Source organism: Takifugu rubripes, chromosome 20 (genome assembly GCF_901000725.2).
Source record: "Takifugu rubripes chromosome 20, fTakRub1.2, whole genome shotgun sequence".
In the NCBI taxonomy this organism is placed as follows: Eukaryota; Metazoa; Chordata; class Actinopteri; order Tetraodontiformes; family Tetraodontidae; genus Takifugu; species Takifugu rubripes.
In genome coordinates this window covers 1,627,861-1,699,268 of record NC_042304.1, presented here as the reverse complement: position 1 = coordinate 1,699,268, position 71,408 = coordinate 1,627,861, and the positions used below count along the sequence as shown (strand labels likewise).

General features: G+C 41.1%; 5 protein-coding genes and 1 pseudogene across 5 annotated transcripts in view; 3 read left to right on the top strand and 3 right to left on the bottom strand.

Moving 5' to 3' along the window:
- podn (podocan) overlaps window positions 1–12,923 on the bottom strand; it is a 17,535-nt gene extending 4,612 nt beyond the window's left edge. The window contains 14 exon segments of the mRNA XM_029828311.1: window positions 876–1,028; window positions 1,030–1,098; window positions 1,100–1,321; window positions 1,487–1,659; window positions 1,662–1,695; window positions 1,875–1,918; window positions 1,921–1,993; window positions 2,089–2,108; window positions 2,111–2,244; window positions 2,332–2,441; window positions 6,016–6,080; window positions 7,599–7,692; window positions 7,794–8,080; window positions 12,765–12,923. Of these exon segments, the coding sequence (XP_029684171.1) occupies window positions 876–1,028; window positions 1,030–1,098; window positions 1,100–1,321; window positions 1,487–1,659; window positions 1,662–1,695; window positions 1,875–1,918; window positions 1,921–1,993; window positions 2,089–2,108; window positions 2,111–2,244; window positions 2,332–2,441; window positions 6,016–6,080; window positions 7,599–7,692; window positions 7,794–8,057 (1,455 nt within the window). The 5' untranslated portion in view covers window positions 8,058–8,080; window positions 12,765–12,923.
- Window positions 12,924–18,164: 5,241 nt separating this feature from the next.
- LOC105418792 (CKLF-like MARVEL transmembrane domain-containing protein 7) lies at window positions 18,165–21,206 on the bottom strand (annotated as a pseudogene).
- On the top strand, window positions 20,963–22,215 carry LOC101073332 (sialic acid-binding Ig-like lectin 15). Its single transcript, XM_029828372.1, has 3 exons — window positions 20,963–20,980; window positions 21,158–21,600; window positions 21,768–22,215. The coding sequence occupies exons 1-3, from the start codon at window positions 20,963–20,965 to the stop codon at window positions 22,207–22,209; spliced, it is 903 nt and encodes a 300-aa protein (XP_029684232.1). The 3' UTR covers window positions 22,210–22,215.
- Window positions 22,216–22,757: 542 nt separating this feature from the next.
- On the bottom strand, window positions 22,758–31,140 carry LOC115247300 (uncharacterized). Its single transcript, XM_029828564.1, has 8 exons — window positions 30,985–31,140; window positions 30,154–30,204; window positions 29,599–29,727; window positions 26,561–26,840; window positions 26,172–26,260; window positions 25,992–26,042; window positions 23,460–23,588; window positions 22,758–23,245 (listed from the first exon to the last, which is right to left on the bottom strand). Exons 1-8 carry the CDS (start codon window positions 31,118–31,120, stop codon window positions 22,962–22,964), a joined length of 1,149 nt encoding a protein of 382 aa, XP_029684424.1. The 5' UTR covers window positions 31,121–31,140; the 3' UTR covers window positions 22,758–22,961.
- A 7,650-nt stretch (window positions 31,141–38,790) lies between these two features.
- On the top strand, window positions 38,791–60,184 carry LOC115247134 (carnitine O-palmitoyltransferase 2, mitochondrial-like). Its single transcript, XM_029827634.1, has 3 exons — window positions 38,791–38,893; window positions 38,967–40,205; window positions 60,120–60,184. The coding sequence occupies exon 2, from the start codon at window positions 38,981–38,983 to the stop codon at window positions 40,091–40,093; it is 1,113 nt and encodes a 370-aa protein (XP_029683494.1). The 5' UTR covers window positions 38,791–38,893; window positions 38,967–38,980; the 3' UTR covers window positions 40,094–40,205; window positions 60,120–60,184.
- Window positions 53,117–62,275, top strand: LOC115247131 (carnitine O-palmitoyltransferase 2, mitochondrial-like). Its single transcript, XM_029827625.1, has 5 exons — window positions 53,117–53,423; window positions 53,661–53,741; window positions 57,517–57,623; window positions 57,698–58,936; window positions 61,617–62,275. The coding sequence occupies exons 1-5, from the start codon at window positions 53,242–53,244 to the stop codon at window positions 61,928–61,930; spliced, it is 1,923 nt and encodes a 640-aa protein (XP_029683485.1). The 5' UTR covers window positions 53,117–53,241; the 3' UTR covers window positions 61,931–62,275.
- Window positions 62,276–71,408: the final 9,133 nt, after the last annotated feature.

Here is a 71,408-nt window from a genome sequence, read left to right as displayed (position 1 = left end):
TTGTGGTCCCCAGAGTCTCTAGGGGTAGAATGGGAGCTGAGCATTTAGCTACCAGGCCCCCCTGCTATGGAACCAGCTTCCAGTCCAGGTACAAGAGGCTGACTCCATCTCTACTTTTAAGCTTACTACCTACCTCTTTGAAAAAGCTTATTATCACTAATTCTGTAATTCTAGTTACTATCCTAGACAGACAAACTATAATACTTAGAGGGTCATCCAATTATTACGTTAGCATCTTAGTTATGGTGATATAAGTAGATCAGTGATGTTTATTTCTTGTGTAGTTTTTCTGCTTCTCCCCCTCGCTCTGAATCATCTACAGGTATGGCCGCCTTCATAGTGTATGCTGACCATACTGACCTCCGACACCCACTGACCCACTCAACTCGACTCTACCAGCAGTTTATTTTAATTAATATAATGCATTTTATGTTTCTCTACCTATTCTCTCCTCTACCTGTCCTCCCTCCCCCTTCTCCTCTCTTTACCCAGCCAGCCATCAGCAGGAGGGTCCCCCTATATGAGCATGGTCCTGCTCAAGGTTTCTTCCTGTTAAAGGGGAGTTTTCCTTGCCACTGTTGCTTGTTGTGGGTCCAGGCCCTGGGATTCTGTAAAGTGCCTAGAAACAATTTTGATTGTAACAGAAACTATATTATTAAAGATTGATTGATTGATTGAAAAAAATAATGCATTTGTCTAGTCTAAATATGGTTGGGTAAGATAGCTTCAATTTAAAGGTGCGACAGGCAAAATCTGGCCTAGGTGACCAGCTTTGTTTGATTAAATGAAAATAGACACAGGTTAAAAAAAAGTATGCAGGTGGGGGCAAAGATTTCGGTTTTAATTCAGCGTGTCTTAACAGTCTTAATACTTACTGTTAGTGCACTAAGCTCCATCCAAGCTCCTTGATAAACTGAATTGAGATTCAACTGGTTATTACTCAGGACGAGTTTCTGTAGCTTCTTCATGCCTGTTAGAGCACCATCTGGTATGGTATTCAATTGATTGTTCTTCATTTCAAGTGTTTTTTAGGCTACGAGGAAGACCCAGGGGAATGATCTGTAGACTGTTTCCTGACAGATCCAGGGTTCCCAAAACACCGCAGTTTCCTGAAAGCCTCACGGTGCACCTTGGGGCTGGTTAGCTTGTTGTAACTCAGATTCAGCTCTTCAAGGGTGTAGAGTAGAGACAGGTCATTGCGACCAATTTCGGTAATTGAATTATGGAGTAGCATTAGTGTCTTGGCTCGACGAGGCAACCCTCTGGGGACCCGCTCCAACAAATTGTTATACATGTGGAGAGTGTGCAGCTTCTTTAAGCCCTAGTGAAAATATAAGAATCAGTTAGTAGTCAAAAACACCAATAGTGTTATATGTCATTTTTTTCATTGCTCCACTTTCTTTATGGAAAATGCATTCACTGACAATACGCCCTCATGTTTAATCATGCAATTTAAAAAAAAAAAACACATAAATATTGCATGTACCTGGAAGGCACCGGGATGTATGGAACGTGAGCGAAGCTTGTTATTGTGCAGGAGCAGGTACTCAAGGTTTCTTACAGATGTAAGAGCATCTCCGGGGATGTTGTGAATGGCATTCTTCTCTAGATGAAGTAGCACCAGACTTCGAGGTAAACCCTTCGGGACTGTACTCAGGTGTTATTTGACAAGTCCAGACACTCAAGACTGTTCAGGTTGCCTGCCAGAAGAGCAAAGAAATATTTTTTCAAATCTAATGTTTGACAATGTACATTCCTCTGACTTTTATAATGAGAAAATTTACAGTTGTTTTTTCTTCTTTTTTTGTATATATACATGTAAATCAGTCCTTGTCTTTAATTTAGTTAAATAGTTTATTAATGATGACAATTATTCACCTGAAAGTTTCATTATCCATGCCCTCATTGCTAAGAAGATATTCTGGAGATAAAGCTCTCTGAGGTTTGGCAAATTGTTAAAAGCACCTACAGGGATTTCCTCAAGTTTGTTGCTCTGTGGGCACAATCAAAATTTTATTGACATAAATGCACTCAACAAAAAGCCACATACAATGTATAGCACCATCTGTTGACAAAACTGATTCCAACCTTCAGGTACAGACGGTAAGTGTTGAAGGTAAAAATCTCGGGACAACTCTTAAGAAATTACTGGACATGGTGAGGATCTCCAAGTTGTCTGAGCCATTAAACATGTGATCAGGAAGCCCTGTATCGGTCAATTCATTGTTATGGAGATACACAGACCTGTGGGGCATTGTCAGAGCAAAAATAAAAATGTCAAGGATGATATGTAGGAGAGGTAATTTGTTAAAAAAAACCAGCCATTCTTACCTCAGTTTTGGTTTATAACCAAATGTATATGGGTAGATCCTTGTTGAGGTGATTAGCAGCAAAATCAGCACTGACCAAGAAGGAGGTAAGAATTTTGGTGCTGAGGTGAGCTGCAAAGCACAAGAAGCATGCTGAGAAATATATTTGACATCATTGGTCTAAGAGAATACACATTTTACACACATGGTATCTTTCAAAGGAAAACTGAAAAAACATGAGTATGAAAAAACATCTCAATGTTACAGTTTGTTGTTTTCGGTTACATGGTCAAGTTGGGTATTTTTCCCGGATTTCTTGATAATCCCTTCAAGTAGCTGGCAATTTGTATATGCTCCACGCCAACCATGAGTTGGCATGGAGCATAGAGCATGTTCACAGTTGGTTCACGTTTGATAAATCAACATGTGTTACGCCTAGGTTTCTCCAGGACCCGAAAGCAGGCAAACACAGTGGGGATAGTGTCCGAACGAGAGTCTTATTGAAGTTCAAACTCAAAAAGTCCTCCTGGACAGCAGGGAAAACACTCGTCCAGCTTTCCAGGGCGCACAGAGAGCTCCAGCGCATACCAAACATGGGAGTCCGATCCTGTGCGTTCTTCCCTCCAGCAGGGCAGCGTGGAGACCATTGAGATGCGATAACACTCTGATGCTGGTAGACGGGCACTCCATCCTTAAACAGGTGGCCGACAGATGCGTCTGCCTGCATCGCCAGCTGTAGCAAATTATCAGCTCCTCCCCCTCCCCTGCAGGAAGAAGCAAGCAGGACAAAACAACACCAACCCGGAACCCTGGACCCCGGACTCCAACATTACCTCCCCCTCAACGGGTGCCTCCAGGCACCCTACCAGGCACCCTGCCTCGCTGGAGGCTGAGGTGGACATGCTGAACGTGCTCCTCCTTCGTCTTCAAAAAAATCAGAATGTCATCCAGGTAGACAAAAAGGAATTTGTTTCAGCAGTCATGGAGGACGTCATTCACCAACGACTGGATACTTGAATTGGCCAGATACTTGAAATGGCTCAACGGGGTGTTGAAGGCCATCTCCATTAGTCCCCCTCTCGGATCTGCACCAGATGATAGGCGTTGTGGAGGGTCGAGTTTAGAGAAGATCTGGGCTCGGTGGGAGCGGGGCAAACACAGCGCCGAGGAGGGTCAGTGGATACTTGTTCTTGACAGTGATCTCATTGAGGGATCGGTAGTCGATGCAGGGGCTCAGTGAGCCATCTTTCTTCTGCACAAAGAAGAAACCAGCTCCTACCGGGTAAGATAAGGGCCGAATCAACCCGGAAGCCAGGGACTCTCCATCTAGTTTAGGTGGCCCCGGGGAGTAAATCAATGGCGCAGTCGTACAGGGAATGGGGGCAGAAGGTAGAGCACTGCAGCAGAAAAACAGGCACCAGCTGCAACGCCTCACCAGAATAACGCTCGGAACGGGCACGTGGGGCTCCCATGCTAAGGAACTGCCTGTAAGCAGGCCCGTCATGCTGGTTTTGAGGGTCTGGAGCTAAGTCAATATGTTCCGAGAGCAGCTGGTCATAATGCCCCAGACGCCTCCCCTGAACCTCCAGTGTGTGGCACACTGCGTCTTGGTCCGCTGGGTCCATCCTGGTCAGAGAGTTTGTGTTATGCCTAGATTTTCTCCAGGACCCAAAAGCAGGCAAACACAGTGGGATAGTGTCCCAAACAAGAGTATTTATTAAAGTTCAAACTCAAAAAGGAGCTTTGATAGCAGCTTGAAACAATTAGCAATCATTATCCAAGTAAGATCTCTGCGTCAACTGGACTTGTTCGGGGTATTTTTAAGACGTTTCTCTCCAGAAGGCTTCTTCGACGTCTTCAGTTCTGAGCAACAATGAGCAATAAGGTACAAGGAGATTTTCATTTTCTGACCAACACTGTCCGTAGCAGTAGTATAATTATCATGGACATGGTCTGTTGTGATCTATTGTTTAATTATTATTTTATTTATAATGTGATAATTTTGTCTTTATCTACATATGTCTTAATGGGTTATAAACTTTTCGGTACAACTAATTGAAAATTTTACAGGCATTGTTGCTGGTTTTTAAAGTCTCTTAAATCAGAAATGATCAAGCAAATAAAAAATGTTTTGTATATCACAATATGATATCGATGAATCAATCAATCAATCAATCAATCAATCAATCAATCAATCATCATCAATCAATCTTTATTATCCATAATTAGTGATAAGGTCTTTTTTAAACAGTAAAAGGCTTACTCTGTTTCCCATCATCTGTGTCTGCTGAAAATTGTTTGCTTTGAGCTAAGCAGCTGAATGCAGCAATATGAGAGCCTCAGATCATTTATTGTACTCTATAGCAGTGGTCCCCAACCACCAGGACACAGAACGGTACCGGTCCGTGGATCAAATTGGTACCCGGGACGCACAAGAAATAATTAAATATTTCCGTTTTATGCATTAGCTGAGTCTGAATGATCTTTTATTTTGATAACATTTTGGGAAATGATCCGAATTCTCTTGGTTACGTCTTAAGCGCCAAATTGAACCCACAAAGCGAGCCAAAATGAGTAAGAAACAGACGTCCTTAAAAAAAAATTGCGAAAGAGAAAAGCCCCAATCAAGAGATGGGAGAAGAGCCCCCTTCCAAGAAAAGAAAGCTTTTTAACAGACAATATCATGAGTTCTACTGAAAATATGGATTTAACTCGGTAGGTGATTCCCGCATACCAAGCCCACTCTGCGTAATTTGCGGCGACCGGATTGCTAATGAGGCAAATGAAGTTTCAAAACTATGTCACCACTTGGAGACCCAGCACCCTAGTTTAAAAGACAAGCCCCTGGAGTATTTTGAAAGAAAAAAAACAGGAACATGATGGGCAGAAAAAGGGCACCACATCAGTACAATGCGAACGCACTGAGACGATCGTACCTGGTGGTCCAGTATTCTGGATTAAAGTCATGGCAGAATATCCTGAAATCGCCACCACAGCACTGAAAACTGGTTGCCATTTCCGACATTCTATCTGTGTGAGTGGGATTTTCTGCGGTGACAGCAACTAAAACAAAAACAATGGAGTACACTGGGCATAAGCAACACACTTCGGGTGTCATTGTCTCCCATCACCTCCAAATGGGACTGTCTTGTTGCAGAGAAACAAGCGCAGGGCTCCCATTGATTTGTCGTTATGGTGAGTTAAAATTTTCATGAAAATAAAATGTTCTTTATATTTGTCTTTGTAGCGTATTTTGAAGGGATGTTTAAACATTATCCTAGCGAGTAGAGAGAGTAGTGCTTGTGAGTCTTGTGGGCACACTTATCCGACAGTTAAATTGTCTGCAGTAACATTGTCAAGCGCTGACCGGTCCGCGGTGATAAAAGGTAGGGGACCACTGCTCTATAGCATGGTTTCTGGATTAAAGTCGTTGAAGCTCAGAAAGCACTTAAAAGCCATTGGTTCCATATCTCCTTTGCTTTTGTATACCTTTAAGGCACAAACAAATCTGGTTTTATATCTGGGACCCTGCTCTGGGTCCCAAAGCACTGGTTGTATTTTGTCTCAAAGCAGCTTGCTAGGGATGATTAGAAGCAGATGCAAGAAGAGAGTGCCCAAGAAGAGGCTGGTACCCGCCTCTGGCAGCCGGCACTATGATTCACATCAGAGTTTTAGTCAGCTGTGAGAATAGGCTGCTATGACTTACCTTATTATTTGCCAAGTATAAATAAGCCAACTGGTCTAGCATCTCAAAACCCTCATCAGTAATGCCTATAGAGAGAAAAAAACACATGGTGTTTAATCAGACACAGTGAACACGTAATGCACTGGATATACATGATAAAACCTCGAGCAGGACCAGGCTCATGTTGGGGAGCCCTCCAGCTTGTGGCCAACTGGGTAGAGAGAGAGGAGAAGGGGGGAGGATAGGTAGAAGAGAAAAATAGGTAGAGAACATAGAAATACATTATAATAATTAAAATGAGCTGCCGGTAGAGTTGAGTTGAGCGGGTCAGCAGGGTCGGAGGTCAGTAGGTCAGCATACAACTACTGTATGTCACTGTGGCTAGTTGGTCCAGAAAATCATATACTGTCATTACTAAGCGCTTCCATCTAATTTATTTCTGCAAAATGAAGGACATTAAAATCGAATATCTTTCTTCTAGAACTGATTTCCTCATGGATATTAATAATTGATTCACCCCAAAGAACTGATACCGTCTCATTTTCTGGTTCTGCACCCTGGTTCCCACATGATCATTTTTTTATGTCCTCCATATATCTTGGTCAAATCTCCTCTCCAGTACCACGTCACATCTTCCTCCATCAACTAATCCCTTTAACAACCCCACTATCTTAAAAATCCTTATCAGCTCAAAATCATCACCTTACTCTCTCTTCAAATCCAAATTCAAAATTCATCAGTTTAAATTCATTTTATCTTTTTGAATCCAGCATTTTTATTCCTCATCTGTTTACAAGTACTAACCGATATAGCCCTCTCCTCTCCTCTCCTCTCCTCTCCTCTCCTCTCCTCTCCTCTCCTCTCCTCTCCTCTCCTCTCCAAGTAGATCAGTGATGTTATTTCTTCTTCTCTATTCATCTACAGGTATCGCCGCCTTCATAGTTGTATTCTGACCTACTGACCTCCGACCCTGCTGAGCCACTCAACTCAACTCTACCGGCAGCTCATTTTAGTTAATATAATGTATTTCTATATAATAGAAATAGTTGGGAGTCTAATAATATAATGTATATTAGTGAGTCTAATAATATAATGTATTTCTATGTTCTCTACCTATTTTCTCCTCTACCTGTCCTCCCCCTTCTCCTCTCTCTCTCTACCCAGTCGGCCATCAGCAGGAGGGTCACCCTATAAGAGCCTGGTCCTGCTCAAGGTTTTTTCCTGTTAAAGGGGAGTTTTTCCTTGCCACTGTTGCTTGTTGGGGGTCAGGCCCTGGGATTCTGTAAAGCGCCTAGAAACAATTTTGATTGTAACAGACGCTATATAAATAAGATTGATTGATTGATTAATTGATTGATTGATTGATTGATATAGCCTTCGGGACTTATGTTAAAAACTATACATTTATAGGCATGAGCCAGCCTTGCAAACAGAAATATTGGTTCCTTCTGCAGTGTGAGTCACTCTGACATGTGATTATATGTTTGATCCAGTCAGGCAACAATAAAAGGATCTGCGTGTAGTCAATGATGGCATCAATGATGGACTGCTGCAGTAATCAAGAAGTATAAAAATCAAGGTGCACTGTCTAGTATAATGTTTACCATCTGTGGTCAGCATGTTGTTCTGGAGGTTAAGAGTGTCAAGTTGCTGCAGATGGGAAATGTGATCTACCAAGATCCTCTCAATTTTGTTGTTCTGCCAACAGAAAGCCATACACATAAACCACAATGAATCAACAGAAATATAAATGATACAAAATGGCAGCAAATTTCAAGTTGTTGAGGCATTTTACAAACCTGTAGAGAGAGCTGGCGTGTTTGCTCCGACAAGCCAGTAGGAAACTCAATGAGGTCAACTCCAGCACAATCCACCGCCCATTCTGCTGTACAGCTGCACTCTGAGGGACATTCCATCGCTTCATATTTCCTCTCAACTGTTGCAGTATTCAGCTCTTCCTTATTGCCTTCTTCCGCAGTGTTAAGGGTGGGAGAGATTCCCATCACCAAGGTCAGCATAGTCATGGTTTTCAGGATGGAACATCTTGCAGAAGCCATTCTCATGCATTAGCTGTTCTGCTGAAGAACTATTAGGACACAACATACATTATCTCTTGGTTGACCTGCTAAATCTACTGTTTATTATATTACGTACACGAATATTAATATCAAAGAATATTAATAGCATTCAGATTTCAGAATACAATACATACATATAATGCTCCCTATACTTTACAGTTTGCACCATTGTTTACTTTACAGCTGCACCATTAAACTGCAGTGTCTGATTAAAACACTAACATTTAAATTTTATATAACTGTGAAGCTTGAGGGGTAAGGGAACAACTGAAATATAAAATGATATAGGAACATGCATGAGGTTTTTTCTTTTCTAAAGCAATGTTATAGTTCTCAACATTATATGATTTTAGACACACTATATTGTCAAAAGGTCCATGTTATCCATGTTTGAGTGAAATCCCGTAGTTAATCCATAGGGTTTAATATTATGTTGGCCCACCCTTTTTAGTTACCAAGTGTTTAAACTTTCCACAAGGTTTAGGAGCGTTGCAGCCATTCAGGTGCACAAATTCAATGCACCTTTCCCTCTCACATCGCAATGAATTCATAGCCTGCAGGGGAACATTGTTATCAAACATTTGTTTGTTCATTGTGCTTTTTGTGTATATGTTGTAAGAGCAAGTAAACTAATATAGAAAAGAACACAACTCTTTGTCTTCCTTTAAAAAAAAAGTCAAATAGAATTGCCGCTGAAAGCCAGGAGAGGGCAAATAAAGAAAATGTTGAATGTGGAATGCTATGTATCTGTTTCATTAACATTTTTAGCAAAAGACTGGCCATACAGGTGCCAGACTACTTGGACTGGCAGACTATTCCAGGTTAAAAAAATAAAATAAAATAAAAAAAAAAAAAAAAGCCCAGATTTGGAAAATACAGTGTATTCCTCTTTCTCACAAGCAGAAAGATCCCTTCACCCCTTTCCCAAGAAAAGGACTTGTGGAGTGACAACTTGAGAAGGTATGAATCTAAATAGCATCTGAAAACACTCTGTTGCCAAGAGCTGAGGGTCACCTCGGCTAAATCAGTGATTCTTGTTCTCTTAGAAAATCCTGTGTGAAATTACACCTTACATGGACAATTTTTCTTTTAAGACTTAAAACAATGATTGCTACACCAGTATCAGGTTCTTAATGAACACATTGCAGCATTTTGTGCATGTAAAAAAACCCTGGTGTTGCAGTCCTCATGATCAAGTGTCAGAGCTTCATTAACAGTCTGTAAATCCTCTCTTACAGTCACACAGTGACACTTTTCTACATGAGAAATGTATAAACTTGCCCATAGCAGTAGAAGCACCGTCTCGCCATGCAGCACAAAAGAATGATGCCAGTTTGTTTGCTCCAAGTGATGAATACTTGTGTCTTCCGATCTCCTCCATAAATTTAAAGTTTGGAACCTCCAACTGCCCTTCTTGAGCGGCGAAAATGTCTGTGGTAGTGAAAGATGATTCTTTGTGTGTTTGCCTGACACATTGATCTATACACAAGGCAGGCATAACAGGACCAGAAGCAGCAATATATAGATCCACCCTGGGCCGTTGTTTCTTTCTTGCAGTTTCACATGTTGAGCCTGAGATACTGCCGATATCAACTCAATAGTTCAGACTTGCCTGCCTGTGTTTCATTATTTGAATTTTCCCTTTATATATCTTTTATATTTATCCGCTGAATCCAGGCATTTTCAATCCATTAACCATCTGTAACATGTCGCATGAAAACCAGTATCTTCTGAAACATTGTCAACAAGTGAACAGTGATATACTGTTGAGAAGTTCAGCTTTGGTATTGCTCTCACCACTTCAACAAACAAAGCTATCAATCAATCAATCAATCAATCAATCAATCAATCAATCAATCAATCAATCAATCAATCAATCAATCAATCAATCAATCAATCAATCAATCAATCAATCAATCAATCAATCAATCAATCAATCAATCAATCAATCAATCAATCAATCAATCAATCAATCAATCAATCAATCAATCAATCAATCAATCAATCAATCAATCAATCAATCAATCAATCAATCAATCAATCAATCAATCAATCAATCAATCAATCAATCAATCAATCAATCAATCAATCAATCAATCAATCAATCAATCAATCAATCAATCAATCAATCAATCAATCAATCAATCAATCAATCAATCAATCAATCAATCTTTATTTATATAGTGTCTGTTACAATCAAAATTGCTTCTAGGCGCTTTACAGAATCCCAGGGCCTGACCCGCAACAAGCAACAGTGGCAAGGAAAAACTCCCCTTTAACAGGAAGAAACCTTGAGCAGGACAGGGCTCATGTAGGGGGAACCTCCTGCTGATGGGGGGCTGGGTAGAGAGAGAGGAGAAGGGGGTGGACATATAGAGGAGAGAATAGACAGAGATCATAGAGATACATTAATAGTACAAGCTGCTGGTATAAGAGTAGAGTGGGTCAGCAGGGTCGGAGGTTGGCAGGCCAGCATACAGCTATAAAGGCGGATAGACCTGTTGATGGATACAGGGGGGGCAAAGTTTTCGCCATGTTTCTCCTTTGAGATGCTCAAAGACAACATCCTGTACCTAGCCTTCTTGGATGCTTTGCGCTCTTCTATTGGACCAACAGGTTACATTTGACTCAAACCACAGCCTGCATGACAACAATAGCTTTACACAAGTAAAGGGAGTAGTGCCAACCTCAAACACCAATTTTATAATACAAATCAAGAATTTTTTCCCTCTATGTTCGTGAATGTTTTCAGTCATTTCCATTAAAGTTTAATATTCAACTGAAGTGTAGTAGACCATATCTTTAAGTTAAAAAAGCAATAAAGACTCGCCAACCATAACTGAGTTGACCACATGGCTTTCATTGTGTTGGAGACAAAGGGAGGCACCAGAAACCCGATCCACAAATACAGCTGATTGATTGTTGCATGTGACTCTGAGGCCATCAGGCTTACCTCTTACCTCTCTCTCCATTTCTCACAGCAGTGACATGAGAAGAACTGCCTAGATAACAAGTTCAAATAGCATCGTAGAACTTTGTGATCTGTGATCACTTTGGTTGTCATGTTAGGGCTTAGGTGGCTCTGTCACGGTATGTTGATATTCACCAAGTTGAAATACATAGATCCAGGGTTTCTTGCATGCTAGAGTTACCATCCTTTTTCTAGCCTGGCAACACCTGTGTGTGTATTAACAATGCTTTAGCTGTGACTCCTCATATATTCATCCAAAATAGTCAACAAATTCATCTTGTGCTGATCCCTGTACACCACTGTGTTTGCAGTTGATAGCTCCGATTCCATTAGGAAAACTGGTTCTCGCTGCAAATTGCGGTTTTATGTTGGCCTGTTCAACTGCAGTGTAAATGGGAGATTTATTTTTCATGGCTGACATTTGCACAATTCTATCCAACACAGCTGGCATAGCTCAGCTGAGTCCATGCTCAGCCCATTCAGACGGACAGCTGAAATGCGGCTGAAATGACTCCGTGTCTGGGAAGCCCGGTGTGGTCAGCCCTGGTAGGTCATGGCTCCTCAAAGTGTGGCTGCACCTCTATGCTCAGTTCCATGAGGACTGTCCTATAGCAGGACCTAAAACAGCTGATGAGCCAGTCGCTTTTCGCACCATTTCAAGGACACTTTTGCATCCACATGTATAACTGCAATGACCCGACTGTGTTTGTTGTTCATCTGTTTGTTTCTAATGTGCAAAGCACTCTCAGAAATCCCCTTTTTGACAATGGCAAGTTTGCCAGCATCCTCTCTGAGTCTCGCCAACAGTTCCAAAGCAGTTACAAAAGCGCAGCCACAAACTGACATAGAGCAGCTCGCATTTCCAGTCATTTCATTCTGGAAATGTGCATATGCAATGTTTTTGTGCATATGGCCCCTGGTGTACCTGCAAAATTTTGTGTATGATTAGAAATTCAAAAACAGAAAAGAAGGAGAAGGAAAAGGAAAGGGAGAAGAAAAAATGAATATAACAGGACTATAGCAGACATGGCATGAAATATGACATAACATTAACAGATGTGTCCCTTGTCCCCTTCAACCTTCTATAGATGTGCTCCTCCAGTTATGTCCATGCAAGTTCTCCTCCCCACCATACAACACAGTTTTTCTAGTCTAAATCGCATTTTCCTAGTTTTACTATAGATCCATGCCAGCTGATACAGCTATCTGCTCTTTATTGTGCAGCTTCGTATCTGCTGAATTGTTTTTCTTTTCTTTTCCCATATCTCTTCTATACATTTTCTACTAGAGAATGTTAACCTTTGGGGTAAGGAGATCGTTATTACATCTTAACATCAAGATATCCTCCCTAACAACACAACAAACACACTGCCAGTAATCTTTGCTCAAGTTCATCACTGTTTGGTAACACTGTAATCATGAAAAAGCCATGCAGCCATAGGAAATCATGGAAAGACAGGAAAGAAAAACCAGAGACAGAAAATGTTAATGTTACCTACACTTAATGTTTATGTTTGAATGTACAGATTAAGGTGTGATTTTAATCATCAATAGCAGACATGCTAAAGTTTTAGAGTTCATAATTATGATTATAAACTTCAGTTGATCCAAAAATATGCTTTAGGACATCTGAACAAACGCAAATACTTATGCTCAAACAGCAGACAGAACTATGAGACCAACAGCTGTCAAAATATATAAAAGCAGATCAACTGCATTACCTCTCTGACTGATGTTTGCTCAAGTTTGCTCAAGTTTGCCGTCAAGTCCAAACACAGGCAGTCCCATAGCAGGGGAGTCAACTAGCTGCAGACAAACTCCAGATGTGAGAAGGGAGAGAAAGTGCTCCAAAAAAAGGACGCAGTGAAGAGGAAGTGGAAGAGACACAGCTCTTACTTGCACTGCAGCCAAAAACACATTTTTCCCCCCCTCCACCAAACATCATTTCACAACGTTTGACTAATCTTCCCTCTTGCACTAAGTCAGTATTCAAAGGGAGCATTAAAATGTGAGGAATGTTCACATGTTCACTTATATTGATCCCCTTTTCCATTCAGTTAAAAGAAGGAGAGGTTATATATCCAAGGTAGTTTTCTGTGTCAACTGGACTGTTTTTCTTCTCTTTTGAAGACGTTTCGCCTTCTATCCAGAAGGCTTCCTCAGTTCTGAACTCGCTTGGTCCGGATCTATACCGAGAGGGCATATAGGTCTGAAGTCTGAAGTTCCGGCAAGTTGCATGAAGTTGTAATCAAAGCATTCCATGAGTGTCATTGAGTACGGTTAATACTGAAGGAGCATTTATACTAGACATAATCTTTGTAACTATTCATCCCTAAACTCTATTCTCTTTTCTTAGCATGTTTTTGTCACACTATATATATATATAGTAAATAATATAAATTATTATAATATAACATATTATAATATAAAATTATTATAAATAAAGTATTTTGAAAACTATGGCATATTCAAAGATGATGTGATTCTCCACAGTACGCAGTACAGTACATGCAAACTAATGCTGCCAAACAATTAAAAATTGTAGTCAGATTACAAGGTTTCTGTGGATTCATTGTGATTCGTTGCGATTAAATATAATTAATTTTTAATTATATTTAATTCAGTTATTTTACATTGACCAACTTTTCTGTCTCTTCTGATTTCTTTGCACCTTAAGGGGCCAACCTGCTTTTGTTTTTGGAATTCCTTTTTTAGAGCCTTTCAGAGTTATTTTCTGCTGCTGATGCCCTAGTTGTGTTAACATTTTTAATCAAATTAATCATGATGATGGAGTAATCCACATTGTAGTGTTGATTTTGACAGCCTGAGTAGAAACACAAATACAGATACAGAGTGAAAGTCCTTTTTTCATGCAATGTATTTTCATATGGCCACAATTCTAGCAAATGATACTGCTGGCTAACAGTCACGTCTTGAGTGGTTTTAGAAGGCAGTCGGACCTTTTTCTTGTAAAAAGCAGTTTGTAAATTAATTACTTATTAATTACTTATCTTATTTAATTTTTCTCTTAACATCGCCTATGAGGGTTTTGGAAGGACAGAACCCAAGTTGGAGTGTTTTGTTTTTTTTTCTCCAGGCACTCCAGCTTTCTCCACAATCTAACACGTGCATTTGGGGACACCGTGAATTGGTTACTCCTCTATTGGCAAGGGTTGTCTATTCATGTCCTTCTATAAACTGACAACTGCTCAAGGATATACCCACCTCTTGCTTGAAGGCAGCTGGGATATGTCCATTACTCGGTTCATGGAAAGGTGGTAGGATAAAAAAGAGTAAAAAAACAAGTCACTGAACCTCATTTAGATCTGCCAAGTGTGACATTGATATACATTTAATTAAAGCTATTTCTTTTTAATATATGTTTTTTACATGATATCATAGCAGATGTGTATCAGACAGTATTTTACACTTTGTACTGTATGGTGTATAGATAAATGTGTTGTTTTACACTTCAAGAATTAAAACTTGACTTTATAAGCACCGAAAAGTAACAGATTGTTATGGTGTGAATCATCGAGATGAAGGCATTTGGACAGAAACTCCAATGACATTTGGAATATTTATGGCACATGCTCAGAATAAACCCTTAAATCTCACTTGGCTTAGTTATTTTAAGATTAAAGCATGGTCAGAGTCCATACAACATTTTCGCAGTGGGTTAAAAAAAAAAGTAGAATAGACAAGGGTCAAAAGGGGAGTCAGAAAAGTCCAAGAAAACAAGATTTGATTATTAACTATTGAATTTACAGTCTGTCTAGGCAAGTTTGGAAGATTTGTAGAAAGAATGGAAGACAGAGAGCCCATTGGTCATTTTCTCTAAATGCAAATGTTTTAGTATAATTTTATATTTAGCATCAATTCTTGTTTAGTTCTTTCAGAACTTTATAGTATATTTATAGTATGTATTTATAGTAGAATCAATCATGAATCATGTATGTATAGTTGGTTGAAAGTGACCTTTTGTCAGTAAGAGGTGGAAAAAGAATCTGTCTAAAACTGCAATGGAATCTGGGTCAGATTAGTTAACAGATTTGGAAAAACTACAACGTGGCAGTTTGGAATCAGGTCACTGCTGGAAAGAGCTGGAAAAGATCAAGAGGCCCAGCCAGCTCGACTCTGATATCCAAGTCAAAGGAAACAAAACAACATTCTACATGTTAATGACGATATTTATTAATATATTATCATTATCAATACATCCACTACATCCTCACTGTGGAGATGAGTCTGACAGGATGAGGCAGGTGAACCTCTGAAAAATTCTACAAAACAAAGATTTTTCTTCTTATGTTCTTTAGACACAGCTCATATGAAAATGGATCACTTGCACAAAGGTGGTGCTCTGGCATGTAGCTCATAAACCCACACCCTCAACGTCTAAAGATGCAAAAATATTTTTACCAATAAAAAAAACAAAAGTGTAAGAGTCATTTGTCTCATTCTTTAGTACAGTGCTTAGTTAAATTAATTTAATGGAAAGTGGTTGCAGCATAATAGCTAAGAAAGTTTTGGATTAATGTGTAGCCTTTCCTTGTATTGCTGCAGAGTGCGAGGAAATAAATTTCATCTTAATATCATCATTGGACCTGAAAGAACCATTATAGGGAACATTTTATTTATTTATTTATTTGTTTAGTTATTTATTTAAGAGTAGTTCTGTTATTTAACTAATAATCTGACATTTCTATTTCCCATGTTACTTTTAGAAGCTATTTGTTAATGTGAATCTGCCAGATGTTTAACCGTGATTGTGTGTCACAGTTTGCTTCTCCAATCAGGACAGTATTTAGGCCCCAGCTTTTCAAACACTCTCTGCAAGATTGTTTCCTGCCCCTTGCCTTACTTTATAACATTATTTTCCAGACTGATTTCTTCTTGTCAATCCTGCCTATTCCTGCTCTGCCTGTCTCACCTCCACCCCAGTAAATCAACTTGTTTTTGTCCTGATCTGGTGTCTGCTTGCTCCTTGCCTCTTTCACCTTCTGCTTGATTTCCTAAACCCATAGACTCTGTGGATGACTATGAGTTGGTTTACTTACCCAGGCAATTTATTCTCCGGATTCTTTCCTCCTTGGATTCATCTTTTGTTGCAAGACCGACATATCTTAAATCACAACAAATTTTTCGTCTGTTGCATTTGGGTCCTGCCTCACTGTACTCTTGTATCATTTCAAAAATAGACCATTGACCTAACAACCTCACCTACAAATGCGATTTGATGATTTGAAGTTGTCACATTTGTAAGCTTACATTTGTAAGGCAGATCAACCCCCACCATTAGACCTCACCTCTGCTTAAAGAAGGTTTCCCCCAGACTGGGAGGAGCCACTTTTGTAATTGATTAAATCACCTCAGATAGAATTCACTAATTTGGTGGTTTCCTCCCTTCATTATTTTCTCAACACCTCCTGTTGTCAGGAGTTCACGAGAATTCATGTGAATATACTTAAATGTTCCATGTGAAATGGCCTCTTTTTTGTTAGGTGACATTATTATTCTTTTGATCTCAATGGAATAGTAAAGATTTAATATAATGTCCAATGACTTTTCAATATTTCAACCCAGGAGTCAGAGCTGTTCTTCTATGTTACAGCATTCACTCACTACCTTGCCTGACTGAATAATAAAGCATGACAATAAAATAAACCATATATTAAGAAGGAAATAGTTACTTTTCCTGTCTGCCTGATGGATTACCTGAACTGTGCAAGCCTGTCCGCTGCTACCCGAATAACAAGTCATTGGTAACTGTCATTGCCTGCTTGTCTGCTCTTGTGCTGAGCTGGAAAATTCAACTCACTCTGCCAGGCCCCTCTTACAACCCATCTGATTTGGCTTCACCTGTTGCTTCTGCCTAGGCTGTATTTAAGCCACGGCAGTGCAGTTCTGCTTTGCCAGATTGTTATCACTCCATGCCTAATTCTCCAGCACTTTGTTTTGCCGGATTTACTGGTTTTGACCCTGCCTGCCTTGGTCTTCTCTTCTCTATTGATGCCCTGGTAAACCTAACAACCTTCTGTCCCTGTTTAAGAGTTTTTGCCTTGTGTTTATTTGGACTTTGTCCTCCTGTGGTCTTGTGGTGTTTGATTCCTTCTGTGATGTTACCCCCAAGCATTTAATACAGCCGTTTATTAAAACTGCCCTGGAACTGCTGTGTTGTGAGTGGATCCCAACACACCTGTGTCAGGTAACACACAAAGTCAAGACTATGCTCAACAAGAAGAAGCCTGCCTTCAAGAGCAGAGACAGGGAGGCCATGAAAGCAGTACAGCAGGAGGTGAAACACTGTGTGAAGTGAGCCAAGAACACCTGTAGGAGAAAGGTGAGGACATTTTTCAAGCAAAACAGTTTTAACATAACATGTCTGTGCTTGCTGAGCTTGAGCTTGGGTTGAATGTACACACTGTTGTCTCCCTTTCTTTGCACGATGTGCTTTAACTTGTCCCTGAGATCCTGGGTGAATTAACTCGATGCATCATGGCAGTTCCAGTCCAATGTGTCACTGTGGTTATTCTGGATATTTCTTTAGACTCACAGTTCCTGTCTGGATTTTGAGCTAAATCTGTACTAACATGAGGAAGTAGTGCATTAGATTGGAACCCTTGCCCTTTTGTAGTGACAGATGTATACTGATAATTTCAGTAATAGTTTAGAGCAGTATTGTTAGCATTGGGTAATCTTTTAGTGGGCTAACAATTCATGCAAGAATGCGAGTGATTATGTTTTGAATATTTTAGTGTAAAAGAAGCACTAAAATGGCTCGAGACAGTCTAATAGGTGGACATTCCAGGAGGGTTTATTGAATTAGTTCTTGGCATAAGAAAAACTCTTTGCACCTTGGTTAATTGATCCAACAAACATGTGATGTAATACATTTGATACAATCATTTTGAAAAAAAAAAAGATAGTTCTGGATCAGCTGCTTCAATACCTGTGCAGCAGTGTTGCCTGGCAACAGTCTTCATATTGCTGAGTGCTAACCTGAAAACTAAGATCACCCTATACCACCTGAAGGAAGAAACAAACTCTTTTAAAAAAAAAGCAAGACTAAAGTCTGACTGAAGTCAGAGGGTATAATCCTGAAAACATGAATTCAGAATTTAAACATCTGCCTTAATCATCATCAGCAGCAGCAGCAACAGCAAAATTAAACCTGCATGAGGAGAGCCACAGGTCACACTGTAGGACATCCATAAGTTAACCGCCATCAGAAATGTAGCAATGAAAGTGAATGCCTGCGAAAACGGCACAGAAAACCAATTGTGTCATCAGACCTAACCTATGACAGCTTATGGAGTGAAAAGGTGTTATAGGAGTGAAAGGTTTCACACACTGAAGCTGTGACCAGCGTTGAGACTCTTTGAGCAACAATGGAGACAATGTAGGCAAGAACGGCAAAGTGGAAGAACTCCTGCAGCAGCAGAACACACAAGAACTCATAGGATGGTGTGTTACTGACATGGTTTCAGATAGTTCCACAATTGCGGCCATTGGGGCCAAAGTAAATAACTTACCGGAAATAAAAATTTGGTTCCTAAATTGTTCCCTATTATTCCAGATGGGACCATTTGGATGTTTTATTAAAACAGACAATCTCAGGGCTCTTTGTTTTCACAGAGCAGCTGGAACTTTGACTTCAACATTTGCAATAATAAATTGGGTCACAATGCAACTAAATCATTCTTTTTCTTTTTTTTTTTACCAAAACAGATGCATTTTCACTATCTGTAACTCTCAAACTCTCATGAGAACCTAAAGCAAGCAACTCCAGTTCATTCCTCTCTCTTTCTAAAATATACCTTCACTTTACATTGAAAAACAACACAATTATGGACATACAGCAGTAGGGCACTAGAAAAGACCACAGCTAGAGCCCATCCACCTGCCTGAATGCAAACAGACTGCTGACCCACAATCACACATACATACTGGACACCTTGGACCACTGCCTGCCCTGTGAAGCATGTGCCATTGTACCTCTCCAGGCAGCTTAAGTTAAAGAAATCTAAAATGCTTGACAACCAGACAAAAGACCTCTTTCCTTCCTACTTTTCTGACAGATTATTGGTGGACAGGGAAAGCCAGTTTCTTTACCATGTTTATAAAAATAAATCTTGATTCTACGGTGGCCAAACTGAGATAATGGCATAATGAACCATCTTCATTTATAAATATTTATATCTAGAATTACTAGTCATGCATATTATTATTATTATTATTATTATTATTATTATACAATAGGTCAGGTTTAGCTGATATTGTTTTTCAAGTATAAAATGAATATACAACACTATTGTGGATCAACAGATCCCTTCTTGATGCTGAATCAGACAATCAAACAATTGTTGTCACAGCCCCAGAGCAATTAAAGAGTTACAATTGTCACTGTAAGAAACCAATTAGAGTGATTCTTACTGTGAGTGGCCAGGTGATGCAGCTCATCTTGGATTGTCACTTGAACAAGTGCATGAGCAAGAGGATGAGGGAGACCCCAAGGAACCACATTAGTACCACCTCAAAGAACCAGAATGCAGCCTAGTCTGGCCATCCATGTGCACAGTGGACACAGCACAATAATTAAGAGTGCCACCTGAAAAAAGTCGTGTTATTTCATGTTTGTGGTTTTCCACTGCATCTAAAGCTAGTATTTTTCTAATGTATAGGATGGTCATCCTATCTATGTGACTAAAAAAGTTATCAAGGATAGTAAGGATATCAGGATAAGCCATAAAACCTGAATACAAACTGGAGGAAAATGTGGTCACTGGAAATGTCTAATCTAGATTGTAATGAACAATTCTGTGTGCATACATATATCAATCCATATTATACAAATATCTATTGGAATATGTGTTTTACATTTTGCATAGGGTTTCTAGTCTTTTATTGGCTCCATATATTCAATGGAAAAGTATAACTTCACCACAGAGGCTGCACCAAGATGGTACAGGTTCAACGAGGAAGCTCTATTCATCATTCATAAGTGCTTTAATCCAAAAAATATTTTTTAACAATGCTTTTAAATCAATGTAGATATGGCTTTTTTCTATCTATTAAAAAAAAGTAAAATTTGAGACAGTTAAAAATTAGCTGCACCTAAGTCACACACTTCCTGACCCTGTTCGAAGGTCTAAGGATGGAGGATGTCACAACTGTGTAACTTGTATAGCCCTCTGAGGCAAACAATGTTTATGATTTTAGGCTGCAAATAAATTAAACTTTTTTTTAACACTAAAGAAAGAAACAAGCTGCCTTTTTCAATGTGATTTTATTTTTTTTAAAGAACACGCACCCAAATGGCAAACGTTAGCTAACATGTTCCAGTTCATATGCTTGGATACTAACGATTGGACCCAGCTTTAGCAGTCCTGGGATGGTCCGAACATCGCCAACATCCATGATTCCTTCTCCGGAAGACTGGCTGCTTGCCATCGTTGTCGTTTTGACGGCATGCGGCAAAAAGCTTTGAAAAATTGCGAGTCGGGAGGAAGTTCAGCTGCTACGGACCGGAAACACCTGAATACCACACCATGTCAAGTTAACTGAACAAACACATTTTTCCGGGGATTCCTTTCACAGTAAAAGTCAATAGCAACAAAAAAAATCAGCAATAGAAACTCCACAAACATTTCCCATATGCACAACACACATTCAAAGAGTTCCATCTCTGAGTCTTCCGTCTATGAATCACACGCACGAGTTATTCTATCAGAAGCGTCATGATGAACATCGAGTGGCTCTGCAGAAACTTGGGTCTGTTGTTACCCGTTATAGGAGGTATGTTAAAATACACACACACACACACACACACACACACCCACACACACACACACACACACACACACAGATTTGATGATTACCTGAATCATATTACTAGATTATTTCGTATGATGTTACCATGAATAAGGTGCCTGAGGTAAACTGAAGAATGATGGAAATTTCTCACATGATGAAGATGAAAAATCTTTGGAAACATTGTTCTATGAACCATGATTTGTTCTACTGTGATTTGCTGGTCATATTGCCATACTTATATGTCAGAAAAATGTAGAATGGTGGTGCTTTTAGTGTATTAAATGCAATTTTGTGACAGGTTGGTCTTTTTCCAGCAGTCCTCGGGTCTACAGATGACAGCTGGTCCATGAATATACAACCAGAGGTCCGAGCAATTGATGGCTACCCAGTGGTTCTGCCCTGCACTTTCAGCCATCCACGATATTCCCAGCATTCCTCACTGCAGGTGTTTTGGAGCCTAGGCCATGGTCCAGCTGCTGTCATCCTGTATCGCTGCACCAGCACGCCTGCACTCCCTACCTGTGATCCTGGACCAAAACAGGACCAACGCTATCGGCTGGAGGGGAACCCCAAGGAGCATGACCTGTCGCTACGAATTACCAGTGCCACTCTCCAGGACAACGGTCGCTACTACTGCCGAGTTGAGGTCCAAGGACAAAACCACATCGCTTTTGAGGACAAAATGGGAACTAGACTACGAGTAGAAGGTAAATCTGGACAGAATAGGGTCAGGGGTGGGGGGTGAGCTCACAAGCAAACTTTTTTTGTTGCTATGGATTAAAAAGAGGGACATGAATGTGCTTTTTACTTGTGTAGCCTGTGGCTGAGGTTTGGGTAGGGGTGGGTGATATTCATAAACAGTAGTAATTAAGTCTGCCAGCAGATGGCGACAGATGATTTGTTTTTATGTCTGCAGCACCCCCGAAGATTTTGGGGCTAACGGTGGAGGGCAGTGAGCAGTCAGGATTAAGAGCTGTATGTCAAGTCCAGGGCTCCCCACTGCCAGATGTCCAATGGCTCAGCACGGTTGACTCCCTGGAGGTTTTTTTGGCTGGATCATTAGCCCAGGAACCCGAGCACAACCACCATATAGTTAGCCAGCTGACAAATGTGGCTGCAGGTCAACAGTACACCTGCAGTACATCCAACCCACTAGGGCGAGATCAGTCAACCTTGTACATTGTGGCCTTCCAAGCCCAACTACCTGAACTTGGGGCCCCAACTTATGTGTTTCTACTTATCTCGATGTCTCTGGTGCTCAAAGTCTTCCTCCTGGTAGGGACTTTGATGTTGATAGTTTGGGAAGGTCGGCAGAAATTCATCTGCTGGAAAGAGACTCCCATCAAATAATGTTGATGTTTCTTAATATTACACATAATAGATTAACAAAATAAATGTCTGTTTATTTTTTCTTTGTGTAACATTTAGATCTCTAAACACATGCTACCCAAAGAGTTAAAACATTAAAGATGATTGATTATCTGATTCAATGACAAACCAAAGTAATCAATATTCCATTCATTTCATGTATCAGATAAATAAATCTCTCTTTCTCCCTCTCTCTCTTTGAGTTTGCTTCTCATATTTTCCTTCTGAATATTTAAATCAGGATTTTATTATAGTTCATCTTTTGTGATTAATGTTCTGGAGCTTTTTGGCATCCATTCTTCTCTACCATGGATCCAGCATGATCTATCAATGCCAGCAAAGGTGGTTTCCTGACAGTGACGGTCAAACATGGAAAGAGATTATATACCGTAAATTTTGGATTACAGACCGCACCTGATTAAAAGCCGCATAATCTAATTTTAGAAAGAAAATCAATTTTGTACAAGCTGCACCGGATTTTACAAAATTAGGCATCCAACGTAGTAATATGAAAAATTAGATCGAAAACATTCAGTACCGGTATATGTTTTTATTACCGTAAGAAACGAGTCACTGACGAGTGACAAACAGACACCTCTAAAATCTACTATTTCCTAAAGGATTAAAACAACCTTTCCTGGGACAGTTTACCTGGCATGACAGAATTGATATCAGTGATGATCTAATGCTGATGACACACTTCCGGTTGTCAGCCTATTGACTGGCATTTTTCCTCACATTGGAAAGAGCAAGAAGCCACTGAAAGTGCTGTGGTGGTTGCTGTTGTCCCAGATCTGAGTGTTGTGCCACAACTGTAATGACAGTGTGTCTCCCTGTTCCAGCAGCAGGGCAGCACCATTTGATGCTGTATCACTGCCTTCTCCAGATGGTTGCTCATGGGCAATCAGTTGGATCTGTATGCCATTTTTGTAAAGAACGGCACTCATGGGGAAGTTTGTAGGAGCGTTAGCTGTGAATCGAATGTAGTAAACTCCACGTACAGGTGCTGTGAACATACCTGAGGACAACAGAAGGGTTGAGGGTTATTTTGAAAGGCAACAATTTCCATTGTAATTCTTTACCTCACTGCAACAAAACATGGTCATTTAAACAGTAAGGTATTCCAACTCAGTCAGTATGTTGTGCTCCAAGAAGGTAAAATATTTTCATCACTACATTTTCCCTCCTAAATTTAAAAGAACAGCTGTTGCATGTTGAAAATTGTCACTCACCTGTCTCAGAGTTGTACGCCTGTCCAATATTTGTCAAAATGTCTTTATAGATAAGTGTTTTGCTTCCGGAAGTTGTCTTCTGAAGACCATTACCCCCAAGAGAAACAGCAAATGCCACCTTTGGCACATCTGCAGAAAAGAAGAAAAAGTAACAACAGAATATTTTAAGTTTTGAAATTTTGCAAAATCACAACCATAATAGGTGGTTGTTGATTCTCAATTTAAGGTGACACATAAATAATCAAACATTGGCTGGACAGGCATCCATCATGCAGTGCTTACTGAGCAGTTGGCAGTTAAGGACCTTGCTTAAGCTCGCTGTAATGTTTAGTCAACAAAATTAAGTCCATTGGTAAACAGAGGAGTACTTAAAATTGGGGTGAGGAAAGCTGAGAAGGAGTGGAGTTTTCAGGAAAAATTATATACAGTGTTTTTTTTTTCTTCTTCACCACTTTATCACTTTCAGGGTCATAGGGAGGGTGCTGGAGACTACCGAAGCTGCATATGGACACAGGTACTATAGAACAGACCACCACCTCAGCTAACTGGGACACCACCTCAGTTAACCAAGCAACCACTTAGGCTGAACAGGACACTACCTCAACTGATCGAACCACCACCCCAGCTGACCAGATCAAATGGCCAGTCTGTTGTAGAGGATAGAACAACTGCAGCACAATGATCTTATCAGTCAGTACTAGGCTATGAGGATATGTAGTGAAGGATTACTCGGAGGTCACCTAAATGTACGGAGCTTGGTGTCAAAAAAGGGTCAAATAGAGCAATTACTGATTAATTTTAAAACTGATTTCTTGGGTTTGTCTTAAAACATGGTTATCACCTTTGTCTCTTAAAGTCATCATTAGAATGCCTGGTAACAATACCTTCAGAAAAGACTGATTAGAGGGGAAAGGCGCAGGTGTTCTTCTATATGTTAAAAATCACCTCAAATGTCATCAACTGGAACTACCTACTGAGATCCAGTTGGAATATATTGGTGATCACACCACACTTTATATAAGTATGACCTTTACATTATCTATGTATCCAAAACAAACCAAAGTAGATTTCTATGACCAACCTTAAAGTTATTTAATTTATGTGACCACAAGACAGATTTCATCTTAGTAAGCAATTTTTTCATAAATTGAGACAAAAAATAAGACAGATGAAAACTTTAAAGCATTACTGACAACTACGGCTTAACTCAGTTTATAAATACACCAACCACAATAACCAACCAATCACAAACTAAACATTGACCTGTTGTTTACAAACCAACAGTACATAAATCACCATCACTTGCAGCTTTCTAACTGGAATATCTGACCATAATGCAGTTGTCTTCCATAGAAAACTTTCTAAAAAGTGATTCCAAAGTTAATTTCAATATCCATAGAATAACAGGTCAATGAATAATAATATACCAGTAATTCCCAAAAGTTAGCAACGCATTTTAACCTCACATTAAATGAACTGCATTGGATTGCAACAGTTTCTTCAGACGACCTAGATTTAAGTATATTTAAGTATTTTTCAACTAAAATTGTGGCCAAAATGGCAACATTCTCTAAAGGGGGAAGAAAAAGGGAAAAAACAATCATCCATGGTTGACTCCAGATTGCATACAACTAATAAAAAGAAGATATCATCTTCTTAAAGTTGCACTAAAATCAAGGTTAACTGTAGATAAGCAAAAGCTTACATCTGTAAGCAACAAAGTCCCTCAGATAATACGGAAGGCTAAGGCAAACTTGTGAATATCATCAACAATGCAAAAGGAAAAAGTTAAAAAAAAATGGAACATAAAGAAACTTACTGGCAAACAGAACAAAAAAAGATAAGATGAAGATAGAAATAAACATCAATGTAAAATTGACGACAAATCGCAATAGAATTTGTACAGAATTTAACAACTTTTTCATAGACTTTGTTCAAGAAATATCTCAAATGTTCCATCCTCCTGAGTACGAATCCATTCCTATCAATGATGCACGACCGATCTTTATTATAAAGGAGATTTCAGATTATGCTGAACATAATCAGTAAACTGACCAGCTCTAAAGCTAATGATGATTTTGATCTTGAGGTCAGTTTCAAAACAGAGCATAAAAACACAAAAAAAGAGCATAAAAACACTGCTGTCATCTCCCATGTCTTCCTATGTCATTATGTCTTCTCATTTTGTTTTCTATTATGTTTTGTGCTGCATGATCACTTGCCCATGCGCCATTGTCTGTCTAGATGTTTTTTGTTAATATTTAAAGATTAACTGTGTCTAATGTGTAAGTGAACTAAAGTTACATCATGAGTGGGTGTAACCCTACATTTTAAAATGTTACTAATTTTATGATGCTGGCATGTTACCTCTTACCCAGGGACAATGGATGAAAAATAGCTTTATTTATGCTAATACTGGCACATTTACAGAAATGTTGATTAATGTGTACTCTCCCTGATAATAAATCAAATAAAAAGTGCTGGCATCCAGTAGTGGGTCAGTAAAAGTGGTTTGTCAATCCTGAAACTCACCTCTGACTAATCTCAACTCTCTCTCTGCAGCCTCCAGGTGCTCTTTGAGACCTAAAAATACAGAGAAACAAAACAGAATCAGAAAAGTTTAACAAAATCCCACTAATAAAATTGATGGAAACTTTATCAAGAGAACGGTGAGAATTTTGATGAAAGTAGCAACAACAAGCAAATTCATACCCTGATTTTCTGCCTGAAGCTCTTTTACTGAAGTCTGAAGGGTCTTAAGTTCAGCATTAAAGTCCATTTCAGTTGTTCGGTTATCCACCCTAAAAAATAAATGGCCACCCTTAGGCATCAGCATTCAATTATAATTACAGGGGTTCAAAAAATTCACAGAGGAATGTGCACTTAAAGTTTTCATTACATGTCTTGTAGAAATTGTAGAATTAAAATTGTCACAAAAGTTAGGAGGGGATTTCTTCTCATAGTGCTATATTGTGAAGGGGGTTCTTATAGTGGGTCTGCTCGTCTTTGTAATATATTGGGTACAATGATTGTGGTACCTCAAATTCTGTTGGTGTATTGCTAGTGTAAGGGGCCACTGTAGTTTCTTTTGCCATACTTACATAGAAAATAGTAGGAAGCCACTGAAGGTACTGTGGTGGTTGCTGTTGTCCCAGATCTGAGTGTTGTGCCACAGTACCATCTTCAGTCGGTCTCCCTTCTCAAGCATTAGTGCAGCACCATTTGATGCTGTATCACTGCCTTCACCAGACATCTGCTCATGTGCGATCAGCTGGATCTCATCATTATTTTTGTATAAAACTGCACTCTTTGGGAAATTGTTCGGTCCATTGGCTGTAAAGCGGATGTAATACACTCCACGGATTGGTGCTGTAAAAACACCTGGAAAGGAAACAAGAAGCCACAATGATAATAGACACAAACTGCTGGATATTATGAACAATGGCAGCCACCCTCTGCACACCGTCATCAGCAACCAGAGGAGCCTATTCAGTGAAAGACTGCTCCTTCAGAAGTGTCGGACCAACAGGCTCAAGAACTCTTTTGTCCATCATGCCATCACACTCTCCTCACTTAGCGGAAGGAGGACATAGAGCACGGAGGACAGTTAAAAGGGGGGTAACCATCTTACACTTACTTTTGTGACACACATGCACACACAGAAATGGACACGTGCTGCAATATAGTTGATGTATATATTCATATGAGTGTGTATATATATATATATATATATATATATGTATATGTGTGTGGGTGTGTGTGTGTGTGTGTGTGTGTACACAAAAAAAAAAAATCTCTTCCTCACCTTCCTGGGTGGTGCCTCCTTCCTTCAGACTCGGGCCCTCTACCAGAGGCCTGGGAGTCTGAGGGTTCTGCGCAGGATCTTAGCTGTTCCTAGGACTGCGCTCTTCTGGACAGAGATCTCTGATGTGGTTCCTGATATCTGTTGGAGCCATCTACTCAGCTTGGGTGTTACTGCCCCTAGTGTCCCGATCACCACTGGGACCACTGTTGCCTTCATGCCCCACATTCTCTCCACCTCCTCCTTCAGCCCTTGGTACTTCTCCAGCTTCTCGTGTTCCTTCTTTCTGATGTTGCTATCACTTGGGATTGCTACATCTGCCACCACCACTATCTTCTGGTGTTTATCTATCACCACGCTGTCAGGCTGGTTGGCCACCACCATTGTCAGTCTGGACCTAGAAGTCCCACAGGATCTTGGTCTTGTTCTCCAGCACTTTCGGGGGTGTCTCCCACCTGGACCTTGGGACCTCCAGTCCATACTTAGTGCAGATGTTCCTGTACACTATGCCAGCCACCTGGTTATGCCGCTCCATGTATGCCTTGCCTGCTAACATCTTGCACCCTGCTGTGATGTGCTGGACTGTCTCAAAGGCATCTCCACACAGTCTGCACAGGTCTTGTCTGATATGGTAGACCCTGGCCTCTATTGCTCTGGTGCTCAGGGCCTGTTCTTCTGCAGCCATGAGTAGTGCCTCTGTGCTGTCTTTCAGTCCAGCCTTTGTCAGCCACTGGTATGTTTTCTCGATATCAGCCACTTCCTCAATTTGTCGGTGGTACATTCCATGCATGGGCTTGTCCTTCCATGATAGCCCCTCAGATTCCTCCTCCTTGATGGGCTTTTGTTGCCTGGGGCATTCACACAGCAGTTAGTCAGTGGGGGCCATCTTCTTGATGTACTCTCGGAGGCTTGTTGTTTCCTCCTGGACAGTAATTCAGACACTTACTAGTCCTCGGCCCCCTTCCTTTCACTTTGTGTACAGCCTCAGGACACTGGACTTAGGGTGAAACCCTCCGTGCATGGTGAGGAGCTTTCTTGTCTTGAAGTCAGTGGCTTGTATCTCTTCCAGTGGCCAGGGTATTATGCTAGCACGGGATCTGATTACTGGCAGGGCGTAGGTGTTTATGGCCTGGATCTTATGCTTACCATTCAGCTGACTTTTCAGGACCAGGGTTAGCCACTCTGGGTGGTCCCCTGATGTTAGCAGCTGGTTTATCTCTCTCTACACAGCTGACCATCAGCTCAAGGTTTCTTCCTGTTAAAGGGGAGTTTTTCCTTGCCACTGTTTGCTTGTTGGGGGTTAGGCCCTGGGATTCTGTGAACCGCCTAGAAACAATTTTGATTGTAACAGAAGATTGATTGATTGATTGATTGATTGATTGAGTGATTGATATATGCACACAAACGTTAACATGTAAAAACAGATTTGACAAACAGAATGGCCCAAAGCCATTAAGAAATTTAAAAAGCCACAAGAGCATTGATATTGAAACAAATGGGGAGCCAGTGGGTTGATTTTAAATGTGGTGAAATGTGGGCCCACCCTCTGGTTTTAGTGAGCACACATGCTGCTGGAATTTGGAGTAGTTGTAGATTAGAGATTATCTGATTGAGAATGACATAGTGCAGCACATTACAGTAATCCAGGTAACATGAGATAAAAGCATGCAGCATTTAAAATGCATGTCATTTAAAATCTTGAAAGGGGGCATCTCTGTACTGTAGTTTGACCTAAAACCAGACTTATAGCTTTCTAAAAAAAAGACTTTTTTTACATTTTTGAGTTTCTGGTTTTTTTTTTTTTAAATACTACTACTACTACTACTACTACTACTAATAATAATAATAATAATAATAATAATAATAATAATAATAATAATAATAGGACAAAAACAAGTTCTGTAAAGTTTTACTTTGAAACTATAAGTTGTATACAGGCCAATAATTAATGAGTTAAATGAAAAATATTACTTCATTCATTCATTAAATGTCCATTGCTGCAACCCAACCACTGCTCTGGAATCACATTTCATGAATAAGGTTAGTCCAAAATGCAGCTAAAAGAATGTAAGAAGGTTCCAAAAACTCATATTCTTTCTGAACCTTTTCAACAATCAGCAACTTTATTTTAGAATTACCTTCAGATAATATAATTTGCAGGAAAAAACACATCTAAAGCCAGTTAACTTTAGTTAACTTCAATCTACCTGATGCAAAATACAATGATTTTATTTTGCACATTCAAATCAAATCAGATAAATATGATGTATGTTATATTACGAGAAGTTTCAAAGTTAGAGTGCCATATCTGAATTACAGGTACTGAAATGCTCTGACCTGTCTGTGAGTTGTAAGCCCCGCCCACATTGGTCAGAACATCCGCGTAAATGAGGTCTTTGTTTCCACTTGTTGTCTTCATGAGACCATTTCCTCCCAGTGAAGCAGCAAAAGCAATTTGAGGCGTTTCTACCATGAAGGACATAAAGTAAATAAACATGTTTATTAAAGTTTAATAACTTTTAAACAAAATTATGAGAGTATGAAATTTTGGATGATTACAGCAACTAACTTATTTTTTGTGTGTATTCATTTTTTTAAAATTAAAATTGGTTAAATTATCATCATTACTGATAAAAAAATGACAAATATATGAATTCAATACAATTCAATTTTAAAACCTGAGACTGATGAGGAACATTATGCAGAGTATGACATTATCACAGACACATACAGAAAAGCACCGTGCTGAAATATTAAATAATGAATCTAACTTCAATTTATTTATAAAGTTTGAGGTTTTACTCCTCATTGAGATTTTTTTCTGCCCGTCATTGTGCACAAAGGATTAACCGTCTTTGTTCATTGCAATACCTTTTTGTTTGTTTTTCTTACCTTTTATTCTCTTCATTTCAGTTTCAAATTCTTTAAGACGTTCAGTCATTACTACAAAACAAATGACAAAACAAATCAAATTTAAAATATTTAAAAGAAAGTTGATATTTGCAATTGAATGCATTAACATAAAAAGCTCTAATCAGTTTTTTAGGTTTGTGAACTCTCTAAATTAATTCACAAAACTATCTGCTTTTTATTAATAACCAAAATGCAATTACATTAAAAAAAATATTTAAATTGACATCATCATTTCCTGTGTAAATTATTAATATAATTTGCTCAGGTTTGAGCTAAGGATTACCATGTACATATTAAAGCGTACTGTATACCTTGTTAAAATGTAAGACATACACTTGCTTGACACTGCTGTTTGTTAAAAGATTACGTTGTTTACTTCAGAAATACATTTATGTCATTATCCAATTTTCTTGTAGCAGTGCTGGTAAATAATCTGAGTTTATAACTGAGAATTCTACCTGTCTTGTCAGAGAGTAGTATTATCTAGTATTTAATCAAATATAATATGGGTGCAGAATTTGTTTACCTTCTGTGTCTTATAGCTAGTTTTATATATAGTTTTAAAATTGCTGGGTGAAAAAAAACTGAACTTTTTTATCTGAATGAATGCAATTTTATGTGTTCAGTGACATTGAGAAATCACACTGAGTCTACATATACCAGGACCAAAGTTGAAGAAATATTACACATTCTGAGCAGAGTAGTCACACATTTTCTAGTTCAGTTTGTTGTTTCATTAATTGTTACACTAATGAGCAAAGAATTGCAGAGACTCTCTCATAAACAACCCTTAACTGGCTGTGCCTTTACCTTTTCTCTCAGTTTGTAGAGCCTCTAGGATGTCCTGCATCTTTCTCAGCTCAGCGTGACCCTCAGTAGGCTGGGCGAAGGGTACCTGGGCCAAGCAAGCAATGGCCAGCAGCACAACAGACATGTAATGGCACATGTTGAGTTAGAATGATAAAAACCATCGCTGCCTTTTAAATCAACCCAATCTGCCCAGGTCTGTCTTGACTCACTATTGGCTGTTGCAAAGATCACTTGGTCAATCTGAATCAATTCAGTTGGGAGTCACCGCCCACTAATGCCCATAAAAGGAACTGCAGCAGGGCCCTGTCGACAGAGCAAAAAGCAGCAAAATGCCGAAAGCAAAATGCCCAAATCTTGCCTCCACGCCTGATTTCTGACGGCGTGTTGAACAATCAAGAAAGGATGGCTAACACGCTTGATAAAATTGCCTCAACCCTGATGACTATAGCCAACACACTTAAAGAAATCAACGAGAATGTAAAAAAAAAAAAGAATGTAAAAAAAATAAACGTGTAAAAGTTGTGCTCTGAAACCGGTCTCTCTTATTTTTTTCTTTTTGAAGTGAATCAAGACTGTTAGACTGAAATTGTGACAATAATGCATTTTATTCACAAACGGGCAATTAATTGCGCTCGAATGTGAACCGCGTGCCTACAGTCTGGCCCCATCATTGCGTCAGGACGCACATCCTCACGGGATTGTGGCTGAGGGGGAAGAGGGACACCACGCTTCATAGCGATGTTGTGCAGGACACAGCAGGCCATGATTATCCTACAGACCTGTAATGGTGAGGGAGAGTCATAAGTTAGATGAATAAACGTAATCTAAGCAGATTTTATAACAAAAATAAATAATTACCTTCTCCGGTTTGTACAGCAATTTGCCACCTGCTGTGTCCAAACACATCCAGCGCCCCTTTAAAATGCCGATGTTGCGTTCACCGTCCAGGTACGGGAGGCTGACTCCATCGCTACTTTTAAGATCAGAATCAAAACCTACCTCTTTGAAAAAGCTTATTTTTACTAATTCAGTAGTTCCAGTTACTATCATAGACAGACAAATTATCATACTTAGGGGGTCGTCTAATCGTTAGGTCACATCTTAGTTATGCTGTTATAGGCCAAGGCTGCCGGGGTCCGGAAACATGATCACCTGACAGGCCTCTGTCACTCCACTGGGTCATGGTTTCCTCTCCTTTCCTCTCCTCATCAAGCAGACTAGTTATGCTGATTCTTGTGTAGTTTTTCTGCTTCTCCCCCCCTATTTATTTACAGGTATTGCCGCTCTCGGAGCTGCATAATGACCTCCAGCCCCGCTGAAGTGATTGTATATCATATTATTTGTGTGTGTTTCTGTGCTCTGTGCCTCTCCTCTCCTCTCCCCCTCCTTCTCCTTTTCCTCTCCCTCTCCTCTCCCTTCCTCTCCTCTTTCCCCTCCTCCTCCTTCTCCTTCTCCTTCTCCTCTCCTCTACCTCCTCTTCACTCTACTTGTCCTCTCCTCTACCCCTCTCCTCTCCTCTCCTACCTATCCTATCCTCTACCTGTCCTCCCCCTTCTCCTCTCTCTTTACCCAGCCGGCCATCAGCAGGAGGGTCCCCCTACATGAGCCTGGTCCTGCTCAAGGTTTCTTCCTGTTAAAGGGGAGTTTTTCCTTGCCACTGTTGCTTGTCTGGGGTCAGGCCCTGGGTTTCTGGAAAGCGCCTTGAAAGAATTTTGATTGTATAAGACGCTATATAAATAAAGATTGATTTGATTTGATGATTTGATTCGATGGTGGAGCGACTGCGCGCATGCATTTGATTGAATAAAATTTCCTGTGGAGTCTGAGGGTTGGTCAGTGGTGTCAACAACCAAGGAGCCAGGGCATATACTCGATCCCCTAATAAAATAAATCAAGATAAAATCAAATAAAAAGACAGTTTTGGCATGGTTTCCAATTTGGTTGATTAATGTTAAGTCATTGGCACATTTACGTAATTTTAAAATTCTGTGTAAATCACCAAAAATAGGAAATAAATAAATAAATAAATAAATAAATAAATAAATAAATAAATATGACAGAATTATCATTGTAATATTGAATTTTATTGAACTGCACAAGAGAAGAAAACACAACCATGCCAACATGTCGGCACTGAAATGTGCGTAAGAGTACTCCTGAGTGTTCGTAGGATTTGTTCTTACCTATGCATAAATCCAGGATGAGAAGAAAATCATGAATGCCACAATCTTCGTAAAATGTTCGTAAGTGGGACTTAAGAACAAATTTGTGTTACGCATCCTCAGCAGGAGAAGCACCTCCTTGCTCATCCATGGCTTCTGATTGGGTGGTGGTGGTGATGTGGTCCAGAACAGAACAGGTGAGATTGTTAATATCGGCATGTGAGCCACAGATGACCTGGGAACTAAACATACTTCAGTCTATGTGTTGAAACCCATCCTGGAGTACAGAGTCTGCCCCTGCCAGCTACACCTTGATGGTCTTGACTGACAGCCTGACATGGTTGATGAGGGGTGAATGCTTGGGTGTGAGGAACAAAGAGAGGTGATCTGATTGTCCTAGGTGGGGCAGGGGTGTTGCTGTATAGGCACCAGCCACTCCATCGACAGAAGATTACAACATGTTTTGTCATTCCCCAATGAGTACCTCATGTCGCCAACTTTCTGAGACGAAAATAAGGGAGATGTTGCATAGGAGGGAGGGGAGAGCGGAGTATAAATTTATAGCATATAAAATATGTATAGTTATTGTATGTTAGCTCTAAAAAACAATTGCTGATAGAGTGAACCTGTCCCTGTCCAGGTACGGGAAGCTGACTCCATCTCTACTTTTAAGATTAGACTGAAAACCTTCCTCTTTGAAAAAGCTTATTGTCACTAATTCTGTAGTTGCAGTTACTATCCTAGACAGACAAATGATCATACTTAGGAGGTCGTCTAATTATTAGATTAATATCTTAGTTATGCTGCTATAGGCCGAGGCTGCCGGGGTCCAGAAACACGATCACCTGACAGGCCTCTGTCACCCCACTGGCCAATATAAACATGTATAAACATAGATAAATATAGATCATACATCACTAAAAATATGATTTGAAATATCAGAATATATATAACCTGATAAGTGAAGTATCTTTAAAAATCCCTCAAATCTTAACACTGATCATTATAGAGAGCTCTTTAAAACATGAAACGTGATTAAATTTGTATTGATTCTCCAAGTTAAGGCATCAATGTAACGTGAAGTCAATTCCATTCTAGTATTTTTCAGCCCCTCAATATAACCACACAGGTGGGAACATAGTTCTTCACTCTGTCATGGTGCCTGTTTTTGTGTATTGCCTTTTTGTGTTCTGTATTCCTTCCCACTATTTTTTTTTTTTCTCTTTAGCAGAGGATTTGCTTGCAGAGACGGATCACTGCTCCTGATCATCCTTGATTTAAATTCTACTCTTGAAATCACTCCTGTTACCTACTTAGATTACATGAATGGCTCTTTCGACTGATTTAACCTGAGTAATTCACAAAATAGTATAGTAGTAACAATAAAAATAGCAGAAATGGGATTAAAATTACTTGGATAAATATGATGTTTTCATATTTTTTGAAAGGGATAGTTTTCAGTATTTACATCACTGTGGCGATAGCTCAAAAAGGATTTGCTTGTTTTAAAGGTGGCTAAATGGAGGTCAGTGAGCTTGAGGATCACTGACCCTGAGGATAAAACCTTGGCTTGATGGTCTTTGTACCAGATCTAATGTTTGTGCTGCATTGACCTCAGACCATGGTTCAACCCTGCCCTTGGTCAACCTGGGTCAGCAAGTTTGCAGAGACAGCAAAAGAGGATCTAACTTAACACATATAGAATCATTTTAGCAAGATTTAGACAAGATTGGTTGAGTACATTCTGATATTTGTCACAGAAGTTGACTCCACCCCTGCTGGTAGATCAACTGTTTTCATTCCGGGGTTGTAAAATGTGAAGAGATATGAAAGGAGGGAGAGCGTGTTGGTATGTCTTTTCATGCCAGAATATATAGGAAGATAGAAAAAAATTGAATAGAGAATCACGCAAAACATCTTGTCCACTACAGTTTAGTCTATTAATTTGCTTAATAAATCATTTGTTTTTTATAATCAGCACTTGTCATCCAAAGTTATTTTCTTAAATCATTTTATTCAGCTTCCTTATCTTTTGTGGAATTTGATTTGGAGGGAAGTTCAAGAACTAAACCATCACTGATTGTTAGGTTCAAACTGTTCATATAGCAATGCTGTAACCACTTATTATCACTGTGGACGGTAGGTTCAAATCATTATGTTTCTTAGTACAATTCTATAGTAAATTTTAATTCCCTATTTTATATTACAAATTAAATTCGTATCCCCTGTATTCATGTTCAAAGCTGTATGGACATCCCCTACATAGGTGACACAGGGAGAATAAATTATGTCTCACCCTGTCATGTCACAGGAGACTAAGTTGTCTGTTACACTAACTTACAAATTTACTATCATTCGATAGTATCAATGTGGGCCACAACACCATCCAGACAGAAAGAAGATCATCAGGCAGATTGACCACACCATTGGGTACCTGGTGGAAGCAGTCAGGCACCATAATTTTACTGAGAAAGGTTGGACTGTTATTATTAAAGTAAAAAGGAAATAATAATCATAAAGGATACAATTTTTAAAAAAAAAACAAAAAACCATTATCGCACAAACCTGGTTGATGTTCTCGGAAACAGCGACAGCTTTCCTTCAGTTCCCTTTGTAGTTCACGGAAGCGACGACGACGGATGTGGCTTTCCTCTAGCTCCTCTTTGAGTCTTTGCTGTCTAAGACGAGCCCCTTTCAGTTCCTCTTCGAGTCTTTGTTGCCGTAGAGGAGCTTCCTCAGGTTCCTATTCTACACTTTGCTGCAAACCTTGAGCTTTCCCCGGTTCTTGACAGCAAGGGAGGTCTTCTTCTTCCTCAGAGTCGTGGTCTTGGTCTACCTGCCGCAGCGGATGCACTTGCTGATGCGGCTGCTTCTCCACCTGTAGCTGCTGCTCCACCTTTGGCTGCACTTGCTGATGCACTTGCTGATGAGGCTCTAAGTCAACAACAACAAAAAAATATCCATGCAATAACAAATAACAGATCTGGCTGAAAAGATCCTATTTTTAGTCAGGTGGCACCATGTGCACTGTCTACATTCTGCATCCTCCTCCATGCATCCACCAGGTCATGAGAATAGACCAGCTGCCTCAGACTGTGTTGAGATGTAGGATGAGGCTCTGAATGAATGCAGTCTAAAAGTTATTACGTGCAGTTAAAATCCCCATCCAGGTATAAAAACTCTTCTGAACCACAACTACTAACTTTATCAAAAAAGCTCTTCCTCTCTGTGCCACTGGTGGGAGCATAAATATTAAGAAAAGAGGAAGCCCACTCCATCACTGAGGGTGGTGTTGTGGCTCAGCACTCTTTCTCCCAGTCCTCCTCATTGCCTCCATCGTTGTGGACCTCTTGCTATAATAAAACATCAACATGTTTCCTCTGTGCTGTGTCGACCACTAGTGCCTGTTTCCCTGCTTCTCTGGCTCAGTTTGCATTTACCGTTCTAAAAACATCCATAATGAGGGAAAGTTAAAACCAGTGACAGTGAAACAAAATAAAGAAAGAAATGCCTTTGTGTTTGTTCCGGCCTGCATCCTGCTGTGGCTGTGAGGTGTTTTCTGCCTTCCACAGAGTTTTGTGATTAGTTTTGTACTTTTTTCTGCATGTTATTAATAAAGCTTTTTATTAAGGTGTCCGGAAATGCTGTGCTGCAAGTGGATCCCACCACACCCGTGTCAGTACAATCTGGCCAAAAATGGATGCAGTGCAAGGCCCCTCGCCACTGGCTCACCTCACGAAGATTGCGGCAGTTTTGCAGCAGCATGAGACTATGACAATCACAGCTGCTGCAGAGGACAGAAAAGCAGCATAAATCCATGAACTCACACTAGCTGGGCTAGTAGGACAGCTAAACCACCACACTCAAGTCAATCTGCTGCTGCCTCTGCTGGTGATGATTCTTCCCCTGTTCATGCCAATGCTTTGGCTCATGTTCCACGGGCATCTGCAGACCCTGAACCTCGGGTTAAAACCCCGACAATGCTATGATGGGGACTGTGAGATCTGCCGCCCTTTCATCACCCACTGCTCACTCCTATTTACTCTGCAGTCCAGCACCTTCACCACAGAGGAAGCAAATGTGGTGTTTGTCATTAACTACATGACCAGCAGAGCGTGGGTATGGGGAACAGCTGAGTGGGAGAGGCATTCGTTTTCCTGTGCTTCATTTGACCGGTTTGCTGTAGAGCTGCACAAGGTATTTGGATTAGAATCCTGTGGTGCGGAAGTATCTGGTGGGCTCATTGGACTGAGGCAGGGAGCACATACGGTGGCGGATAATTCCATAGACTTTCTTACAAAAGCCAGCCAGAGCAGTTGGAATAGTTCTGCTCTTTGTGATGCTTTCCACCATGGACTAGCTGACTACATTAAGGATGAACTTCTTCATTTCACATTTATTCAACAGTGACAAACTTTTCATTTGAAACATTAAATGTGGCTGAGATCTGTTTTAAAAAAAAATCTTTTTAAAGATAAGTCACACAGGGACATTGTTTGCCCAGAACACAGGTCTGTTTGTTGAGATGAAGTAAAGGGAACTATTACCATCGAGATATGTCTTGAAGGCAAATATTTGTTGGTACAAGAAACCTGTTTTAATCTCTTCCTCACCATTCAACCAAAAAACATAACAGTCTCTTCTGTTGAAGCATTTTCTTTGAAAATTCATTTGTTCTCAGCATGATGGCCGATCTACTCTCTGTGCGGTATACAGCATTACTAGGGAAGCCTGAAAAATTTATTTCAAGAATCACTGCTCTGGATATCTGTAGAATAAACTACAGCAGCAAAAAGCCATCTTCAGGTGACTATTTGCAACAAAGTCTTGTGCCAACAATGCATTACCAGAAGAGTTTACCCAGGTAAGGAGTTAAGGATAAAACGAATCATAGCCATTTTCTTCAGATTTATATTTACTTATTACACAGATAAATGTGAAATAATATTGGAAACACACAGTTATTGTTACAAATAGTTGCCTTCAATATTTCCTGTGTTTTAAACCTTTAAAAAAAAAAGTTTAAAAAAATGACCCTTGAAAAAAATTTAGATTTTCTGTTGTAGGACAGAATACTCCGTTTCATCTCAAGTCTGACCTGTAAATAGTAATTATCTGGCAATATTATTACCTCAGTGATATTTCTTAACATAGGATGGAGACCAGAAAAAGCATTAATCTTTTTAAAAACAGGCTTCCTATACCAAACCTTGAGGACACTATGAGGAGGTTTTTAGCTGCCAAGAGACCTTTGTTGAGTGATCACCAGTTCAGGTAAATTCCCACACTGATATTTCAACATTTTCTCGATAACATACACCACATGCATTTTTTCTCCTATATGTAACCTCCAATTCCTATAATATGATTTATTATTAGAAGCAATTTAACAAATATCCTAAATTCAGCCAATAGTTGGGATGGGCCAGGGTAAAAATAATTCTCCGAGTGTAACTGCAGAGACAAGGAATCGTGTATCTTGTAAAACAAGTATGCCTACTTGCAAAATGTTAGATTCAACTATGAACACCGGAAATGTAAATTTCAAGATTTTCAATGAAGAAAAAGAAAATACTGTCACGATAACTGTCAGATATTTACCTAATTCTTCCAACAATGTTTATCATTTTGTAATCTTAGAACCACAGAGAAAATTGCCCAAGACTTCCTGAATGGTGTCGGCAGAGAATTACACAAGGAACTGGTAGCTAAGGATAAAATCAACAACCACACAAGCTACATTTCAGGTGATTTTAACATTCTTATATTACAAAAAAAACCCAATTCATACGTACTGATGGATGAATAACTTTCTTTCAGGACCCTGGTTAGACATGTATCTTAAAAATCGCAAATCTTTGCTGCACTTCAATATTTTTGGGCTGCTTCCACCAGACCCAAAAACAGAGTATAATCAACATTTGGTGCGGGCCACCAATCTGCTCTGCTCAACTTTGCGCTACATGAAAACACTGCGAGCTGGACTACTGGAGCCAAATGTTTTACACTTCCAGCCTTATGGAGCTCAGATGGTTGACGCCTACCCACTGGACATGTCTCAGTACCATCGTGTCTTTAACACAACTCGAATTCCAGGACAGGGCCGAGATGAGCTCTTTACTAATGAGAAAGGCCACCATGTTCGTGTTATGAGAAATGGCAACATGTATGTTTTTGCTGTTGTAGACAGGGATGGAAACTTGTTGAAGCCTACAGAGATCCAGGCCCACTTGAACTACATTTTGACTGACCTGACACCAGCACCTGCCTTTCCTATTGGAATCTTGACCAGTGAGAACCGAGACGTGTGGGCCGAACTGAGGGACAAACTGGTAAATTGTGGAAATACAGACAATTTAAGGCTTGTGGACAGCGCTGCTTGCTGTCTCTGTCTGGATGATGCAAGTATGAAGAAGGGTGATGACATGTTACATAGTTTGCTGCTGGCTAATGGCTGCAATCGGTGGCTTGATAAGTCTTTCAGTCTCCATGTTTCAAAATCTGGTGAAGCTGGCATTTGCATGGAGCACTCCTGGGGTGATGGCATGACCATGACTGATATTTTGGGAAAAATCTACAAAGACTCAACAGAGCAGCCGCAGGTGCACCCAGGCTCTGTTGCTGCTGCCGTGGATTCAGCTTCTGCTGTGCATCAGTTACAGTTTAACCTGGACAGTGTGCTGAAGAACGGCATCAAGAAAGCCAATGACAACTTTGATTTACATGTGTCACAACTCAGTATTGATTTTATGATCTTTGGGAAAGGTGGGAAGGAAACAATGAAGAAAAATAACTTGAGCCCAGACAGTATGGCCCAGCTTGCTTTTCAAATGGGCTTCCTGAGGATGCGTGGACAAACTGTTCCTACGTCTGAGCCATGCAGCATGGCGAGATTCAAGCATGGTCGTTTAGAGCTTATTCCATCAGCCACCACCTACACAAAATAATGTTCTAATGCCTTCGTTTGTCAGCGAGACCAACACAGCGTACAACAACTAAAGGCCATGCTCTACCAGTGCTCCAGGTACCACAGGCAGCTTGTCAATGAAGCATCTATGGGTGAGTTTAACATTTTTGTACCTATAATTTGTGACACCATAAATGCAAAGAAAGGGGAGGAGATACTTTTTAATATTTTGGAACAACCTTCAAAAATTAATTCCATCTCACAACTTCACTTCTAATTTGACTAGAAAAGCAAACAAAACAAAAAGGTAAGCCTTTGGGCATAAGACATGGTTTGAAATACCAATTTATGCAAAATGATTAAATCATATTGTGAGGACATTCACACAAATGGAAAAAAAAAGTTCAAGCATTGGGCTGGAGTCAGTTGAATAGGCGAGGGCTCTCACTAAGAGGGAAGAACCCTTCAAAATAGAGAAATCAGCCAAAACCACCAAATATTCACTAAGTGCAGAAAAATCCACTTCCCAGATAACCTCAGACAGGACAGGAGAGAGCCCACCACCCGAGCACCACTATCTCCAGCAACTAAAAGAAGCAACTGATAACCAATGGTTAAGAAACAATAACTCATTTTCTCCCCCCAGCTCCACAGATTATAACCCAGTCACATTCGCCATCAGCCAATTCACTGAATTCACTGATGCTCTAGGGCGGGGTTGGCAACCCACGGCTGTAGAGCCGCATGCGGCTCTTTAGTGCCTCCCTAGTGGCTCTGTGGAGCTTTTTGAAAAATATGATAATGGAAAAAGGTGGTGTGAATATATAATTTGTGTAGCAGGAAAAACATGACACACGTTCTTAAAGTTTTCCAATGCTGTAAAAATGTGTATAAGAAATATTTAATTTCAACATCTCATTATAACGGAAGTTAAACTTACAGCACCATCTTACAGCAGAGTGGTCATGTGGTTAGTCATTCTCTCCACGATGCTCATTATATATATTAGCCAACGTATCATTTTGAAAGTAGGCTAATATAGCTAATATAGACACTTACAGCATGTGTTGCCTTTATAATAAGGCTTATATAAAGCTTATATAAGGCACCAGACTGATTTTTTTTTGGTCCAATATGGCTCTTTCAACATTTTGGGCTTCTGACCCCTGCTCTAGGGTTTTAGTTAAGACATCTGGGAGTTTTTTGGAACCTGTACAAGTTATTTTACAGGCATTTCTGGCTCTAGCAAACATATGTTGAACTTTTTCCTTGACAGAACATACTGCATTTACTGTGTGTGATATTTTATAACCACAGCATAAAAGTGACTCTCACGGAGATAAAAAGCTACTACTGTACAATGATATACTGTATTCCCCTTAAAGCGTGGTTGCTGACACATCCAGCAACGCATCTCACAGACCAGAGTTCATGAGAAGAAAACATCTTCCTCACACAGGAGGAAGAGGAGAAGCTGAAAGAACTTCCCCTTGAATTATGGTCAGAAGGACCTGCGGATGTAGGTCTTATAAAAGGAGCAGAACCTGTAAAAATAATTCCTAAATCAGATTATAGACCATTTCAGAGACAATATCCCCTTAAGACTGACGCACAGGAGGGTATTGTTCCGGTATTTAACTCACTGCTTAAAGCAGGAGTTATCAGAGAGTGTCCTGAATCTCCTGTAAATACACCCCTATTTCCAGTAAGGAAGGCACCACCCTCTACCGGTTGGCGGATGGTGCAGGACCTGCAAGCTGTAAATGCTGCAGTGGTCCCTAGGTCTCCCTTAGTCGCAGATTCATACACTCTGCTGAACGACTTAAACCCTGAACATCAGTGGTACACGGTGATCGATGTATCCAATGCATTTTTCTCTGTACCAGTACATCCAGACAGCCAGTTTTGGTTTGCATTTACGTTTCAAGGACGGAGGTACACCTGGACAAGGTTACCTCAGGGCTACTGTGAGAGTCCCACAATCTTCTCTCAGATAATGATGTCATCATTAGCTAAGTTTAAACCTCCGTGTGGAAGTCAAATCCTCGTCTACGTGGATGACATCCTCATGGCATCAAAAATAGAGGGAGATTGTTGGTCAGACACACTAGCATTCTTATACTGGCTAGCCTCACAAGGCCATAAATTAGGCAAAAGCAAACTGCAACTGGTGAAGCAGGAAGTGGTCTATCTGGGCCATGTTCTGACACACAATGGAAGAGCTGTTCTTGAGTCGAGGAAAACAGCAGTGCTTGATGCTCTGAAACCAAAAACAAAGAAGCAGATGATGTCATTCTTAGGACTAGTGAATTTTTGCAGATCATGGATCTTAGATTATGCAAAAATAACTGCCCCTTTACAAGCATTGATGTATGATAATCCCTTAGCAATGACTGCTGTGTTAACATGGACCCCTGAAGCTGAAGAAGCATTTATGCACATAAAACAGGCCCTTGTAGGTGCTGGAGTGTTAAAGCTGCCAGACTATCAGAAGCCTTTTGAGCAGGTTGTTGACTGCAAGGGTGATTTTATGACTTCAGTTTTATTGCAGAAGCACGGAGATAAGAGGCAGCCCATAGCCTACTACTCCCACAAGCTAGATCCCGTAGCTTGTGCACTCCCGCCATGCGTTAAAGCAGTGGTGGCAGCGTCCGAGGCAGTAAAAGCCTCCGCAGGAGTGGTGCTATACCATAAGCTAACTTTGCTAGTGCCACATGCGGTGTCAATACTGCTGCTACAAAGTAAGATAGCGTTCCTGTCGCCCGCACGTCATCTTTCCTGCATGGCAGTGTTGCTGTCTCAGCCGAATCTGACGATTCGTCGCTGCACGACCTTAAACCCAGCAACGCTGCTACCCACCGCAGAAGAGGGACACCAGCACAACTGCCTGGATGAGGTCTCCATTACGGTCCTGCCGCGACCAGATCTTAGTGATGTTGCGTTGACTACAGGACGGATACTCTTTGTGGATAGATCATCGAGAAAGGATGACTGTGGACGCACTAGAACCGCATATGCAGTAGTTACAGCAACCGAGGTGGTGGAGGCGAAATCACTTCCCTCCTCCTATTCTGCTCAAGCTGCAGAACTCGTCGCACTCACACGTGCTTGTAAATTAAGCAAAGGACAAGATGTTACCATTTACACAGATAGTCAATATGCATTTTCCGCACTGTTTGTGTTTGCTCAACAATGGAATTTGAGAGGGATGAAAACGTCGACCGGCAAACCGGTCATGCATGCAGAACTGCTAAGAAAGTTATTGGCTGCAGTACAGCAGCCACGTAAAATAGCTGTATGTACTAAATGCACTGCACATACTAACAACACAGATGCAGTCTCCCAAGGCAATGCCTTTGCTGATAAAGCTGCAAAGGCTGCAGCAAATTCACAATGTGCTGTTTGTGTAAAACACAGCCCACAGGGAGCCCTTAAGGCCCCTGCAGGCACTACACCATTACCAAATCATCCATTTCACACAGTTTTTCTAGATTTTATTCAGCTAACACCATGTGAAGGTAAACAATATTGTCTAGTAGTGTTAGATGGATTTAGTAGGTGGGTAGAAATTTTCCCCACGGCAAAAGCAGATGCACTAACAGTGGCAAAAGTCCTATGTAGAGAGATCATTCCCAGGTTTGGTATCCTGAAGGTCATCTGGAGCGACAATGGAAGCCATTTTGTAAATGAGGCAGTGAAAACTGTAGGAGTAACTTGGAAATTGATTTGAAGAATCACTGTGCATACCACGCTCAGAGTGCAGGGTTGGTTGAAAGAGTCAACGGTACTATTAAGAACAGACTAAAGAAGTGTATGGAGGAGACAGGAAAGAACTGGATGTTTTGTCTCGACCTGGTGAAATTATGGATGCATATAACACCACACAAGAAAACAGGCATCACACCTTTTGAAGCATTATATGGGCAGCCTTATTGCCTACCATACTTTGCAACAACAAATGAGTTAGAACATGTTGAGGAAACAATAGCAGATTATCTAAAAAAGGTGTTACTCAACCGATGTGTGAATACTGTAAATGTTCTGCCTAGTCCTGTGTCTTCCACAGATTACACCCCCCAGGAACCCATTCAACTGGGCGACTACGTGTGGGTGAAGAAGTTTGTGCGAAAGAGGTGGAACACGCCTAGGTGGGAAGGTCCTTATCAACTACAGCTGACCACAAAGACTGCAGTTCGAGTGGACGGGAAACTGTCGTGGATACACCTTTCCCATTGTAAGAAACAGAAAATTCTTCCAGGTGAAGGCGAGGGAGCAGTGGCGGTTAATCCGTAAACGGCTGACAGCCTGTATAGGTCCAGCAACGGCTGAACCCCGTCGGAACCTGAGAAGGACATTTAAAAGGAGATGAAGTTGTTCTTCCTAATTGTGGTGAGTGCTGTGACGGTGGGACTCGTGAGTTTCGGCCTGTGGAACTTCCGACAGGAGGGAGGTAATCAGGGACAGAATGATGCTCTGAGACAGGATAAAAGCTACGCAAGCGCTAAACGCACCGTAGTTAGCCACTTAGGACATTCATGGTTAGAACAAGATCCAGAGTCCCCACACATTTATGGTTTGAATACATGGTGGCGCTATGCTAATTTCACAGCTCGGACACAGAATCATTCTCGTTGTTACGTTTGTTCTATGTTACCAGTTTCCATGCATACACCGCGAATAACTGCTGAACCGATGACAGGGAGTGAAGGACAGTGTTTTGTCCATATAGGGCTAAGCCGTGACACGAATTTCACACTGAAGCTGTTGGATGGAATGTGGTTCGCTCGCAGCAATTGCACCCAAGAGCCACTGCGGACCATGACAGGGAAAGCCAATAGATTCAGATTCCCTGTGTTAGGTGCGACAAACCACACATACTGTTATGCACGAAGTGGTGGTAGAGATTTGGGGTCGTTACACAAGGATACCTGTAAAGTTGTTTATACGGCATGCACACTGGGAATCAATGAAGATGTGGAATCAAACTCTACAACTAATCGGTATTATCGGAAAACGTGTTTACAGCAGCATAAAAGTTCCGAGCAATGCGAACAGGAGTGTATTGATGACCCCCGGCACCTCTGTGGTTTATTTACCTTCGATGAAGCAACACAGAGGTGTCCAGAAGGTTATAACTGTACATGCAACTATCCCACTTTCACACCAGAAGACAAAGGTACGAAATTAGTGGATAAGGGATGGTGGTTATGTGGACACAATGCGTATGCACACCTACCAGCAAACTGGTCAGGAGTGTGTGCTCCTGTACATCTCAAAGATCACACAATTATAATCTATGCCAACAACACCGAGAACATAGCACACAAGCGTTTTAAACGAGATTTGAATGAATACGAGTTCAAACCACACGACTCAGTGTGGGGCACAGATGTACCACAAGAGATTAAGCATTGGTCAACCGGAGATAAAGTGACCTTGACTCTCTTTCCGTGGATAGGAGTAGGAAAGAACATATTGAGATTGGAAACGGTTGACTATAGGCTGAACGTGTTTACTAATTTGACAAAAGTTGCTCTCACAGGAGTCAAGGAAGAAATGACAGCGCTAAGACTGATGACCATGCAGAATAGGATGGCCTTAGATCTCATAACAGCCCCCCACGGAGGAGTTTGTGCAATGGTAGGAGATTACTGTTGTACGTTCATCCCAGAGAATGATGCGGACGGTCACCTGATAGATAGCGTGTTGAGAAATTTAACTAAGCTACAGAAAGCTATGATTGACGATGGTAGTCCTCCACCAGACTGGCTTACAAAAATTCTGTCGGGGTGGAGGGAACTACTGTTCAAGATAGGAATGATGATAGGGATAGTACTGCTAGTATTAGCCATACTAGCTTGTTGTGTAGTAACTCTTGTTCGGGGTTGCATTGGCCGGCTCGTGGGATCAGTTGTTACTAGCACTTTGCTGCAGGTGGAAGAACGATTTCTACTGGACGACGATGAAGAGGAATCAGAAGAAGAATGGATCAACATAATACAAGATGTAAAAGAACTGTTTAAGATGTCTTAAGCTGTATTGAAATTTCATGAAAATGTAAAGATGTAATACTGATGATGAAATTCTAGACGCATTTAATGATAAACAGGAGGGAAATGTGAGAAGAATTATTGTAATTGTTGTTATTAGTATTATCTTTAAATGCTATGATGTATAGATTTTGAGTGTTTGAGGAATGTTGGCAGGAAAAGAAGAACATGAGAGTGTTTTGTAAAAGTGCTGAAGCTGCTTACAACCAAGCCCAGCACCCAGATGTATCCTGTTGGTCAAGATTAGAGAAGTTCGTTAAGATGGGAGAAGATGTCAGAAGGCAATGAGTTATGAGATCCTGTTTAGACACCCATTTTGTTTGCACCAATAAAAGAGGTGAGCGAGCAGCAGACGAGCAGCATTCTACAGTAAGAGAAGGCCCAGGAGTTAAAAAGTGTGTTTATAAAATGGAACAGATTTTGAGCAGAATTGCAGTAGATTTGTTCAGTTAAGATTTATTCAATATGACAGTTAATTTTTTTTTAAATGTTGCATAACTTTTTAAAACATGGTTCAACATAGTTTATGTTAAAATGGTTTAGTTTCTTATGGTTGAAAGGGTCTGGTGAAAACTCGACATTTTTTTCTGATCAAATGTAGAAGTGATCATCTGAACAATTTCTGAGATTAATAATAATAAAGTGTTGAATATTGATCTTTTCTGTTACACACACACAATTTGTTATTTTAGAGGAGTGTGCCAAGCGGTAGCCCTTCACACGACTTGGTATCCATGACGTAGCTCTTGGTTTCAAAAAGGTTGGTGACCCCTGCTCTACATGATCCCGGTCCTGCTCAAGGTTTCTTCCTGTTAAAGGGAAGTTTTTTCTTTCTACTGTTGCTTGTTGGGGGTCAGGCCCTGGGATTCTGTAAAGTTCCTAGAAACAACTTTTATTTTAACAGATGATACCTAAATAAAGGTTGATTAGATTTGATTTAGGTATGTTAAAGCCAACTTAACACCGTTTCCACAGAGTGTGACATGATGAGGGGCCACGCCCTACCTGTGCTCACTACAATGGGCTCAGATACTCAGGAATCGCGAGAACTGGCCAACCGATCAGAACTGAACTCGTCAACACAACATGTTAAAGCCACCTTAACACCATTTCAACAGAGTGTGACAGGGGCCACGCCCTACCTGTGCTCACTACAATGGGCTCAATGGGTTATTGCAAATGATGAGCGACTGTGAGGTGAATCAATCTCACTGGAACCACAAAAATCAAGTGAATACGCAGGAAAAGTTCTCCTGTAAAACACAGACGGTGCCCACGGCAGTTAATTGAAGAGAATTATTTTATCTTGTTAGCATCTTTTATCTTATTAGCATGTGTTATACTATATGTTTTTGTTTTATGTTACAGTTAGTTTAGAAGTTAGGAATACTATATAATCTTTTGTAGGAATACACATAAGCAAGTCAGTTGACCCTTCCTTGACCTGATACTGTTCAGACAGTTGGAGCCAGGCAGACAGGAAATGGTAGACCCCCATCGTAAAACATGACAGCATAGTTTACTGGTGTTGATAAGTTCCTTGGCAGGAATATGACCTCGGACCTGGCCATCTGGGAAAGATAATGGAGAAGAAGGACCGCACCAACACCAAAGGAGGCTGGAAGAAGAAGATGGGGTCATCCAAGAAGAAGGACTGGATTGGACTGAATTAGCATCAATAATTTACATATATCTTTCTATAAAAGACTGGGTCAAGGGATAGTTAGGTCGTCAGACTTCATGCCCTGACAATTGACTCTGTTGTTGGTAGGGTTATGAACTGGCCCAGAGCTCTGTATATTTGTATCTTGAATTGATTATATGTGCTAAATACATTTTGAAATTGGCATTTGTTTACTTGAAGTCTTCATTTAAAGAACGCGCGGATTGGCAGTGATACACAAGAGGTATTGCAATCCAACATAATATAGCCATCTGGCGTTGGGTAGATCTCCCAGGTGGTTTTATATAGACAAGGCTATTGCAAATGATGAGCGAGTGTATAAAAAAATGTTAGCCAATCATAAACAACCTCTATCCCACTGCACTTCAGACAAAAAACAGTGAGGTAAGGTAAAAGCAAACACCAGCCAGCACAGAAACACGAGACACAACCGCATTCGCCTCAATGGACACCTCTTGGTAGCCTACCAGGCTTGTCAGGAAGTCCCTGTAAAAGTCACTTAAAAGTTCATGGTCCATAATGATTTTACGCGAGAACTGTACCAACAACTGGACCATCACCAGATGTGCCGACTGTGGGAACATACAGGGTCTCCAACGAGCCCTTAAGCTCCTTCAGCCCTATATATTCTTCTGAGGCGTCATCGCTAATTCAGAAATCCAAGACCACCACGTGTCTTTTAGATCCCATCCCAACACACCTGTTGAAGGATGTTTTACCATTGATAGGCAGCTCTATCCTGGAACAGATCAATGGTTCTTTAGTGTCAGGTTATGTACCCCGGTCCTACAAGATGGCAGTGATTAAGCCGTTGCTTAAAAAAACATCACTGGATCCTGATGTCTTAGCAAATTATAGGCCAATATCCAACCTTCCTTTTATCTCTAAAGTTCTAGAGAAGGTGGTGGTGACTCAGTTACTGGAGCACCTGCAGAGGAACAGCCTGTTTGAGATGTTTCAGTCAGGCTTTAGTGCTCACCACAGCACAGAAACAGCACTTCTTAAAGTCACTAATGATCTTCTCATAGCTTCCGATCATGGACTGGTCTCTATGCTGGTTCTGCTGGACCTCAGTGCTGCTTTTGATACAGTTGATCACAGCATCCTGTTACAGAGACTGGAACATGTGATTGGGATTAAAGGGACAGCACTAGACTGGTTTAGATCATACTTATCTGATAGATACCAGTTTGCCCATGTCCATGGTGTTCCCTCCTCATACAGTAGGGTTAGCCATGGAGTTCCTCAAGGTTCTGTACTCGGACCAATCCTCTTCACATTGTACATGCTTCCCTTAGGGAACATTATTCGGCAGCATGGGATAAATTTTCATTGTTATGCTGATGACACTCAGCTCTATTTATCCATGAAACCCGAGGAGACAGAGAAGTTAGTGAAGCTCCAGACCTGTCTTAAAGACATAAAGTCCTGGATGTCTTAAAATTTCCTCCTCCTTAACCCAGGAAAAACTGAGGTCATGGTGTTTGGTCCTGAACCTCTCAGGGATAGATTAGATCACATGATCACTCTAGATGGTATCTCATTAACATCTAGTCTCTCTGTGAGGAATCTAGGAGTAACTTTTGATCAAAATCTCTCCTTCAACTCACACATTAAATTAGTCTCTAGAAGTGCCTTTTTTCACTTGAGGAACATCACAAAGATCAGGAAACTGCTGACGCGGCATGATGCTGAAAAGTTAGTCCATGCATTTGTTACTTCCAGGCTGGACTACTGTAACTCTTTATTATCAGGGTGTCCAAACAACTCTTTAAGAAGCCTCCAGTTGATCCAAAATGCTGCAGCCAGAGTTCTGACAGGTATTGACAAAAGAGATCACATTACTCCTGTACTGGCGTCGCTTCATTGGCTGCCCGTTAAATTTAGAATAATTTTTAAAACCCTTCTTTTGACCTACAAGGTCCTCAGAGGCTAGGCCTCTGAGGACCTCTGAGGACAGACAAATTATCATACTTAGGGGGTCGTCTAATCGTTAGGTCACATCTTAGTTATGCTGTTATAGGCCAAGGCTGCCGGGGTCCGGAAACATGATCACCTGACAGGCCTCTGTCACTCCACTGGGTCATGGTTTCCTCTCCTTTCCTCTCCTCATCAAGCAGACTAGTTATGCTGATTCTTGTGTAGTTTTTCTGCTTCTCCCCCCCCCCTATTTATTTACAGGTATTGCCGCCCTCGGAGCTGCATAATGACCTCCAGCCCCGCTGAAGTGATTGTATATCATATTATTTGTGTGTGTTTCTGTGCTCTGTGCCTCTCCTCTCCTCTCCTCTCCTCTCCTCTCCTCTCCTCTCCTCTCCTCTCCTCTCCTCTCCTTTCCTCTCCTCTTTCCCCTCCTCCTCCTTCTCCTCTCCTCTACCTCCCCTTCACTCTACTTCTCTCCTCTACCCCTCTCCTCTCCTACCTATCCGATCCTCTACCTGTCCTCCACCTTCTCCTCTCTCTTTACCCAGCCGGCCATCAGCAGGAGGGTCCCCCTACATGAGCCTGGTCCTGCTCAAGGTTTCCTCCTGTTAAAGGGGAGTTTTTCCTTGCCACTGTTGCTTGTCTGGGGTCAGGCCCTGGGATTCTGGAAAGCGCCTTGAAACAATTTTGATTGTATAAGACGCTATATAAATAAAGATTGATTGATTGATTGATTGAACTGGCCAACCGATCAGAACTGAAGTAGTCAACACTGAGCTGAGCCATGTCAGGAATGTGGGATGGAATTGTCCAAATGTTCGCCACATATATCAAATTCCTCCCATGTATGAAATTCCCAGTTGGACAGGCTAACACAAAAGTGCAAATTGCAGTGAGAGGCTGTTGTCCTAATTTAATCAGAGCTATCAACTGCATACACATTGCTATAAATGCACCATGAGATGAATTTATTTTTATGTAAACAGGAAGCATTTTCATTGAGTCAATGTACAGATCATCTGTGATGAGCAAATGCAATTAGCCAACATTGTTGGGAGGTGGCCCAGATCAACACACCGTTAATGTTTTCCAACCAACGTAGTTGGAAAACAGGCTACAAGCTGGCATGTTGCAGGATTGGTGGCTCCTTGGTGAATAAATAATTTATTTGTTCTGAAATGTAAAGTTCCTCTTCTTGCATTTCCGTCTCATGGCTTGTTTCCATTATCTGATTGTGCAAAGTGGGGAATCCCACCATGTTTCTATTTATTTCAGTCAGAAAACTGTGGATTAACGCAAATACTTTATAGCGCACAATTATTCCCAGTTCCCAGCAGAACATTAATGTTGCAACATTGCAGCTTTTCCATCAGGCTCTGTCTCGATGTATTCATTCCCTGATAATAGTCTGCATAGACATTACAGGGAATTAAAATCAGGCCCCACAAGAATCCCCAAAACAAGCTTGATCCGCAGAGCCTGATGCTTGCCATCTTATGAGAATTGTGGAGGATCCACCATAAGGCTGAGCAAAACAATTTTGTTTTTGCTTTAAACCATGATAGTTAGCAGCAGTTCCTCCCCATTCCACAAGATAAGCAGACTAAGAATGTCAGCATGTGTATCCAGCAGAACGCAAGAAGTTTGTTTTTTTTGAGCCTCCTTAAATTGTTGCAATGAATATACCCAACATTGCACTTGAATACCATCAGCCTAAAGATTTGGGGAGAGCTTAGCTGTGGGCAGCATTTCAGTTGTAGCAATGTAAAAAGAGACTTCGGCTTAATGAAAAATGTAATGAACACAAAAACTGTGAGGTGAATCAATCTCACTTGAACCACAAAAATCAAGTGTATAAGCAGGAAAAGTTCTCCTGTAAAACACAGAAGGTGCCCACGGCAGTTAATATATTCATCTGGCGTTGGGTAGACCTCCCAGGTGGTTTTATATAGACAAGGTTATTGCAAATGATCAGCGAGTGAGAAAAAAATGTTGGCCAATCATAAACAACCTCTATTCCACTGCACTTCAGACAAAAAACAGAGTGAGGTAAGGTAAAAACAAACACCAGCCAGCACAGAAACACGAGACACAACCGCATTCACCTCAATGGACACATCTTGGTGGCCTACCAGGCTTGTCAGGAAGTCCCTGTAAAAGTCACTTAAAAGTTCATGGTCCATAATGATTTTACAGGAAATCCAGGACTGCAATGGTGAGAGACTGTAGTGAGGAAGTGCAGCTGCTTTTGTTAGCATGCTTTCTGGGACAGTTAGCTGCAGCTTCTTAGAAAGAAAATACCCATTCACACCAGAGTCTTGGGGTTTCATACCATGAAGTTTAAGTCTGCATTCACGATTCCTGTGTGTCTTCTATGGAACACCTGTATTTTTTCCTCTCTCTCTGGGCCATGTTGGTCTCCTTCTCCTGAGGGTGGTAAAGACCAAGTAGATTACAACAATTGGTCAGGATGCATCAGGACACGGGTCCGATGAGCCCGCTGTATTTTCAGGTCAATGCCTTGATGCTAGCAACTCACTTTCCCTATTCCCCCTCTGCCGCTCCATAGATGAATGTTGTTTTTTCTCGATCAGGATTCTAATTGGGTTAATTTTTTCTGCACGAATCTTTGTTGGTTGAAATATGTGCAGAGTGTCTTAGTTGCCTCCTCGATCCTTCCCTCCACCTTTTCCATCCAGGACCTCATCAATACGGTATGATAGACTCTGCACTGGTATTGCAAGATTATTGAGCTTCCACTTGACTTCTTGCCTCACTTAATTAATTTCCTCTTTTGTACAATCATTCTGCTACAGAATATCATTCTTTAGCCTATTAATTGCATTAACTGATGATACATCTAGAGTCCAGGTCTGTTCCTGAATTCCTCTGACTTGCCGCTACTCCACTACGGGTGTTAGCTTGAACTAGTCCTGTGTTGCTAGCATTCGACATTGAGTTGTGTTTATTTTGTCTTTTGGTATTTTTTCCTTTTTCCCTCGGTCTTTGGTGATTCTTCCTCCAGTCCCTCCACCCGACCCTTGCTCAAATATGAAGTATTTATTAAGCCTGGGTGAGCTGCTCCACAGTATGTCTTACTCCAGCATTAGCCAAACCAGAAGCCCGTAATACAAATTTTATTGTATGCATGCATGTGAGTATGTGTTTATTTGTACATGGAAACCAAAAGTAACTTCTCACGACTAACATCACACCCCTTCACACCCACTCACCGCCATCAGCTACACAATGTGTAGCTACACAACAAAGTGTTCCCTTGATGGATTATGGATACTAGCTCATAACTTCTATTGAAACATTAACTGTGGTTAAACCCTCTTGTTTTTAGCAGCAAAGTAGTTTTACCAGTTCCAACATCTGCATATTCGTCTGTTTAGACAGTCACACTGGGGGAGTTTTGTCTGCACAGAACACTAAAGTCTGTTGTGTAAAAGAAAACCATTTCCACGGAGACATACTGTATCTTAAAGGCAAAATTGAAAAAATCTAATTGGAAACGTTATTTTCGGCATGATGGCCAATCTACTCTCTGCGCGGTACACAGCATTACTGGGGAAGCCTGCAAAATTGAATTTAAGAATCTCTGCTCTTGATATCCGTAGAATAAACTACAGCAGCAAAAAGCCATCTTCAGGTGACTATTTGCAACAAAGTCTTGTGCCAACAATGCATTACCAGAAGAGTTTACCCAGGTAAGGAGTTAAAATGTGTCATACATATTTTCTTCAACTTTAGTTATTTTGCAAAATTAAAATAATAATAATAATGGAAACGAACACTGTTGCAAATTGTTCTTTATTCTTCTCTTTTCATAGAAATGTTCTTTCAAACACAACTCTGTCACTTGCTGTTGTTAACTTGCAGTGTTTCATTGATATTGCTTAACATATGATGGCCACCAGAAAATGCAAAACTCTTTTCAACAACAGGCTTCCTATACCAAATCTTGAGGACACTATGAGGAGGTTTTTAGCTGCCAAGAGGCCTTTGTTGAGTGATCACCAGTTCAGGTAAATTCCCACACTGATATTTCAATATTTTTTAAAATTGCATATACACTCATGGCACATGGATTTATTTTTTCATATCTGTAACCTTCAATTACTATAAGATGATTTGTTCTTTTCAGCAATTTTACAAAACCCCTAAATTCATTCAGTAGTTTAGATTGGCCTGGGTAATAAGAACTCTCAAACTTTAATAGTGTGCATATACAAGAAATAATGTATATTTTAAGACATGTATGGCCGCTTTCAAAATATTCAAGTTCACTTTATTTACACTGTACAGGTCATAAGGACAAGGCTGGAAAATAAAGCTAGCAGCAAACTAGAACTGCATAGCATAATATAATATGAATAGTAAATGGTATTTCGATTTTTACAACATGTATAAAAATTATAAAGAGAAAAAGTGCAGAATTTGAAAGCTGAATGTTCATCCACAAACACCACAGCAAGGGACTGTCAGATGCTTTGTCAAAACCGTCACAGTGAAGTTCAGAAAGTCTCAAACATTTTTCCAAGTGACAGCCAGTATGAAGCAATAACTTTATTCATTCATGCTCTGTTTTGCTCCCATGAAAAAGAATTTCAAATAGGCTCACATTTCCTGTCCTTTCAGCTGTGCCACCAGTACAGGTGTGGCTGCAGGCTTTCTGTGCTCTTTAAAAAAAAAGTTTCTTTGTTGAGCACAGGGGCACTCTTTGTTGAGCACAGGGGCACCCCGACGTGTCTTATTTGCAGAGAGAAAGTTGCAGTGAATAAGGAATACAATTTGACAACTAGCCATGCTGAGGAGTATGCAAAATACCAGGGAGATGAGAGAGCCAACCGGGTTGCCAATCTTAAAACACGTCTATTGAGGCAACAAGATTTCTTTAAGAAAGCAACCAAAGAGAGTACGGCAGCAGTCGAAGCTAGCTATGTGGTTAGTGAAGATGATTGCTAAAGCAAGAAAGCCATTCACGGAGGGTGAATTTGTCAAAAAGTGCATATTAGAAGCTGCAGGTATTGTCTGTCCAAAAAAAGATCAGTTTAGCAACATCAGCCTTTCTGCCAACACCATGGCAGAGAGCATTTCTCACCTGTCAAGTGATAGTTATGATCAACTTTGTGAGAAAGCAAAATGTTTCAGTGTATACTCAGTTGCTCTTGATGATACCACAGACATCATCGACACTGCCCAGCTCGCAATATATGTCCGTGGTGTTGAAGACAATTTTGAAGTGATGGAGGAGTTGCTCATAGTAATTCCATTGCATGGCCAGACCACAGGTCAGGAGATATTTCACCAGCTGTGTAATGCCATTCAGAATGCCGGTTTGCAATGGAAGAGGTTTGTTGGAATAACAACCGATGGAGCGCCATCAATGACAGGGAGAAAAAATGGACTGGTGGCAATTGTTCCAAAAAACTGGAAGAGGAGGGTGTGGAAGAGGCCATTGCTCTGCACTGCATTATCCATCAGCAGGTCCTTTGCAGCAGATGCCTGAAGTTTGATAATGTGATGTCTGTCGTTGTGAAATGCATCAACCACATCAAATCCAGGGGTTTAAAGCACAGAAGGTTCCGTACTTTTTTAGAGGAGATGGAATCAGAATATGGAGATGTGCTTTACTTCACTGGGGGACGTTAGCTCAGCAGGGGAAACATGCTGAAGAGATTTTTTGAGTTGAGAGAAGAAGTGAAAGCCTTCGAGGAGAAGGATGGGGTGGCTGTTCCTGTTATGAATGATCCCAAATGGCTCATGGACTTAGCTTTTCTTGTTGACATAACACATGAACTTAATGTACTGAACAAGAAGTTACAAGGCCAGGGGCAACTTGTCAGTGCTGCCTATGATAATGTCAGAGCATTCACCACAAAACCCTTGTTATGGAAAGCCCAGGTCTCTCAGGCAAACCTTTGCCATTTCCCAGCATGCAAGACACTCATGGATGCAGGCACACTGTTGCGGAATTTTTAGCCATTTTGAGAAGTAAACAATGAATCTAAGTTACTGCGTAGGAGATGGTTTTATTCCAGTCAGTCAGTCAGGATACATACACGGAAGCATGCGGAGAGATCTCTACTAAGTGTTCACAGCTCTGATCTTATATAGCCAAAGGCCCGCCTCTGAGGCGCGGAAACAGGACGTCTTCACAGCATGTGTGTGCTGCATGCACAGGACACAGGACGTCAACACAGTAGGTGCGCGCTGCATGCTTTGTTGTTTGGTGTCTTCACAGCAGGTGTTCCGGCTGGCGCAAGAAGTTGAATGACTGAGAATGTCCCCCCCCCCCCCCTCAGTCGTTTGACGCTGGTCTCCTTTGAACCTTTGTTTCTTGCAAATGCATGAGGTGGCAAAGGGACTTCATCTGCTCTCCTAAATTTCCATTTCAACCCTTCCTTTTGCACTCAATTTACATTTCACAATAAAATTCCATTTCAACACCATTCAGTGATCAGAAGTATGTTGATGTAATTTTGAAGCTGCAGGAGGACCCCTTCTCTTTTGATGTGCAAGATGCCCCTCCTGTGCTGCAAATGGAGTGTGCAACTTCAGTGCAACTCTGAACTTAAAGCCAAGTTCAGGGAGGTTAGTGGAAAAGCAGACAAGCTTGGCCAATTTTTGAGAGAATTGACCCCCAGCTTCCCTGAGCTTTCCCGGATGTTCAAGCGGACCATGTGCCTTTTTGGGAGCACATACTTGTGCGAAAAGCTCTTCTCCACCTTGAACTTCAATAAGTACAAGTACAAGTCTAGACTGACTGATGAGCATCTTCAAGCCCTATTGAGGGTCTCAACTGTTTCATCCCTCAAGCCAAATGTGGCTCGGCTATGTGAGAGGAAGCGCTGTCAGGTCTCTAGCAGCAAGAAGTAGGCAAGAGAAGCCATGTTCAGAACAGCTCATGTTCAATGATCCATTCTTGTTCAGAAAGTTAGAGGTTAAAGAACTGTTAATACAGACATTTGAATGTGAATAATAATAATTAAATTTCTCTGGTCAGCAGCAACTATATGTGGTTTCTTCACTTTTCTATATCTGCTGTATTATTATTTATTTATTTATTGCTGATTGCTTTATTTTCTTATTAATTCTTAATTTGTTTATTTTTTCATCTTATTTTGTGTTAAATTATCTTATTATCTTATTTATCTGTCTCCAGCATTAAGCCAGGCAAGATCAGCATGCATTTTGTCCATGTTTTTCGTCATTGAACACCGAAGGACAAGACGTGCTGCTCTATTTTGAACTAACTGCAGCCTTTGCAGCTCTTTATGACCAGACAGCCAGAGTGTGAAAAGAGCTTGGATAACCTGCAAGGTGGTGTTGGGTCTAAGGAAGGAGGAGCATTATCTTATCATTCCTTCCCATTTTTCCTACAATTTTACTGTCATGTTTTTACCATGATAACTTACTGTCATTGTGAACCCCAAGGAGTTTAACCTCATTAACCTGGCCAACACAGCTGCCAGTTAAAGAGATGCATAAATTTAAATCTTGCCTGAGTGCAAAATTCATATTTGGTTTTCGATACATTTAAACCTAAATTGTTTTTGACTATCCAATCTGCAATAAGTGTAATTTCATTTTGAAGGAGAACATCTAACATCTTCTTTAACATTCTAGCAATGTGTTATCACTATTTCTTTGATGGAGTGAACGTGTATACAGCATGCATATGCATTTGTTTGAACAGCGGAAATGGAAATTTCAAAGTTTTAATGAAGTAAATCAAAATACTGTCACCATAACTGTATTATATTATTGGTAACAATGTTTATCATCTTGTGATCTGAGAACCACAGAGAAAATTGCCCAAGACTTCCTGAATGGTGTCGGCAGAGAACTACACAAGGAACTGGTAGCTAAGGATAAAATCAACAAACACACAAGCTACATTTCAGGTGATTTTAACATTCTTATCATTACAAAACAGAAACAATTTATATGTACTGATGGATGAATAACTTTCTTTCAGGACCCTGGTTAGACATTTATCTTAAAAATCGCAAATCTTTACTGCACTTCAATATTTTTGTGCTGCTTCGACCAGACCCAAAGACAGAGTATAATCAACAGTTGCTGCGGGCCACCAATCTGCTCTGCTCAACTTTGCGCTACATGAAAACACTGCGAGCTGGACTACTGGAGCCAAATGTTTTACACTTCCAGCCTTATGGAGCTCAGATGGTTGACGCCTACCCACTGGACATGTCTCAGTACCATCGTGTCTTTAATACAACTCGAATTCCAGGACAGGGCCGAGATGAGCTCTTTACTAATGAGAAAGGCCGCCATGTTCTTGTTATGAGAAATGGCAACATGTATGTTTTTGATGTTGTAGACAGGGATGGAAACTTGTTGAAGCCTACAGAGATCCAGGCCCACTTGAACTACATTTTGACTGACCTGACACCAGCACCTGCCTTTCCTATTGGAATCTTGACCAGTGAGAACCGAGACGTGTGGGCCGAACTGAGGGACAAACTGGTAAATTGTGGAAATACAGACAATTTAAGGCTTGTGGACAGCGCTGCTTGCTGTCTATGTCTGGATGATGCAAGTATAAAGAAGGGTGATGACATGTTACATAGTTTGCTCCTGGCTAATGGCTGCAATAGGTGGCTTGATAAGTCTTTCAGTCTCCATGTTTCAAAATCTGGTGAAGCTGGCAGTTGCATGGAGCACTCCTGGGGTGATGGCATGACCATGACTGATATTTTGGGAAAAATCTACAAAGACTCAACAGAGCAGCCGCAGGTGCACCCAGGCTCTGTTGCTGCTGCAGTGGATTCAGCTTCTGCTGTGCATCAGTTACAGTTTAACCTGGACAGTGTGCTGAAGAACGGCATCAAGAAAGCCAAAAACAACTTTGATTTACATGTGTCACAACTCAGTATTGATTTTATGATCTTTGGGAAAGGTGGGAAGGAAACAATGAAGAAAAATAACTTGAGCCCAGACAGTATGGCCCAGCTTGCTTTTCAAATGGGCTTCCTGAGGATGCGTGGACAAACTGTTCCTACGTCTGAGCCATTCAGCATGGCGAGATTTAAGCATGGTCGTTTAGAGATAATTCCATCAGCCACCACCTACACAAAACAATGTTCTAATGCCTTCGTATGTCAGCGAGACCAACACAGCGTACAACAACTAAAGGCCATGCTCTACCAATGCTCCAGGTACCACAGGCAGCTTGTCAAAGAAGCATCTATGGGTGAGTTTAACATTTTTGTAGCTATAATTTGTGACACAGTAAATGCAAAGAAAGGGGAGGAGATACTTTTGAATCTTTTGGAACAACCTTCAAAAATTAATTCCATCTCACAACTTCACTTCTAATTTGACTAGAAAAGCAAACAAAACAAAAAGGTAAGCTTTTGGGCATAAGACATGGTTTGAAATACCAATTTATGCAAAATGATTAAATCATATTGTGAGGACATTCACACAAATGGAAAAAAAAAGTTCAAACATTGGGCTGGAGTCAGTTGAATAGGCGATGGCTCTCACTAAGAGGGAAGAACCCTTTAAAATAGAGAAATCAGCCAAAACCACCAAATATTCACTAAGTGCAGAAAAATCCACTTCCCAGATAACTTCAGACAGGACAGGAGAGAGCCCACCACCTGAGCACCTCTATCTCCAGCAACTAAAAGAAGCAACTGATAACCAATGGTTAAGAAACAATAACTCCTTTTCTCCCCCCAGCTCCACAGATTATAACCCAGTCACATTCACCATCAGCCAATTCACAGAATTCACTGATGCTCTAGGGCGGGGTTGGCAACCCACGGCTGTAGAGCCATATGCGGCTCTTTAGTGCCTCCCGAGTGGCTGGTGGTGTGAATATATAATTTCTGTAGCAGGAAAAACATGACACACATTCTTAAAGTTTTCCAATGCTGTAAAAATGTGTATAGGAAATATTTAATTTCAACGTCTCATTATAACGGAAGTTAAACTTACAGCACCATCTTACAGCAGAGTGGTCATGTGGTTAGTCATTCTCTCCACGATGCTCATTATATATATTAGCCCACTTATCATTTTGAAAGTAGGCTAATATAGCTAATATAGACACTTACAGCATGTGTTGCCTTTATAATAAGGCTTATATAAGGCACCAGACAGATTTTTTTTTTGGTTCAATATGGCTCTTTCAACATTTTGGGTTTCTGACCCCTGCTCTAGGGTTTTAGATAAGACATATGGGAGTTTTTTGGAACCTGTACAAGTTATTTTACAGGCATTTCTGGCTCTAGCAAACATATGTTGAACTTTTTCCTTGACAGAACATACTGCATTTACTGTGTGTGATATTTTATAACCACAGCATAAAAGTGACTCTCAAGGAGATAAAAAGCTACTACTGTTCAATGATATACATCTGCCAACAGGGAGTGCAGCAGCTTCCTCAGAACACACCTTCCTGAGCCCTTGCCTGATCAGAGGTCAAATCACAGAGGGTGTTACAACTATACAGATTGGCAAACAATAAAATTGGTCTCTCCATAATGATAATTCCGATTATAATAATTTGTAGATCGAGCAATCTTATGTCCTTCTTTCAGTTTACCACATTTCTTACTTTTCCTTGTTCAGTCTTGTTCAGATAATAATAATAATAATAATAATAATAATAATAATAATAATAATAATAATAATAATAATAATATAATAATACAACTTTGTGGTTGTGTCATCGGATTTGCGGCCGCATGTTCTGGACACTCAGGTGAAGAGAGGGGCGGAGCTGTCAACTGATCACCACCTGGTGGTGAGTTGGCTCCGATGGTGGGGAAGAAAGCTGGACAGACCCGGCAGGCCCAAACATGTTGTGAGGGTCTGCTGGGAACGCCTGGCAGAGTCTCCTGTCAAAAGGACCTTCAACTCACACCTCCGGGAGAGCTTTGACCATGTCCCCGGGAAGGTGGGGGACATTGAGTCCGAGTGGACCATGTTCCGTGCCTCCATTGTTGAGGCAGCTGACCGGTGCTGTGGCCGCAAGGTGGTTGGTGCCTGTCGTGGCGGCAACACCCGAACCCACTGGTGGACACCAGCGGTGAGGGATACCGTCAAGCTGAAGAAGGAGTCATATCGGGCCTTACTGGCCTGTGGGACTCCTGAGGCAGCAGATAGGTACCGGCAGGCCAAGCGGAGTGCAGCTACGGCTGTTGCCGAGGCAAAGACCCGGGCATGGGAAGAGTTCAGTGAGGCCATGGAGAACGACTTTTGGACGGCGTCGAAAAGTTGCTGGACCACCATCAGGCGTCTGAGGAAGGGGAAGCAGTGCAGAGAGCAGTGAGACCCCCGGGAAGACCTAGGACACGTTGGAGAGACTATGTCTCTCGACTGGTCTGGGAACGTCTCGGGATCCCTCCGGATGAGCTGGAAGAAGTAGCTGGGGAGAGGGAAGTCTGGGCTTCTCTTCTTAGGCTGCTGCCCCCGTGACCCGACCCCGGATAGGCGGTAGAGGATGGATGGATGGATGGATGTAATAACAATAATACCAAAACAAAAATATTAACAAGAAGTCAGAGAAAAAATGATTTATGTAAGAAGCACACTTCCAATAATCTATCAGGATTGATTCATAAACTCCAAAAAATAGTTATTTATGAATGTTTCCTCCATCTCTCTGAGTACCCATCATTGGAACGGTGGTTCTTTTCACTGTACTGAAACCGCTCATTAATATGATTTTTTCAAAACATTTATTGAATTGTTCATTACTTATCGGGAGCTCTATTGATGACTCAAGAGAGAGACAGAGAGTTGGAGAGAGAGAGAGGAAAAATGAGAAAGAAAGGAACACCATCCAAGAGGGATTTCATGGGCAATCAAATTTGTGCTATGTTGTCATTAACATTAAACATTATTTTTCTGTCTGACAGGCCAAGGTTTATACTGTCATCTCTATGGTCTGCGTGACCTGGCGCTTTCCAAGGACCAGGAACTGCACAGCCTGTATACAGATTGTGACCTAGATGGCTTCACCTTGCCTACCAGCACAGTTGCCACCTCAGTGTTGGCAGTCTTTGCACCAGATGTGCCTGATGGATTTGGTGTTCACTATTTTCTTCAGGATAATGCCATAAATTGCTCTTTTGCTAGCTACCAGGCTGACAGTCACAAGGATTTTAGTCGATGTGTGAACAAGTCTTTAGAAGACATTTTCACTGTCCTAGAAGAAAAAACCCTCAGTTAAATATACCTGTGGTTGGTGGTGGTTTACTTGTGCCCCCCAGTCTCTAAAGTTAGAACAGGTGGGTGGAGCATTTAGGGGTACAGAAACCTGATCAACTGAACAGGCGTATGTCTCCCATTCATGGCCTCCTCTCCTCTCCTCTCCTCTCCTCTCCTCTCCTCTCCTCTCCTCTCCTCTCCTCTCCTCTATGAGAAGAATTATTGTAATTGTTATTAGTATCATCCTTAAATGCTATGATATGTAGATTTTGAGTGTTCGAGGAATGTTAACAGGAAAAGAAGAACATGAGAGTGTTTTGTAAAAGTGCTGAAGCTGCTTACAACCAAGCCCAGCACGCAGATGTATCCTGTTGGTCAAGATTAGAGAAGTTCGTTAAGATGGGAGAAGATGTCAGAAGGCAATGAGTTATGAGATCCTGTTTAGACACCTATTTTTTGTTTGCACCAATAAAAGAGGTGAGCGAGCAGCAGACAAACAGAGTTGACAGAGGAAGCTTGAACTGCTGCTCGACTCTCCCTTGCAAGGAACTCCTGTTGTTTGCGTGGTTGATCTGAGTCTAGTGAATGAACAGCGCAGGTGATCAAAACTTCACCCTCACACCTCCTTTTCCTGTCCTCCCCCTTTTCCTCCTTGACTGACACATAGATAGATAGATAGATAGATAGATAGATAGATAGATAGATAGATAGATAGATAGATAGATAGATAGATAGATAAATAGATAGATAGATAGATAGATAGATAGATAGATAGATAGATAGTAGCTCCCTATCGGAGTGAAGAACTCCGAGGTGTCTACATCGATACCTCCTTCTTATACAGTCAAGTAAACACATTATTTTCCTCATATGGAGAACAACCAGGGGCCCACAGGCTCCAGTGTCATCTTTTAGCAGCTCCTTTTACATAAAGGAAGAAGACACAGGACACACATGTGGAGCATGTCCTAATATGGTGCTTAGGCTGGCTGCTAAACACATTGCGGCCTTACATTGCGGCCTTACAGCCTGCATAGAACGGGTCAGATACTACAGTTTCTTATGGTTGAAAGGGTCTGGTGAAAACTCGACATTTTATTCAGATCAAATGTAGAAGTGATCATCTGAACAATTTCTGAGATTAATAATAAGAAAGTGTTGAATATTGATCTTTTCTGTTACCCACTCTAAGTTATTGATACACACACACAGACACACAATTTGTTATTTTAGAGGAGTGTGTCAAGCTGTAGCCCTTCACACGACTTGGTACCCATGACGTAGCTCTTGGTTTCAAAAAGGTTGGTGACCCCTGCTCAACATGATCCGGTCCTGCTCAAGGTTTCTTCCTGTTAAAGGGAAGTTTTTTCTTTCTACTGTTGCTTGTTGGGGGTCAGGCCCTGGGATTCTGTAAAATGCCTAGAAACAACTTTTATTTTAACAGATGATACCTAAATAAAGGTTGATTAGAGAAGAAATGGACCACTTCTTGTCAAAGTGACAGGTTGACCTTTCCCTGAACCCGCCCACACCTGTTCCCCCCCCCCTCCACCTCCCTTTCTCCCTCCCGCCTCCCGCCATTCTCCCTTGCCCGCCTTTTTTTAAAAAGGGAGGAGGGTCCCACCCCCCCCCCCCCCCCTCCACCTCCCTTTCTCCCTCCCGCCTCCCGCCTCCCGCCATTCTCCCTTGCCCACCTGTTTCTAATAAGGAAGGGCGGGAGTTACAAAACAGTTACAAATCAGTTTTGCCATAGTCCTGACATATCCATCTGTGGGTAACATGAGTAGTTCTACATCCGTGATTGGTGAGACGGCTGTGACCGTTATAAGAGAATTGTGTGGAAAAGTAGTTGAAAAATCCACAGTGTTTGTACAGCGTTCTCTCTTCCACTGAGGGGCCTATGTTGTCGGCTACGATGTCTTCCAATGACTGGGGTGTGTTGAAACTGATCAAACCGGGAATGGTGTGTGTGACTGAAGAAGGCTGTGAAGAAAGAAACAACACAGAACAGAAACCTTCCACAGAACAAACATTTTGTGAAACATTTGTGAAAACTAGAGAAGAGAAAACTATTGGAGAAAGTTAGACTGTTAGAACCCTAACACTGTGGTTCAGAAGAAAAGAGAAAAGAGTTGGTGGCTTCAAGTAAGAAATTTAGGGGCCTACGTTGTCTTCCGGTGTCCGAGGTGTGTAACTGAAGAAGCTTAAATCCCCTGGAGACCTGGAGGCCCTCCTGGAGAAAAACATTCTTAACATGAGTTATATCGCCTGAACCTGTTGTTTGGTAGAGTTCCCGTGTAGGGCCTTATCCCCATGGGAGCTACATCACCACCAGTTGGTCCATCGGGGCAGTCGTCAATATCAGACTTTTCGGTGCCAATCAACTTTTTTTTTTTCCTTCTCGCCAAGCATTGTAAAGCGAATATATACATGATCATCTCACAGTCATTAGCTCAGTCCTCCAGAACTTCATCGGAAGCTTCACCGTCTGCGAGCGCGTGTAACAAACAAAGATGGCTGCAAAGATGACTACCGGTAAGCCTCAAATTCTTCCCAAACTTTTTCTCTGTAGTTTTCTAAATAGTTTTAGAAAACTATTAATGAATGAACTATTAATGATTAACTACTATTTACGAATAACTGTGTTTTAGAAGTTACAGTAGAGGTTCACCATATGCCAATTTATCCTGGTAAGCAATCCGTGATCTTTTTAACCTGAAAGTTGTTCTATTTTTATTCTAGATTTTTAAGTGTAACTTTCTGTATCTTTAAAGTCAGCGCCGATGAGTTTGAAGGAATAACCCTCACGCAAACAGACATTGGTATTTTACATACAGTTTTTTTTTTTGTTTTGTTTTGTTTTGTTTTTTATGAACAGCTCAGTTGTTCATAGATTGCTGAAATATAACTTTTTATGATACATTTTTCAGATCTGTTAGCCAGGGCTGAAAGATTGGTATCCGAAGACAACCAAGAAACTGAAAAAGCAGTAAAAGCATTGCTGTGTTCTGAAACCCCACCCCCCGTGCAGGGGACAAATTGCTGTGTAACTGAAATTGGTGAAATTGAGATTGAGAGCAGACCCTCGGCACTTCAACATGGGACTGACTCAAGTAAGCAGACGAACAAACTCTCCAGAAGACGTGTGAGACAGCCAGGAGGACCGAAGTCGACTGTACAAGGTAATATATTTATCTGTGATTAGAAGTATATACAAAATATGTGCCGTTTTGATGATTTGTATTTTAACGATTTTCCCCTCTGTCTAAACAGAACCATCAAAACAGAACCTTCAAACGTGCGCCTCTCTGAGCACTGTGACTCCCCCGGCAGCTCCACTCTCCCGTGAACCTTCTGCCCCTGCGAGGAGACGTAGAATACGGCAAGCGTGTACCACTCTGACCCCTGTACTTACAGCGGCACCAGATCCTTTCGAACCTGCGAGGCCGATAAGGAGACGTAGGAACCAGAGACACAAGTCTAACATTGTTAGGAGATTGTTTGATGGTATATTTTATACTATATCTTCTTGACTAATAATAATAATAATATATAAAAAAAAAAAAAAAAAAAAAAAAAAAAGAACTCATCTCTCATCTAATTACAGATTCAGGGTTGAGATTAAACGAGAGCGTTCCTGAACCGTCCTTCAACAGGGTCGAGGGGGATACGGGGGGCAACGATCATCCCCAACAACGGCACAAGCACCACGAGAGCGTTCGTCAACCGTCCTTCAACAGGGTGGACGGGGATACAGCCGGATACAATCATCCCCAACAACAGCACGAGCACCACGAGAGCGTTCCTGATCCGCTCTTTGACAGGGTGGAGGAGGATACAGGCTGCTACATTCATTCCCAACACCCCCAAGACAAGGTAGTGCTGGAGATTTTCAATAATGTCATACGGTATATTGTTTCCTCCAATTGTAACCAAAGGTGTACTAAAACAGTGTTGAAAAAGCTGTAATTTTTTTTTTTCCTTTTTCTGTCTTTTGTTTAAGATATGGATGAGGATTTCAATGTTGAATATTTTAATCAAGTACCGATTGTTTTACAAATAGCTGTTGATCAATTAAGTGATGAGGATTTCAATGTTGAATATTTTAATCAAGTACCGAATGCTTTACAAATAGCTGTTGATCAATTAAGTGAAATTCCAATCTCCATTCCAATAAATTTACATTTTACAGAGCAAAATGAAAACGTCCTAGAACTTGACACCTTACAACTCATAAATGATGCCCTCGAAAACCTTAATGCAGTTAATGCAGTAGAGTTTGAAAATCATTCTCCTTCATCAGCTCTCCACACGCAAAGTGATCATGTCTTACACGCGGTAACAATCAGATCAGAGACGGATTCAGCAGAGACACAAGAAGGGGGGTCAGAGAGCAGCCCCTCAGCCCTTACACACATGGCCCCCCCTAAACTTTCTCCTCAGCAAGGGGGAGGAGGGCTAGGAGAAAATCCATCCGATCTCTCTCCTGAGCGGGGTGAGAGGTTTTTTAATGATTTTATCACATGGAGAACAAGACGCTCCTTTAACATTCCCACTCGGGGAAATGTGCCTGACATTGCAACATTCTATCGAGATGTAACAGGGGTTATCAGCGAATTGGTGGATGTTGCCAGACGACATAGTAGTCGCAATGATTTAATACAGTTGGAGGTGGTGGGTGAAAACGTACACAATCATGTTACAGTTGCTGTGGATGAACAAGGTGAAAATATTCTACCGGCTTTTAATGGAATGCTAGATCGGATTGTGCAGTCAAACGGTATCATTTCATCGGATGAGAATATACAATTCATCCTTCACGTGGTGCAGAACCCAGGAGGAGGTGCCAAACGTAAGATGGAGAAAACTCTAGACTGTGAAATCATTGACAAAAAAAGACGTCACTTATTTATCGTAGACAACAGAGACAACCAGCTTTGCTTCGCCATCAGTCTAGCTCACGTTATCTACCCGAAACTTACTGAAAGAGGATGCCTTGATATTGCGAGGAAGTTGCAGCATCAGGCTGGTTTAAATGATGAGACCCCCGTCACTTTCAGTGACATTGGTAAATTTGAAAATATTCTGGGGCGTAAAATTGTTGTGTTTTACAGAACATGCCACAGTAAACCCCTCTCACATTATGAGACAAAATTCTCTGATCGTTCCAATCAGTTGTTTCTCTTTTTACTACAAAATCACTATTATGGGATAAAAAATCTCAAAGCCTTCCTGGGGTCGTCAGTCTGTAATTATTGTTACAAGACTTTTAAGCACCCCTATACCCACTTTTGTAAAGGTTACTGCGCAGTGTGCAACGATCCTGCCTGCCCCACAGAAGGGTTCAACACAGTGGTTTGCTCTGACTGTAACAGAACGTGTCGCTCACCCTCTTGTTTCACCAGACACAAATTGGTCGGTTCAAGCAGAAAGTCCAGCCTCTGCGACCAAATCAAAAAATGCGCACGATGCGAACTATACTACAGTGTCAATTTGTCGTTAGACGATGCAAAGCATCGCTGTGCGGTGAAAAAATGTAAAATCTGTGGTGAAAAACTGCAGAGCGACTCTAAAGTCGATCATAGTTGTTACATTCCTACCCTCCAACCAGACATCTCACATCCTGATTTGGTTTTTTATGATTTTGAAACATTTGTGGGTCAAAATGGAGAGCATGTTCCTTTTTTAGTGCATACAAAAACATCCAAAGGTGAAGAGAAGGCGTTTTATGGTCTTGACTGTGCTAAAATGTTTATTTTGCATTCAGGAAGCCACGATACAAACAGAACATCTTTATAGCCCATAATGCCAAGGGGTTTGACAGTTATCTGGTGTTAAAAGGTATGTTGGAACTGGATGTGACGCCACAACAGATTCTGATGAACGGGAGTAAAATCCTCAGTTTTGAGGAATCCCATTATGGTCTCAAATTCATAGATTCCCTGTCATTTCTCCCCATGCGTCTCAGCGCTATGCCCAAAGCCTTAGGATTCACTGACAAGACCAAGGGGTATTTCCCACACAAATTTAGCTCAGAAATTCACCTCAATTACGTGGGGCCCTATCCCGTTCCGTCCGACTACGACGTAGATCGCATGACGGTGCGCGAACGGGAAGAATTTGACCCGTGGTACAACGAGGTCAGCCGCGGTACCTTTGACTTCAAAAAGGAGGCCTCGCTGTACTGCAAAAATGATGTTGACATTCTCACCCAGGGCAGTCTTAAATTTAGAGATCAGTTCCTAGGTGAGACGGGGGTAGACCCTTTTGGTTCTATCGCCATAGCCGGAGCCTGTATGAAGGTGTTTCGCACCAATTATATGACTCCTAACACTCTGGCTATCCCCTGCCCTCACAACTATTTGAATCAGAGCAAAAGATTCTCTAGCGCATCGGTTCAATGGTTAGAATGGTTGATGCACAAAGAAAAAATCTTTATACAGCATGCTCTAAACATGGGTGAAAAACAGATTGGTGCATTTTTCGTAGACGGATATGCTGAGATTGACGGTGTAAAACATGTCTGGGAATTTCATGGATGTTTTTACCACGGCTGTCCCAGTTGCTTTGATCCCACAGTACAGTGCGATATGAGAGGCGTCACCTTTGGTGAACTGCACTACAATAGTGAGAAGAGGGTGAGTGAGCTACAGACCACACATGGGGTTCGTGTTGTAGTCATGAGAGAACACACGTGGAACCAGATGAAAACAACATGCACGGAGGTTAAAGAATTTCTCCGTTGCTTTAACGCTCCTGAGCCTCTCAACCCCCGAAAAGCACTTTTCGGAGGTAGAACGAGCGCTTTAAAACTGCGACACACGGCAGCGCCCGATGAAACCATCCACTATGTTGATGTCACCTCACTGTACCCGTTTGTCAACAGTACTTGCTCTTACCCCCTTGGTCACCCCGTGATCATCTACAAAGATTTCGAGGACCCACGCAGCTACTACGGCTTCATCAGAGCCACTGTGTATCCTCCTCGAGGTCTTTTATTCCCCGTGTTACCGCACAAAAGTGAGGGAGGTAAATTACTCTTTACACTGTGTCGCACCTGTGCCGAAACTAACAATGAGGGTGGCCCCTGCGAACACGACGATGAGGGCAGAGCTCTGACGGGGGTCTGGGTCACCGTTGAATTCATCAAAGCTCTGGATGTGGGGTACAGGGTGGGTAAAATTACAGAAGTCTGGCACTTTGACAAGAGCAGCGACACTGTGTTTACCGGCTACATACACACCTTTTTGAAAGGAAAGCAGGAAGCCTCGGGTTACCCCGCTGAGGCGACGGACCGAGAGAGCAGGGAAAAATACATCAGGGACTATCAGGAGCATCAGGGCATTCTTTTAGATGCTGGCAAAATCGAGACCAATCCTGTGAAAAAGACAGGTTGCTAAATTGTGTCTCAACAGTTTGTGGGGAAAGTTTGCACAGAGAGATAATTTGTTTAAAACCACCATTGTCTCAGATCCTAAAGAATTCTTTAGTTACATGTTTTCAGGTAAATACAAAGTCGAATACTTTTCCGTTCTCCACAGCAACAGAGCTCTCATCAGGTGGAAATACACCGACAGGTACGTTCAACCCCCAGGTAAACAGAGTAATGTTTTTATTGCAGCATTCACCACAGCACACGCACGACTGAAGCTGTACAGTTATCTGGAAAAACTACAAGACAGAGTGTTTTACATCGACACAGATAGTTTAATCTATCTGGTCAAAGAGGGTGAGAAACCTCTAGAGCTGGGTAACTATTTAGGTGACCTGACGGATGAACTGGATGGTGACAGCATTCAAGAGTTTGCAGCGGTGGGTCCCAAGAGTTACGCGTACCAAACACGAAATAAAAAGAAAGTCGTCATGCGTGTGAAAGGTATCACTTAGACCCGGGAATTTTGTGAGCGTGTGAGCTTTGACAGTGTCAGAGAGCTGGTGGAGGGTTACCTGAGTAATAAACAAGAGGGAAACACGATCGAGATCCGTCAACACAGCATCAGACGTGATAAAAAGGGTTTCGCATTGAGAAATGTGTCATTTGATAAAAAATTTAGGGTGGTGTATGACAAAAGACGACTCTTTGCTGACGGAACAACTCTGCCTTTCGGGTATTAGAAATGCAGGAAATTGAATTTGATCCTAGGTTTATCTTTCCTTTTTCTTGTTTAATCGCGGGTCCGAGCGGGTGTGGAAAGACCTATTTTGTAAAAAATGTATTGGAAAACTGTGACCGTGTAATAAATGTTGTACCTGACAATATCGTGTGGATTTATACCTCTTTTCAACCTATGTACGCTGAACTGCAAAAGATGATTAAAAACATTAAATTTGTCAAAGGTCTGCCTGATTCTTTTGAAGATGAAACACTGTTTCCTCCTGATCAAAAGCATTTGATTATTTTGGACGATGTTATTTTTCAAGCCTCTGACCATCCTGAAGTGGTAAAGATTTTTACACAGTATCGCCACCACAGAAACATGAGTGTTATGATGTTGACTCAAAACGTGTTTCACCAGGGTAAACACAGTCGCACCATCAGTTTGAACAGCAATTATTTGGTCATGTTTAAAAACCCACGGGATAAACTACAAATGAATATATTGGCTCATCAGATTTTTCCATCACAAAAGACATTTTTCTTGGAGAGTTTTGAAGACGCCACAAAAGACCCTCACGGGTATTTAATAGTGGATCTCACCCCCGTCTGCCCAGATCCGTACAGACTGAGGACGGGTGTGCTTCCTCACCAGCAAGCGGGCCGTTTACATCCCCAGAGCGTCGACGTAGATCATCATGTCAGCGCGTATAAAAAGAAACGCACCCCTGCTGAAGGCCCTGTACCGTGCCACACCCAAGAAACGTAGAGACATTCTTATTCACAGCTCCCCGGATTTTATCCAGACACTGTGTGAGATTTCTTTAAATCTTCTAAAAGGAAACCTCCCCCTGACTCCTTCTCAATTTAAAAAACTGAAGAGACAGAAAAAAATTATCAAACTGTTGGCTGATAAAAGAACCAGTTTAAAGAGGAAGCAACAGGTTCTAAAGAAGCAGACGGGCGGATTTCTTTTACCTCTCCTCTCAGCGGTGGTACCTTTGATCGGGAACCTCGTCGGAGGATTGATACGAAAATGACTTTGAAAAAGGCCCAAAAAATGTTTCTCGTCACCCCTCATCAACTCAACCGCCTGACGCGGCCCTCCCAGTCCATCAGAGATGTCGCGGAGGACGATTTGGATGCTAGGATGAGAGCCATCTTAAACGAGCAGGGGCTGAGCTCTCATGAAAAAATTAAAAAATATAACGCGTTACTGCAAAGATATCTGACCTTTGTGAAGCAGGATCAGACAGAGAATCTGACAGAGAATCTGACAAAGACGGAGGCAGAGGCAGATTCTGGGACGGACGTACGGACGTCCGATAGCATCATCGACGACGTGTTGCAGAGCCTCCCACCGCGAGATCGCAAGAACGCCGAATACGTCTTAAAGAAATTATCC

What these genes read in the sequence shown, in the direction of transcription:
- LOC115247131 (XM_029827625.1), top strand. Translation starts at nt 53,242, where the DNA reads ATGATGGCCAATCTACTCTCTGCGCGGTACACAGCATTACTGGGGAAG. An exon ending in TACCAGAAGAGTTTACCCAG is followed by an intron (nt 53,424 to 53,660) that starts GTAAGGAGTTAA and finishes TTTCAACAACAG; the next exon opens with GCTTCCTATACCAAATCTTG. An exon ending in TGTCAAAGAAGCATCTATGG is followed by an intron (nt 58,937 to 61,616) that starts GTGAGTTTAACA and finishes TCTGTCTGACAG; the next exon opens with GCCAAGGTTTATACTGTCAT.
- LOC115247134 (XM_029827634.1), top strand. Translation starts at nt 38,981, where the DNA reads ATGTATCTTAAAAATCGCAAATCTTTGCTGCACTTCAATATTTTTGGG.
- LOC115247300 (XM_029828564.1), bottom strand. Translation starts at nt 31,120, where the DNA reads ATGTGCCATTACATGTCTGTTGTGCTGCTGGCCATTGCTTGCTTGGCC. An exon ending in GGCTTACAACTCACAGACAG is followed by an intron (nt 26,841 to 29,598) that starts GTCAGAGCATTT and finishes TTTCCTTTCCAG; the next exon opens with GTGTTTTTACAGCACCAATC. An exon ending in GCTTCAGGCAGAAAATCAGG is followed by an intron (nt 26,043 to 26,171) that starts GTATGAATTTGC and finishes CTGTATTTTTAG; the next exon opens with GTCTCAAAGAGCACCTGGAG.
- LOC101073332 (XM_029828372.1), top strand. An exon ending in AATAGGGTCAGGGGTGGGGG is followed by an intron (nt 21,601 to 21,767) that starts GTGAGCTCACAA and finishes ATTTGTTTTTAT; the next exon opens with GTCTGCAGCACCCCCGAAGA.